This window comes from Peromyscus eremicus, chromosome 2 (genome assembly GCF_949786415.1).
Source record: "Peromyscus eremicus chromosome 2, PerEre_H2_v1, whole genome shotgun sequence".
In the NCBI taxonomy this organism is placed as follows: Eukaryota; Metazoa; Chordata; class Mammalia; order Rodentia; family Cricetidae; genus Peromyscus; species Peromyscus eremicus.
Window position 1 is genome coordinate 11,411,013 of NC_081417.1, and position 72,089 is coordinate 11,483,101.

The window sequence follows — 72,089 nt, forward strand, 5'->3', positions numbered from 1 at the left end:
TTAAGTCCTTCCATCTACATATTAAAACCCCACCCCTATATTTACAGATAGAGCATTTAAGGAGATGCTTGTTGTTAAAGCCAAATGGGTGGCATCATAACTCAGGGGGTGGTGTCCTAGTGAGAGCAAGAAGCACCAAGAGAGCACACACAGAAAAAGTGTCATCTGTATACGCAGGGTCCATAGGAGAAACACACAGAAAAAGTGTCATGTGTATACACAGGGTACATAGGAGAAACACACAGAAAAAGTGTCATGTATACACAGGGTACAGAAGAAAACACACAAAGAAAGTTTCATGTGGACACACAACATACATAGGAGAAACATACAGAGAAAGTATCAGGTATATTCACAGGATACACAGGCAGAACAAGGAGAAAAGTCTACGGTGAAATCAACCACCACCTTCATCTGGGACTTCCAGGCTCCAGAACTGAGAGAACACACATCTTACATTGCCTCCGCTGTGACCTTTTATCATGGCAATCCAAGGAGACTGCTTACAGATGGGTGAGTCCGGCTCTGTCCTCAAAGGCTTTAAAAGCCAGATGAGTAGAAAGTAGAATTCATTTTCCCTGAAGTCTCTTCAACTCAGACTATACACTGCATCAAGACAGCAGTGATTTCTCCCAGGAACACCTTTATGCAAAACAAAACAATCACAGTCTACTCTGCATCCTTCATCTAGTGAGGGAAATACCAAAAGTCAACTGGAGGGGTCAGAGAGAGAGAGATGAATCAGTCAAGATTACCCATTGACAAGAATGAAGACCTGAGTTCAGATACTCTGTCCCTACACAAGAAGCTGGACAGAGAAATATGGCCCTGTAATTCCATCACTAGAGATAGGCAGAGATAGGCAGATCCCTGGAGCTCCTTGGCCAGCCATCCTGACAGAATTGATGAGTTCCAGAGGCCCTGTCTCAAAAATAAGTGTGCTGGATAGTTTTATGTCAACTTGACACAAGCTTAAGTCACCTGAGAGGAGGGAACCTCAATTAAGAAAATGCCTTCATAAGGTAAGTTGTAGGCAGGCTTGTAAAGCATTTTCTTGTTTAGTGATTGATGCAGGAGGGCCCCGCCCACTGTGGGTTGGGACAGCCCTGGGCTGGTGATCCTGGGTTCTATAAGAAAGCAGGCTGAGCAAGCCATAAGGAGCAAGTCAGTAAGCAGCACTTCTCCAGGGACACTCCTCCTGCCTCTAGGTTCCTGCTCTGTTTGAGTTCCTGTCCTGACTTCCTTTGATGATGAACAGTGGTATAGAAGTGTAAGCCAAATAAACTCCTTCCTCCCTAACTTGCTTTTGGTGATGATGTTTCATCACAGCAAAGAAACCCTAACTAAGGTAAGAGAGCCTGAGAAAAGCACCCAGTGCTTATTTCTGATCTCCATATACACACTCATAAATATGTACATATACCTTCTTGCTCATGAACATGTGCATATAACACATATAGACACATGCAAACACAAAGTATGCTGATAATCCAGTTCTTCCCCATACTATGTAGTTTGTTTCCCATCTGTACCCAACTACAAGCACATGAGTTCCATCTAAGTCTGTTGATACCACTAACAAGGACTAAGACACTGGGTCCAGGGGGTACTTCTTATGGAAACTGTGTGCCATGGAGAGTTCTCTTTGATCTTCCTGTGCCAAGAATACATTTGCAGGAGGGCAGAGACATATTTCAGCCTAAAGTATAATTTATATTTTGTTAAGTACAGGCTTACTTCAGGAGATTCATCTTTATTAATAAATCTGAGTCATATGTGGTAGCACACACTTGTAGTCCCCAGGAATCAGGAAGCCGAGGCAAAAAGCTGTGGGTTCAAGACCAGCTTGGGTTATATAACCCAATTAATATTTTTTTTTAAATTGTAAAAGACATAAGGAAAAGAGAAAAGAGGATAGGGACTAGACATTGGCGGTATATTGAAAGTGTAAAGACTGAACTAATCTAAAATAGCTACTTCAGAAGACTGCATGGGAAATATCTTCAATCTGATGATGTCTGTCCCAGTTTAAACACAAAACAATGCTGATGTCTGCCTTCAGTTTATCTTGGAAAATTCCTTGATACCTCGTCTTATTTTTACAAGCTATTAAATGGAACCCATACATCACAAATCTTAAGTTAAATGCTTATGTATTTACAATGAAGAACTACTTAAGAAAATCCTAAAGAGCTCCATTGAAGTTGCTTCTGACTAAAGCTGCCCCTCTGCCTTCAAGCAGATACACTGATCCCCCAAAATCCTCACATGAGTAGGTTAGTGGAGTGGTGGGCCCATAGCCCACTAAGAAAGTGGGTCATGCCCCCCCATGGTGTGTATGGTGGGTTCTTGCCTATATAAGGACGGGATATTCTCTATACAAAGTACACATTCCAAATTTATAAAATTTATAATTTAATTTATAAAACCAGTAGGTATGTAGAGAAAGAAAAAGCTAATCTTTGTGAAGTGCTTATGAACCTTAAGGAGGAGAGACAGCAAGGTCTCCAGATAACAAATCAGAGATTTTGCAGCTTTCATGATGATGAGATGAATGAGCTAACAGTGCATTTCACCGAGGAAGTTGTCTCTAAAAATCTGGGAAACCAGAATTCTCTAACTGCCATAGAGAACTAGAAAATTCCTCACTGTGCAGCTGTACATGCCTACTCCCTTTCTGGAGTCTTTCTCTCTCTCTCTCTCTCTCTCTCTCTCTCTCTCTCTCTCTCTCTCTCTCTCTCTCTCTCTCTCTCTCTCTCGTTGTAAGCCTAACACAGATGAGGCCATTCACTGAAGATGGTGCCAGAAGCCTTTGGATGAAATAATTGACATACATTTGTCTATGTTTATCTGAGCACCTATGTTCAGTGTATGTCTAAGTATGTGTGTGCAAGTAAGAAAACTCAGAAGTCACTCTTTTACACGGATAAGCATGGTTAAAGATAATAAAAATGATGTAGGCATTAGTCATTGAGAAAAGTATCTTTCTCCTTAGAAATCTATGGCTGGGATAGGCAGCCATGAGCAACATACGACACCAGTTAACCTGTATGCCTAGCTCTCCTTTCTGAAAGAAGAAAATAAAGGCTGCTTCACACATTCATCTTGCTACTTCAATCGCTTGAAGTGGATAATCAGCTTAGTGCTATGGGGATGATGTTGAAGGTGTTGATTTCTCTTTGGTATTGATTGCTGTGCTCTGACCTACTGTTCTCACTATTATGCACCAAGCACCACCTGGCACCATTGTCTATCTTTATTCACACATCAGGTGATCATCCTTTTAATATTCTTTTCCTCATTGTGTGTAGTTCCCAGCACATAAACCTGAAATTCATATTGGTTTATTGGCTTAAATAACAGTTCCTATTTTAAAGCACTATTTGGTTAAAAACTAGTCATTTTACACTAAAATCCAACAGCAGATTTTTCTAGAGTACATTTCAGTCAAGTGTTGTTCCGTATTTTAGCTAACACTTCAGTTTCTTAGTAGATAAATGTGAGACTGTCAGTTACAGGTGAACCGTGACACAGATGTAGCACAGAAATGGTGTATGTGTTTGCTGGATAACAGTGAGAGTAAGAACCATTGCTCACTTGCTTCCACAAAGGAGCATACACCCATGAGAGGCTAAGAGACTCTTTTACAGCCCACCCACCTGCCTGCCTGGCTACCTGGAATTCCCAGAAAAACAAGCACAAAGTTGTGGCTAGGGCTGGGGCTGAGCCCAGACCTCCCTTTACTGACTCCAGCACCTGCATAGTTCCTAAAGAGGGCGCTGTACAACTGTTATCCTTGTGAACAGTACCCATGAAGCCAAAACCCAGCCCCTGAATTGGCCCAACCAAATCCTACCCTTTGCAAGTGCAGAAGCCCATAGCACTTACACTGTTTTCATGGCTCACACTTCATAAAACAATCAGCATGGATTGTTCATAGTCTTTTGACCTGAGGAATTCCATCTAGCTTTGCCCTGACCAAACAGCCAGAATCCACAATCCCTTCAGGGATGACTCTTGCGCCTGTCTAACTGGCTGGTGAGCCCAGGGTACCAGCTCACTAGCAGGTGGCACACCTTTTTACATAGAACTACTTCTTTACAGAATCCTACTCCTGCCCTGTCTGGAGGTGTGATTTGGATGAATGTCCAACTTAAAAATAGAACTTCCAGGATCTGGAGAGATGGCTCAGTGTCTAAGAGTACTTACTGTTCTTGCAGAGGACCTGAGTTCAGATCCCAGGACCCCCATAGTGGCTTACAACCATCCTTAACTCCAGTTCTGGTGGATCCAATGTCATTGTCTTCTGACCTCTGCAGGCATCAGACATGCACATACATACATAAATTTACATACAGACATAAATCTATTTTTAATTAGAATCTGCAGATATGAGTTATATCTGAGGATATAACACTGTGCTGTTTAAACCAGGACAAACGCGGTAGGTGTTCACATGTTTAATGTAAAACAGATATGTGATGGGTATAATTAATTCTTATTATTGTGTGCTATCTACCAACTTGACATGACCACATGACCACTTGAAAGAGTACCTTTGCTTTGCTAAATCTTGTTCAGATCTGCATACTCTTTTCCATGATTCCTGGATTGGTTCACGTCCTCCTTTTCTCATGCCTCCCTCATTATTTTTTCGCTTTTAAATAACAGGCATTCTAAACACAGTGAGATGAAGTCATTGTAGTTCTGGTTTTCATTTCTCCAGTGATTGACGATGATGAAAAATGCTACTTTTAAAGGAAAAGCTACACACTACACCACTTCCAAAACACATGCACTTTTATCTCAGATGGCACAAAACTGACTTCTGATTTTCAGACCTCTTACTTTATTCCACACATCATATGCTTCCAACAACCTGTAACTACCACACCAGCTGTAAAGAGAGTGCAAGCTCACAAAAGACCTCATCTTGAAGGCAAGACCATGAGACCCTCAACTCTTGATGTCTGTCAGACACTAAAGATGGACCAAAGGCCAAAGCCTTGGATGTAAGTTGAGTCACAAAGTGTAAACAGTCCTACAAAGGACTGTTTCAGCTGGCTTTCCATCTTTTGTTGTGTTTATTAAAAACACTTTTCTCTCTTTAGGACAACATAGAGAGGAGAAGCACCATGTAGTTAAGGCAGCACGTAATCCTCCTGCCTCAGCCTCCCAACTGTTGGGATTACAGGCATCAGCAGCCTAGTCACTATGACTGCCCCAGATCATGCTAAGCCCTTCACATCAAGTTCTGAAGGCATAAGGGCAGAGATTCATTGAGGTGAGCTTTGGACCTCTGTCCTGGGTGAACAATGTGTGATCACATTGATGTGGTCAGCTACAGAATAAGTGCCAAGAAGTCTGGAAGTTTGATCTGGATCTTTCTTTCTCCTGGAATCAGCTTTCACACACCAAGCTTTTTGTTATCTGATTATTGCACTATCCAGAGCTCTACAGACAAAATTAAGCTCATGTTTTATCATTGCCCTCTGTCTGGGAATCCTTGCTTCCAGCCTTGATTGAGCATCCAGACGCAGAGTACACCTGTGAGGTCAGTGCTGAGGTGTTCTTACACTCAGTCTGGTAAAACTGATGTATCTCCTCTGATTTCTCTGCCCCTCCAGTTTCCCTAAAATAAAGAGCCTGGGCCTATTTTTCTTTGTTGTATCTTGTATGGGCAACATGAGCTTAGCCAATCCATGTATTGTTTCTAAGCTTTGGTTTTTGCGTGAGGAAAAAATAAAATTAAAAATAATAGTAATAGTGCTTGCTTCTGAAAGCTGTTAACCAGAATCAAGTGAAATATTTGTAAAAGTACTTAATGAATAGTACACACACACACACACACACACACACACACACACACATCTCACAATTGGAACTACTTCCTCACATGGGCAGGCAATCTCCTTTTCCTACCTCAAAAGCCCCTAAAACCTCATCTTCGACAGCATCCCCAGAGCCTACACTCCTTCTGCAGTGAGTGCATCGCCATGAAAATACACACTAGGAAGCAGAGACACTATCCTGTGTGCATAGTTTCTTTTTCGGTTTACAAAGGAAGTCCCATTCTCGGCATTTACAAGTAGTAGCTGTGTTTTGCATTTTGGTCTTGTGGTAAACAGAGTTATAAGTTCCATTGCAACTAACATAAATCTGCAGTTGGATTAATGATGATATCATCAATATATGTAGAAAACGAGAATCCATACAATTGGAGGCCTGTGATTGAAAGCGAATATCATGCCCTTTAGTCAGGGAAAGTGTGCATTTCGGAGAGTAAAGAGTCAACCCCCACCCCCACCCCGCAGCCAGCCCTTATTTTCTTCTGCTGCTGTTAGCGTCTCATAATGTAAAACATTTCTTCATTTCCAGCAGATAATACTTTCAGTGAAAAGGTAATTTTTTTGAAGTCTATTACTCGAATTCTTAGTGAACAGCACAATGTAGCATTTTGTTCTAATATGCTATTGAAATTGTTTGAGTAGGTACACCACGGAATCAAACGCAGAATGTCAAAATGGTTTCCATTAACTATGCACATTCGCACTGCTTCCCTTAATGGCCACGTTTTTGTTCTTTTTCCTTCATCTTTGCATCTGTAAGATGAAATGATTCAGTTGATGTAACTGAAAAGTACATGGAAAAGGTAGAGAGGAAATTACAAAAGCATCACGCCACAATTCCACCCACATGCTTTATTCTATAATGAAGTTTAATAATGACAGAAAGTGTCTGGAGTTAAACATCAGTCATTTCAGCAATTGTAGTTAATGTGAGCATCTCATACCGAGGAATGTTTTATAAAAACATGGCAGGGACTTTGGTCTACATTGAGTTGAGGTGTCATAATGAAATCTTAACTAGATGCTATTATAATAGATATTATGTTAAGAGAAATTTATTTCAACCTGAGAAGATCAAATAAGTGTTATGTTTCTTTCAACAATGTAAGTTCAGGGAAAAATCATTTTGCTTGGAAGGAAGTTTTCTTCCTATAGTATAACCCATCACTCACAGTAAGTATGCTGATGTGTCTTGGTAAACACACAATGAAAAGATAGTTGATGATTTTTCCTTGATGTAAAATTGTTTCTGGAAATGAATTATATTTGTCCTTATTTAGTATAGCCCTCTGTGTATTTTAATTGCTCCCTTAATCATTTTTGAAGAAGAAAGGACATTCCTAGTGGGTAAACCCTAGATCTAAGCCTCCCCCAGACCTGATACCAGAGCTTCTGACAGCCTCCAGAAGCCTGACTCCAGTGGCCATCTTTGCTGAGTCATTCAGTAGCAACTCTCTTTTGCTTTGTTCCTGATGGTTTGGGTCCTGCTGATGAATGTAAAATCAAACAAGATCAGCCCCTGAACACTGGCATTTCCCATGGCCCTGCCCACTTCCCTCCCTATCCAGCAGTCGGTGGCCACATCAAAAAGGCTTAGCAAAGCTCTGAGAACCTGCGGAGTGTTTTGTAATTTCAAACTCACATCATAAAAGAGTGAAAAACGTCTTTTCACTTCTGAGTGTCCTCTCCCTCTGAATGTGGTAGGAAGAAAGTTTGAGAAGAGCCTGCTTTCCACAGTGCAGCATTTCCCTAATACCCACAGCACCTTCAAGAATGACCTGGAGGAGGTAAGAGCAACAGACCAAATTGAGAAGATCCTTTTGCTCTGAATACATTTGGTTCACTTTCCTCCCCCACCCTCTCTCAATGTTTTTTCCTTCTTAGTGCTGGTTCCCCAGGGCATTTCCTAGTTATATTTCAACACTTTTCACAAATATTCCTAGGTCAGTGTATCTGAGCCCAGGAAACAGCCAGAGTGTTTAATCTTGCCACCAGATGGCAGTAGAATACCATTCAGGTTTAAAAAAGAAAAATAATGGGCTCAAGGGACTTTGGATAAGTACCACCCACTATGCTATCCCCAGAAATGGGATGTCATTTCCATAGACTATTAAAGAACAATATCTTTGTCAAAGGATCCATTGCTATGGCAAAAGAGCTATTTAGCTACTGTTAAGCTGCAAGCACCCATCAAAGCACAGCAGTTTTTAAAATCCCTGGTTCATTGTCAACCACAGTTCCCAGGACTGATTTCTCAGAGCTGGGCTCTTCTGAGATATCTTCTATTGCACACGATAGACATGAGTTTGTTCCTGTAGCTGCTTTCAGATCAGACTGCGATTGAGGTTGGACTTTCCAAGATGACTTCTCACATCCCCATGCGGTGCCCATAAAATTTAGCTTGGTAACTGCCTTGCAAACGATGGCCCATCAATTAAATGTGCATAAGGCCTCTGTTTTCCTCCACCTGCTGGTGTTTATTGGCTTGGCTAACTCATGTGGGAGAGATTACATGTGAGGCCGGGATGGAACATGCTAACAGATTTAGAAAAGGATTCACAGATCTGCAAACACAACATCAGAAACTCTCCAAACTAGATATACATTTGAGGTGTCATAAACCTGCACCTTCTTTTTCTACTAAATTACAAATAGGACAAATGGTGCTGACAAAGAGCATAAACTATCAGGGAAAAAAACTGACCATTTGGCTTCTCACTAGAGTAATCTGCATAGGACGCAAATCCCAAGTTCTGGCCCTATGATTTCAGAACTTAAAATTCAATATATTAAGAACATTCATGATCTAACAATCTCGAAGGGAAAACTAAAGCCAATTAGACTGACACAAGCTAACAACAAGGCAAGGGTTGTAGCTCAGTGGTAGGGTGCTTGCTTGCCTTACATTTACAGGGTCCAAGGTTCAGTTCTCAGGACTACAAAATGAAAACCGGCCAGTGCCAGATGCAAGTTCAGCATTTTACAAAGACAGACCTACCTAGTCTATGTATGCAAGATACCTACCAACTCAATCCTATGAACAAATTCCTCCCGCAAAACCAGACTATAAGAGCAGAGGTCTCTTTATGAGCGTGAACTTGGAAGAATGGAAGCTGGCTATTCTCAGAGAATATCTCATTAAGCCTGATGATGAGTCATCCTTCGCTCTCTATCTTAAGAACTGACACAATCCTTGCAGTTCCAAATCTTGCCTCTCAATGAGACAAAAGAAATGCCAGTACTGCATGGATTTCACCAGCAGAGATTATGAACAGAATAAAGAACAAAAACCAACACTTTCCTCCACATTTGCTATTGTAACAAGCCAGTCATTTTTCCCCCAACCGAGATAATATTTGTACTTATGATACATGATCCAGAAAGCTCTGTGGACATACAATGTTGATTCAGTAATGAGGGTACTTCCATTTTTAATCTGATAATCCCCACGGCTCATAGACTGCTGTAGCCAAATGGTGCTTTTGTAGTTCAGTTAGCATCTGCCAATGGATGAGCCTGAGAACAGGACCCATCAATATTCCCAAGTTCATTTACCAACATTAAACCCAAACAAGGCCTTGAATTCTCCAAGGCACTTTATTAAATCACTTACATTCAAAATTTATCAACTCTGCAAATGTAACTGATACCTTCTGCCATTAATCCTGACCTGCTGGGGAAACAGAAACAAAATGGAGATGGACTTTGCTGAAAGTCACCAAGAAGAATCTATAGTTCTGATTGGCTCTTTGATAGAACAAACGTGTGATCTGAGAGGTTAATTGTACATGTGATTTGTGCAGTTATAAGAGTCTTGTAGCTCTTCCTTTCAAAATTCAACTTTCATGAGAAGAATGAAACGTTTCTGAAATAATTGCTCTTCCTCCCATACATGGCCTGAATTAGTGTTCCATTAGATGAGGACACAGAAATATTCTCACGTTTAGCCAGGGTGGGAAGTGGTGTTTGTCATATGTAAAGCAAGTTTGTTTCTTTAATTCTAGACATATCATGTGTAATATCAAAGTGCCACTTCTTTAAGCACTGCTAGATAAAGCTTTCTCAAGAAATGGATTGGTTTGCACACTAATTGGTTGTTAACACAGACTACATTTTGAATCACACAGACTATTTTAGGAATACAATTTTAAATATATGATTCACAAGAAAGCATGTGTCATTTGAATGGTCCACTATCACCTAAAATTCAACATGCTGGCTTGGAGTCAGTCGCTAAGCCTGAAAAAGGCTAGAAGATTCTCAGAGCTAGCTGGGACACCAGAGAACTGGGAGTGATTGAGTAGACGAGCCTCTCCGCACTGCTTGAAAGGAAAAATTCTTTCATATGTTGTATGTTATGATTTCCCCTTAAGACACTATCCATTTTGGTAAGGAGATTAAATGTTGAGCACATGGTAGATGTGGAACAAAATTCTCTTTTTCTCCTTTCCTTCCTCATCGCACCCTTAAACTTAGTGTAACTTGCCAAACAATCTTATGCCTCCAGCCTTGATCCTGCACCCTGGCCCTGCAATCCTGAGCCTCAGATCTTCCCAGCCTCTCACTACCAATGACCAGTCTTTACCACGCCCCCCCCCCATGTCATCGTCCCAATGTCTCAAAGCCACACCTTTCCGTTTCCTTTAACATCATATTCCAATCTTGTATTGGAAGACCAGCAACAGCAGCTTTTGTTCAGTGATATGTCTGGGCATTTTGTCTCATGCCACAGCATAGCTGACCTCTGTGTCCTGCTCTGAAATACTCCCAGCACTGTCTACCTGTAGGCTTGTAAGGTGACTTTAAAAAAAAAAAAAAACTTGTAATTAATTAATTTTTTTTTAAAAAAATTCTGGCCTTTTCCAATGATGCTGAGAAATTAGCCTTTTCAGAAAGCCTGGAGTAAAGGTAGAAGTTAATGCCTAAACACATGAACAAAGTTAAAACTTGCATTCTGATGTCCATTAAATACCTAAGCAGGTGAGCAAGCTGACACTTGCATTCTGATGTCCAAAGCCTGCCTTAGCAGAATATTCTTCAAAGTAATTTTTAAAGATAATTCCCTCAGGAGACAAGGAAGGGAGGGAGGTTAGTTGAATTGCGAAAATGTTGGAAAACCCTACATAGTATATTTTGTCCTTGAATATGAAATGGATATTACCATATAGAAAGTTCTATAGTTAAGAAATCTGCTTACATTGAAAAGATGCTATACTGAAAGATTGTTTAAAATGTGAACTTCCTTTTTACAGCAAGAAAGATAGCTACAAAATTTGAGTTCTAGCAACTTGGTAAATGCTGCTTTTGTAAGCCTTAAAACAGATGCAAATAAACACTCAGCCCAATGAAGACTTAGTTCTGTGCTTTATCCATAGCTGTCTATTGCACATTAAGTCCAAAGTTCTTATTCTATTATATATGAGATTTTACTCTTTGCAGTTTTCTAATTTTCTCTCCCATACCAATACCAAGTGGGGCACTGATCACATTCTAAAGTTCCAATTCTAGCTCTGTCAATAACTACAAGTGGGTCTGGGCAAATAGTTCAGTCTTTCTGCCTTCACCTCCCTATTTTAGGAACAGATAGTAACAGGGTGTTTACTTCCTGGAGCAGGTTTCTGGGTGCTAATATCAATCTATTGACTCCAGTTCTCTAGAAAGAAAGACCACCTACATTTCACTCTATGCCAGTGATACTACTGTAAGACTACATAGATAGTGAGAAAGCTGGGCTGGAGAGACCAGCAAATGTGGAACACTCAGCGTAAAGCATTTGTCAAGGGGATGTGCACAGTCAGAGCACATTTGGTGTACCTGTGCCTGTGCCCCAAAGACAGAAACAGAGCTTGAGTAAAAGTGAGAGGAGGCAAATTTCACCTCAACATAAAGGAATTTCCATCAACTGTTCTGTAAAACACTTATGAAAACTTCTTTAGGAAACAGATGTCTATCTTCCATGCTTACGATATTTCTATTTAACTGGAGTATCTGCAAGAATATACAAGGGAGTGTTCAGCATCAGAATCCTTACAGTCCTTTCCAATCCTAAGGTATTACCGATTTTGGACATCATAGCTCTCTCAGGACACACACACACACACACACACACACACACACACACACACACACAAATACACTCATTTCTTTCCATATGTGTCTAAGGAAGATTTGGGCATATGGATTATTCTTTGCAAAATAACTTAAGCAGTCTTCAGTGCAAGATACTAAAACATACGAACTAAAAAGGAGAACACATAGAAAGCCTATCCCAGGAGCCAAACCTGGAAAACTTGTAAGCTACTACTGAATTTCTGAATCTTCAATGTCAAGACTAGGTTTACAGGTCTCTCCTAATTAATCAATAAATCCTTAAAGCATTGGGATCGTTCTCACAGCACCCACTGTGAGCCAATAAAACAATCACTGTGATTCTAATATCAGAACTTTAATCATACATTAAGACTAAAAGCATAGCCTAAAAGTATAAAATCCAAGCTCTTGCCATGCTGCTGTAGCAAGTATGTTTAAAAACCTACATTCTTTTATGAAACAGATTTGTGAACTGATGAAAATGCTGCTATCATTTATAGCTCCCTTCAGAATGGACACTTACTTATAAATGAATGGGAGTGTAATAATGCAACAGCGCCTCCATCAATCTCTCCAATGCATGGCAGTCTGCAATACATCTGATGAGAAATGTGTTTACTCTTTCAGGATTAAAAATAGAAAAACACAATAGAACAAGTTCATTGGCAGGTTCAGGTGGCCACTTAGTCTATAATAGAATCAGGAAATGAAAGTGCCCCATGGTGTGGTAAAGAACTCTGTAAGAACCTGGTTATAGCCAACACAGGCAAGTCCTGTTAGTGAGTTTCCTCCATTGTTGGCACTAAGAAAAATTAACTCTGTACCTCCTCTTAATCAGCTAAATATTTATTCAAATCTTCAGCTTGTTATTTCTTCATTAACAAGGTTTCCCCTGCTGTTTAGCAGAATGTGTGAGGAACTCACAAATGTCAGAAGCACTCAAGTTGAATCAAGCAGGGGAAGTGATAAAGGGCTCATAATCAAGTGGAAGTACAACACAGGCACATTTCAAGCTGAGAAATAATAGCTCAATACAGAGGGCTCTTTCCCATGGAATAATACTGTTATCTAGTCTTACTTTGTGACTTTTTACTCATCAAATTCCAAGCACAATGCATTTCTGTGTTGACCTTCAATTTGTAAATGAAGATTTGTATTCTAATCCTCAGAACAGAGGAATAAGCGTGCAATTTTTAAAGAAAAGCTGTCTTGTGAACAAAGGCAAGCCAAATAAATTAGTCAAAGTGTTCTCTGGAAAGAATTCGTGCTTTGGGAGCTGCTGGTCACACAACAGAGCTGTCCTGACAGAACACTCTAGCATGCTGGTACAAGGTCTGGAACATGGACAGACTTCCCACGTCCGACTAAGCTTTCTAAAAGCTGCCACTGGCTGTGGCTGTAGGAGACGCTACCCTGGGCGTCTGTGTTCTGTAAAGTAACAGATGTTTTACATTTAAGCCTGTGGTTCAATAACTATCAAGGTTAATAAACTACCTCCAATCCCTGGTCCTGACATCGAATTTTATCACGTTAGCTTTTTTATGTAGTTCTATGTTATCTTTAACACCATAGGTCAATGAGAAATCATGCCCTCATCAATTATTTTTGAACTGTTACTTTCTATCAGTACAGACATATATTACAATCTAACTGCTCCCAGTTATGTTTAAAAAAAAAAAACAACTGGTAAACATAGAATAAGCTTATAAAAACTATTATTTCTCCATAAAAGATAGTGATATAATACTTGTAAATGTTTACAAAATCACAAAGAAGAAAATGTTACAGAGTGCAAGTATAGAAATGAACCTACAGGAAGTATATGTGACAATGCACAACTTTCTGGGTTAAGAAATTTGGACCATGTTTTTCTCATTGTAAACATAAATTGACATTCTATATTAGGAAACTATCACTGAAGTAATCAACAATCTTACCAAGCTGTGAGTCTTGGCAACTACAATAGTGAGTGGCTTGCCTGTATATGCTAATTCATGAAATAGTGACGCAAATATTACAGTAATAACTAGACTCTTTCTGATTGGACTTGAAGTGTATTCCACAAAATGGGAAATGAATGTCTGGCACCACTAATGGGGCCAAGAATCTATGGCTGGGTCATAGATCCTAGGAAAAACATACTGCTATTATTTTGCTAATTTGACATTGTATTAAATGGCCTCATAATTACTTTCTTTATACCAATAGACTAGTGAATATCTCAACTCTCACCAGTAAAGCTCCTTTATGTAGTAGTTAGCAATTAACAAGAGGCCAACAATTGGTCAGAATTCAGAGAATAAGAGATTATGGACTGCTCAGTTCTCAATAAAACATCTATATCATACCCCTCCTCCGAAGGTTCAAAGATCAATGTGGAAGAGGGAGCAGAAAGACTGTAAGAGCCAAAGGCAGTGGGTGACTACAGCAAAACAATGTTTTTCAGGCACAACAGTCAGTTTCATACATGAATTCAGGTCCTGTGACTGTACCTACGATACATGCATAAGATCAAGCCTGACAAAATCTCAGCACGAATGAGGAAAGGTGTTACAAAATCCCATCTAGCTAAAAAGCTATTGGCAACAGATGGCTGCTGGAAGCAGTGTCTTTTCTTCAGGGATTTAGACCCCAAGAAGTTCCCCATGCTCCAGCAGAAGGACACACCCATGTACATACCAGCAGCACTAAGTGGACCTGGTAAGTTTTAAAAAGATCACATAAGATTTGGAGGAAAGAGTGGTAAAGAGGGTAGGGGAGGAAATGGAGCCATAGATTTGATCAAAACACATTATATGCATATATTAAATTCTCAAGCAATCAAAATGATAATAAAAAAGCATCTGACCCACAACTGAGACAGAAGCTGGTTCTCAATCCCCCTAATGCTGTGACCCTTTAGTACAGTGGTTGTCAACCTCCATAACACTGTGACCTTTTAATATAGTAGTTCTCAAACTCCCTAATACTGTGAACATTTAACACAGTGGTTCTCAGACCCCTAATGCTACAAACCTTTAATACAGATTTTTATGTTGTGGTGACCCCCAATCATAAAATTATTTCCCTGCTACTTCATAACTGTAATTTTGCTACTGTTATGAATCATAATATAAATATCTGATACACAGATATCTGCATATCAAAGGGGTTGTGACCCACAGGTCAGGATCTGCTGCTAAAGCACTGACTCCTCACTTGGACCTATGAGGCATCTAAAAGTAGAATGAACATGCAGCATCACTGCTGTGTTTTGTGTCCATGCTTTAGGTGAAGATACAGAAGTAAATTATTGTCTTTAACTTTTCCTCTTGAGTCACCTTGCATTTCAGGAAAAGCAAAGCCTCATAACATAGACACCCCCTCCAAACACACACACACACACACACACACACACACACACACACACACACACACCAGATCTGTACCCTAAGCGATTAACAAATGAGCAGCCTGTTTGATCGCTCTACAGTAATCCCTGATACTGTGCATGACCAGATCGGAGACTGTGATGGGTCACTACTGGGTGAGACCATGACTTGGCCAAGACAGCTTTTCTCTTGCCTTCTATTTAAAACTAAAACTCATGCAAGCACCAAAAAAAAAAAACAGATTTTGGGGGGGCACAAATTGGATATACTTATCTGTTCTTTCTTCTCAATATGGCTGCACTGAATAAATCTCTCTGTGCTTTTCACTATTATTTATGTCTTTAATTGGTATACTAGGCACAGGTGGCCTAGCCTAGCTGGGGCTTCCAGAGCCCACGCATTGCTTTAAAAACTCCAGTAACGTTCTTGTCATATAGGTCCTTCACTTGCTTGGTTAGTGTTACCCCAAGGTATTTTATGTCACTTGTGGCTATTGTAAATATACACAATGGAATACTACTCAGCAGAGAAAAACAATGACATCAAGAGGTTTGCAGGCAAATGGATGGATCTAGAAAAAAATCATCCTGAGTGAGGTAACCCAGACTCAGAAAGACAAACATGGTATGTACTCACTCATAGGAGGATACTAGATGTGGAACAAGGATGACCAGACTGCTACTCACATCACCAGGGAGGCTACCTGGAAACCAGGACCCCAAGAAAGACACGGGGATCGCCCAATGACGGAGAAATGGATGAGATCTACATGAACAAGCTGGACATGAGCGGGGGTAATGAAGGGCGAGGGTCGAGGGAAAGAGAGCTTGGGGGAGCGGGAGATCCCAGCTGGATCAAGAACAGAGAGGAAGAACAAGGAATAGGAGACCATGGTAAATGAAGATCACATGAGAATAGGAAGAAGCAAAGTGCTAGAGAGGCCCACAGAAATCCACAAAGATAACCCCATAATAGACTGCTGGCAATGGTCAAGAGACAGCCCGAACTGACCTACTCTGGTGATGGGATGGCCAAACACCCTAATTGTCATGCTAGAAACCCCATCCAATGACTGAGGGATCTGGATGCAGAGATCCACGGCTAGGCCCCGGGTGGAGCTCCAGGAGTCAAATTAGCGAGAAAGAGGAGGGTTTATATGAGCGAGAATTGTTGAGACCAAGGTTGGATAAAGCACAGGGACAAATAGCCAAACGAATGGAAACACATGAACTATGAACCAATGGCTGAGGGGTCCCCAACTGGATCAGGCCCTCTGAATGGGTGAGACAGTTGATTGGCCTGATCTATTTGGGAGACATCCAGGCAGTGGGACCCGGTCCTGTGCTCATTGCATGAGTTGGCTGTTTGAAACCTGGGGCCTATGCAGGGTCGCTTGGCTCGGCCTGGGAGGAAGGGACTGGACCTGCCTGGACTGAGTCTACCAGGTTGATCTCGGTCCTTGGGGGAGGCTTTGCCCTGGAGGAGGTGGGAATAGGGGGTAGGCTGAGGGGAAGGGGAGGGGGGCGGGAGGGGGAAGAACAAAGGAATCCGTGGCTGATATGTAGAACTGAATTGTATTGCAAAATAAAAATAAATTAAATTAAAAAACAAAACAAAACTCCAGTAACACTTAGAGAAAGTCCAAGGGCCTGGTCACCCTCATGCTTTTTGCCATGCACTGGTGATAGTGGTTACCAATTGAGAACTATAACCACCTACCAGGAGATCCCAGGCAGGAGTGGAAGATGAAGCATCAGGATGTCTGGAAAATCTACAGCTCAACAACTCATTAATGTTTCAGTGAAAAGATTCTCTCAAGCCACATTATGAGTGCTGCATAGAAGCTGGCTTCATTGTCAAATGAATTCTCCTTCAAGGTAGCTGAGCATTTACTTCTTACTTTGTATGAAATTCTATGGACAGTCTAATAGTAGAGCATGGAGCTGGGAATCCTTTGTAATATTTAACTGCAACATGAGTTTTATTTTATGCCTCCTTCTAAATAAGTCTTTTTTTAAATATATGTTTGAGTATGGCACATAAAAGGAAACTATTAACAGAACCATGGGGTGCCTGTGATGGGGACTGATCATTCCTAACAGCCTCTAACTTTTGAATTCCTGGAAAGGAAAACCATGAATCTTTCAGCCAGCCTAAGATGCAGATAAATTGTATGCCACATTGGCCTTCTACCCTGTTCCTCTCTCTTCTCTCCCCTGCTTTCTGGGCTCTTCTATTCCAAGTGTTCTTGGGAGGCTCTCTTGTGTCCTCATCACAGGAGATCTATCAGCATGTGTTTAGAGGGGAGGCTTGCTCTTAATTACAGGCACTATATGTATTTGCACACTCCTTTGCATTGCACTGTTTTGACACTCTGGGAAAAGCTTTGAGCTTTCAAAGCTGCATTTCAGGGAGGTCCTCAGAAAAACCATGAAATGGATTTGAATCTTCCCCTGCGTTCAGATTTCGGTCTGTGACCTTCCACCCACATTCCATGAATAGAACATTGTCCTCGCAGGGCAGAGGCTCAATAACTGGGCATTTTCTGGGTCCCTGAGTTCGTACAATAAGATATCAACTCTAATCTGTAAGCACAATGCTCCAGTGACTGCCAGGAATGGCTGCAATATTGATGTCTTTCAACGTAGATCACATCATTCACCAGGCAGAGCTCAATAAAATGATACTGTAGTTAACAAGTTTTATAACACAAAGTTACTTTAAAACATAGAACTAATCAGGGGGAAGCCTGTTTATACATGTCAGCCCCATGTTTAATTGTCAATAAATAAACAAAGATTTGCTTCAGCTATTGTCATGTATATCAAGTGAGCCATTAATCTAAACTAATGAAGCTTAAGATATATGACAGACACATTTTATGGAGCTCCTTCTTAATGATATGTTTGCTCTTCATTTCAATGCCAAGAGAGCCCATTATCAAGAATGCAGCACATTATGGTCCAAAGGCATTGAAATCTCCAGCACTGTCTTTGTTCTGAGTTCACAATGAGCAGTGCTTGTCCTTACATATTCATGTACTGTTGGTGATGAAAAGCATTAGTCAGATATGAATACAAGGTGGGAAGAAGGGAGAGGGACAATACCATGCACTCAGACATCCTGATCTGTTGTGATGTTCTCTCCTTCCAATGTCCAAGCTCACCTGAAGGAAAAAGAGACTAAATCAAGTCCACTTCACATACACATCCATTTTGAAAACCATGAGTAAGTATCCTAAACACAATGCATCCTGTTCGCTGGAGATCCTGAATCCCCAAGGATTGCAAGCCCAGAATCTCAAGCTGCAACCAAAAGCTCCTAAAATTAAAAGCAGTCATTTTACAATTATTTTGGTGTTCATGCTACCCCTAATGCTTTGATGGTTTCCAAACATAAAGCAATTATTTCTTATTCTGCCTTAGTTTGGAGGTCAATAATGCAAACAAAATAGCATCTATTAATCTATGATTATTTTTATACATGGAGACATGAAAAATTAAGAACATTCGACCACTCTTTGGGAAAATGCTGCCAATACATTATGCTGCAAGCACCAAAGACCAAATGAAAAGTTTTGTTGCATTGTAGTTTTATAAACTTAAATCTGGAGAGTTACGCTTTTAATGGGGCAAGATTATGAGGACAGAACATGGACATGGGTAAGAAATGGTGAAATATTTTTATTAAATATGACCTGGGTTCATGATTCTATTGATCAACAGATTTCCAGACCTCTCAGAGAACCTGCTTCACAGTGGGAAGTTCTGACTAACGACCTAGCCTGTGAAAGAAATCCTGGTGTGGGCACAGAGGGGTTTTAACAGGTTTCCTAGATAGGGCTTATGCTCCATTCCCTGCTTCCTCTGATAAGCATGAAGTAATCCCTCCATTTTCAGTGCTTTTACAGCTCTGTCTTCAGAGTTTTCAGGAAAGGCCTTGTGAACTTGTAAGTCCATTCCTTCTTGACTTCTCTACTTGCCTTAGCTGAAGCCAAATCCACGTCGTTTATTTAAGACATGTTTAGCACCATCACTTCCTCCTCATCATTGCTAGACACTGCAGGAGGATGCCTATCTAAGCGTCACAAAAAGAGGTGTCACCCTGCTCCTGGACTTCCAGGCTACAGATTAAGAGGAAAAAGCATTTTGGTGTGGCACTACCCCGTCTTGTTAAATTCTATGATCACAAGTAGTATCAGAAGTATTTTTACATACATTGTTCCTGAAGACCCTGGTGATCTTCTCATTGATTCCTTCTCATCATTCAACCTCTTTTAAACATTCCACAACCCTGCTGTTTCCAGTCCTCAAAAGCCACTTCTAAGTAACCGAATTCCTATGAAAGACAATAACCCAAGAAGTGTAACATTTCTCACTCTACCTTTAGTAGAATTAGCCCCCAAAAGAATGCCCCTTCAACAAAACAGTCAAAATATGGATAAAAGGGTCCTGACACTTCTCAAGGAAAACTAGTATCACCAAGGCTCCCAGGACTCCTTTTGATTATGAAGGTTGAACTGCCTTTTACATCCAACTGAACATGCTTCTTTGGAAATCTCTGCTATCCATGTTCACACTAGGCATTCTTTATTGAGATCCACAGTGTATAGCTGATCTTAGTCACCAAATCTACAAGTAGACTGACAAGGCTTTCTCCATCACAGTCTCACTCTGAGTCTCAGTAGTTTTTTATCCCTCTTGGTTAAGAAGAAATTTAAACCCTTACCTCCTGACTATTATTATTTTATACTAGTATGTCACTATTCTATGCCAGTCACACTAAATACTGCATATATATTAACTTATTGAGCAAAACAGCATTACCTTAGATGTTCTCCTATTATCCTCACTTTAAGGAGAAGGAAGTTGGGTCTATGAGTTCTTACAACCTCATTACACATATGTTGGCTAGCAGATTGTCTAGGTTGGGTCATAATCATTTGACTTGCTCCTCTTTGTTTATCAGGCTGAACATGATACTATGACTTTCTATCCTTCTCATTCAAAAGTACATAATAATATTTCCCCCAAAGAGTGGAAGAATCAGAAATGTTATTATCACTGCACACAATAGTACAGGCCTGTCATCTCAACTACTGAGGAAACTAAGTCAGGAAGATCACAAACTGAAGACCAAGCAGTTCAAGGCAATCCTGAGAAACATAACCAGACTCTGTCTCAGAACTTCAAAGAGGGCTAAACATACAGCCCAGTGGTAGAGCTCTTCCCTAGCATAGATGAAGATCAGGTTTAATCAACACCACAACAAAAATAAAATAAGATTTGAAAGATGTCATTGTTATAAGCACATCCTTGAGACTTTTAAGAAGAAGATAGAGCAGTCCTCTATGCCTGCATGTGTTCTGCTCATTTCGGTATCATGGAAAATCAGATACAGATATCCACAAGCTCCCCAGGTAATGTCAGTGTGTTCAGACATCAGGAAGTAACCACAAAGTTCAAAGAAGTAATAAAGTTACACTTGCAATAAAATTTAAAATTGACAGCAAAAAAATCTTCAGCACATACACAGACTCGTAGAGATTTTATAATGAATGATGAGCAGGATAATATTTTTTTAATTTGTGGAAGTAAATGAAATGAAAACACAACCCAACAAAACCTTTGGGTTTTGAAAGCAGTCCTATGAGGAAAATGTATAGTTCTAAGTACCTATATTTAAAAGAATCAGAAAGATCACAAATAAATGACTTAAAGATACAACTCTAGAATTTGTAAAACCAAGAACAAACCAAACCCAAATCTAGTAGACAGCAATGCTGTGGATATCGCTCTGTATAAATGAACACTGATTGGCTGGTAGCCAGACAGGAAGTATAGGCGGGACTAACAGAGAGGAGAATTGAGAGAGCAGGAGACTGCCTGGAGCCGCCGCCAGGACAAGCAAGATGTAAGGTACCAGTAAGCCACGAGCCACGTGGCAAAGTATAGATTAATAGAAATGGGCTAAATATAAGAGTAAGAGCTAGACAATGATAGGCCTGAGCTAATGGCCAAGCAGTTTAAATAATGTAAGCATCTATGTGTTTATTTTATAAGTGGGCTGTGGGACTTGGCGGGACCCAGAGAGAAAAGCTCTCCAGCTACACAGCAAGAAATAAAAATCAAGAGAAATTAAGAAAATAATACACTGAATCTAAGAGACAGTTCTTTGAGAAGATTAAACAAGATTGGCAGACCTTTAGACTAACACACCAAAGAGTAAAACAAAAACAAAGCAGGATCCATTAACAGAATCAGAAATAAAACATTACAACAGATACCAAATAAATCAGAACATTGTAAGGGAATACTTTAAAACCTGTTCCCTATTAAATTGGAAACTCTGAAAGAAATATATGAATGTCTACATTCATCCAAACCACTGAAATTAAACCAAGAAGAGATCAAAGAGATCAACATCATAAATAGACTTATAACAGATGAGGAGATTGAAACAGTAATTTTAAAAAGCCTTCTGACAAAAAAAAAAAAGTCCAGATGGATTCACAGCAGAATTCTACCCGATTTTTAAAGATCTACATTCAATCCTTCTTATAATATTAAAAAATATAAACCATAGAAACAGGAAGAGCAATCCCAAATTCCTTCTACAAAGGCAAGATTACTCTAATACCCCAAACAAGTAAAGACACAACAACAACAATAAACTAGTAAACTACAGGTCCATATCCCTGACAAGCAAAGATTCAAAAATCCCAAACAAAATAATAGCATACTGAATACAAACTTAAACAAAAAACTATCCATCATGACCAAGTTGGCTTTACCCCAGATTGTTCAGCATATGAAAGTCAATAAATGTGATAAATCACATAAATTGACTTAAAGACAAAAATCACATGATCATCTTAATTAACACAGAAAAAAACTTTGATAAAATTTAATGCACCTTTATGATAAAAATCCTAGAAAGAGTAGGAGTAAGGGGAACAGACCTCAATATAATAAAGGCTGTATATGACAAATTCACAGTCAAAATCATTCTAAATGGAGAAAAACTTAAAACAATCCCATTGAAATCAGGAACAAGACCAGGCTGTCCATTACCCTAACCCCTTTTCAACACTGTTCTCAAAGCACTAGCTGTAGCAATAAGGCAAAAGAAAGAAATTCAAAGGATACAAATAGGAAAAGAAGAGGTCAGATTTCCATTACTTACAAGTGACATGATATTATACATTAGAGATCAAAAAAATTCTACTAGAAAGCTTCCAGAAGTTATGAACAAGTTCAGCAAAGTGACAGGCTACAAATTCAACTTGCACAAGCCAAAAGCTTTTCTATACACCAATAACAAACAGACAGAAAAAGAGACCATGGACACACTCTCATTCACAATAACCTCAGAAGAAGTAAAATATCTAGAAATAAACATAACCAAAGAGGTAAAAAAAACTTCTACAATAAAAAATTTAAATCTCTGAAGAAAGAGATTGATAAAGACAATAATAAATGGAAAGACATCTCAGGGTTCAAGACAATTTTAGGGGCTAGAGAGATGGCTCAATGGTTAACGGCACTTGTTCTTCAAGGATACCTGGGTTCAATTCCCAGCGTCCATAAGGCAGCTCACAACTGTCTGTAATTCCAACCCTATGGGATCAGATTCCCTCTTCTAGCCTCTGCAGGCACTGCATCCATATAGTGTTCAGACATACGTCCAGGTAAAACACTCATACACATAAAATAAAATATTAATTTTTTTTCAAAAATTGGTCAGGAAGTGGATGGAGAAGTCACTCAGTTGGCAGAGTACTTGCCTATCTGTAACCCTCAGCACCACATAAACAAGGAGTTGTGGTGTATGCCTATAACCTACGCATTTAGGGGAAGGAGGCAGAAAGATCAAAAATTTGAGATAAACTTTGGCTACATAAGAAATTTGAGGCCCATATTGGCTAGAGGCCCTGTCTCAAACAAACAAACAAAACAAAGCAAAACAAAGCAAAACAAAGCAAAAATTTAAAATGCAATTGCCAGGAAAATTCCCTCAACAAAAGGAGTCTATGACTACCAGTCATTAAAACTGAAATGACTAATAATTCAAACAGTATGGTGTGTGTAGGCAAACTAAAGAGAAAGAAAGGTTACAAGTTCAAACTGCAACTTCCTTTAATATTAAACAAGAAAATGTTCAGTGTAAATAGGAGTCACCAATTCAGCCAAAAAAATGATTTACAAGGACTTCTATTGGATGATCTTTTAATCATTCAATCATTTTTTACATGCTACCAATAGATAATGTTATAGTGATAATTAGAGATAAAGATAACTTGAAATATATATTCAATATATATTCAATATATATATATATATATATATATATATATATATATGTTCAAGTAGTATGCTCTGGAGAAACTATAGAAAAGACTGCTACTTTCCAACCTAAATGTAGTCTTTGTTGAGGCGAAGTTCACGAGGGCTAAAATCATTATGTAAATGTGACTTCTCTGCATTGGTTCACATCTTTATCCTTCATTACAAAGGAGAAATATGCACACATTGAAGAACTCAGGTAAATGCAATCTTTATCAAGGAATCCAATCTTTAGTGTCCTCAACAATCAGATAGCCATATCCCATTTAACCTGGGACATGCCTAATTTTCAAGTATTGTCTTTGGTTACTTAGTGACAGTACTTTCTTTCATCTTCAGAGATGTCAAAGGAAGAATGATAAACTATATGGTAACTCCATTAATAACATGCTTCCTCCCAATACTATATAATCAGAGTTCATAAATTCATTTTTATCATATTTTTGTCAAAAAACTAAACCTATTTAATCAGGAAAAAGAAAAATGAGACAAGACAAATTATGATACATCATGAAAAACAATTACTTGGTGCGCCTTTTAAAATGTCAGTGTTATCTAAAAGTCATTTGAGAAAATACATGGAAACTTACTACTGTAGAAGCTTCCTAAGATATATATGTATGTGAAAGGAATGTGAGCGGAGTCACCAAATAGCAGGGGGGGAAATGCCCCATCTAGACACCTTATGCCACCAAGTAATATCTCCAGTGCCAACAATGGATTACATTTTGTGGAGTCATTAGCAAAAGGGGTCCCATGGAAACCAATAAACATCACAAGCTATTTCCAAAGCTATTGGTTGCTCTCTACAACCTGGTGGTAAGATCCTATTGCTGAAGACAACACTTACTTATCTCATCAAACACAAAGAAGTTGAGCTGGTACCTAACTAAAAGCTTCATCTTTACTCACTAGTGTTGACGCTACTGGAAAGTACTCTGAATGCTACAAGAGGAAAAAGGTAATCATCCACACAACTAAAAACCTGCAACCTGCAACAATGACTGGCTTGCAAGATATGTTAGTGCAATAGTGGCTCAAATGTTATGGAAGTAACCAACTATATTCTGATTGGATTTACGCCCACTCCATGAGATGGAACCCATACCAAACATGGCTAGAGCAGCCAAGAACTTGATTCAAGATAGGCCACATGCCTAAGGGAAAACCAGATATTACAATTCTGTTAAAGACACATAGCAATAAAATGACTACTAATGACATCCTGCTCTACCCATAGATCAGTGCCCCACTCAGCCATCATCAAAGAAGCTTCTTCTTGCAGTAGATGGAACTAATACAAAGACCTACAACTGGACAGTTCTAAATGGGATGTCTTCATCAAAGCCCTCCCCTCAAGGCTAAGCCATCTATTCTGAAGAGGAAGCAGAAGGATTATAAGAGCCAAAGGTAATAGAAGACTCCAAGGAAACAGTGTCTTCCAGACAAAACAAGACTAATGCACATAAGAACTCATAGAGACTGTGGTAGCATGCATATATCTGCACAGATTCAAGCCAGATGGGGTCCCAGCACTAAGAAGGGGAAGTGGACATGGGGTTCCACCCCTAACCAAGAAGCTATCTGCAATTGATATCTGCTGGCAAAGGTTTTCTCCAATGAAGTGACCCTAGGTATGTCAACCACATTACAAGGCAGGCCCCATGCAGGGGAGTAGGTGACCAACACAAAATGAACTCAAAAGTATTTTTGTGGATGTTTTGCTTCATTTTGCTTTGTTTTGGCATGTTTTGTCTTATTGGTCTTTTGCTAGTTTATTTTGAATTTCATTTTTGTGTTTTGGGAGAGGGTTATGTTTCTTGTTATTTGGGGATTTTGTTTGTTTGTTTTTGTTCATTTGTTTGTGTTTGAAAGAGAGAGTGAATTGGGGGAAAGGGAAATGTGATAAAATATATTGTACAGTTTTTTTTTTTTCAAAAATAAAGACACACTCTTCTAGGTGAATGGTGCTTCACCACTGGCATTATTTGGGATAGCCAATCCAGGGTACTGGATCCTCTGGGGCAAAGCAAGCCATTTTTCTTTGAAAATCTGCTATTTCTGTAGTTCTTCCCAGTACTCACTTTGTTTTTACATTTTTGTAAATATGGCTGTATTGGTTAGCCTCAAAGATTTAAATGTGAGAGTAATAAAACATCTTAATATAAAAATAAAATAAAATGTTAGTGTTATGAAAGAAAAAAAATCCTTCAGGTCACTACCCATATTATTGATGCAATGGAGAACACCCTTGTTTGAAGAAAAATGCTGCTATATTTAGGAAGCACATAGCCGGGTCTTGCTATATTTTTATATTCAGTCTGATTATTTTTGCCTTTAAGCTGGAGTATTTAGACTACTTTATTTCACATAATTATCAACATGCTTGGATGTAACTTTATGAGTTTCCGACATGATCTATTTTCAGTTCTTTTCTCCAACAAATTTTTGTATTAACTTAGTAATTCTTTTCATCACATTTCATCCCTGATCTTTCTTAATCAATGTATGCGCTAACTAATGTGGCTGGTTGCTGTATAGTTTGCAACGTGAATATCTGTAATAACTTATCACAAGGTACTTTCCAGTGAGTACCACTTCATACATAGCACATGTTTCTGCCTCTATCCCAACCCCTTGTCCCATTGCCATTAATCTTACAGTGTACACTATTGCTTTTTGTTGAAAATGAAAGGACATTTAAAGGAAATGAAAAATATCAGAGGAAATGGTATTTTATATTTTTCTCTCATATTTACCATTTCTGGCATTATTTCTTTATAAAAGTGTTTCCACTTGGTATCATTTCCCTCTAGCCTGGAGAGCATTCCTCCACATTGCTTATAGTGCAAGATTATTGGCAATGAATTCTCTCAGCTGTAGTTTTATTGAAATAAAAATGGGTTTTTTAAGAAGCATTTTTAAGGGAATACAGAATTCAAATTTGACAGTCCCCCGCCCCTGACACTTTGAAACTGTATACTATTGTCATCTGGGTTGCAAATTTTTTATAGGAACTCTGAATTTTTTTCGTCCCTGCTCCTACGCACAGTGATCCCTGATAGGGGGCAATTTTCTCCCCAAGGGAAACTGACAGCATCTGCAGACATTTTGATTGCCTCTGAAGGGTGTTGTTACTGCCATCTAGTGGGCAAGGCGAAGGATGTTGCTAAGCATCCTTCAAGGTACAAGAAGGCTCTCTTACCAAGGAATTCTCTGCCCATTTCCCACAGTGCTGCAGCTGAGGGCCCTTGTTGTGGGAAAGTGTGTCCGTTTTAAGGAGAATGATTTTCATATTTTTGTCTTTCCCGCTGATTTTAAAACCATCTTATTGTGATAAATGTTGCCACTTTTTGTATATCCTGAATTCCTGAACATGGCAGATTTGAGCTTTGTGCTTTCCATCAAGTTTGGAAATATTTTAGCCATTAACTCTGCAAGTATTCCTTCTGCCCGCTGTCTCTTCTCTCTCTTTCTGGAACCCTACTACATATATGCTGACCACTTGATCTCAGCTCATATTTGCCTGAGAAAACCATTCAGCCATTCAGTTCGCCATCTCCTCCTTTCTGGATTGTTTCTATGGTGTCAAGCTCACTTGAACAGCTTGCTTTTTTGTTTTTCAAATAATATACAGTAAATTGAATGTTTAGTCTCTGAAAGTTTCATTTGGTTCTATTTCCCATATCCTCTGTCTTTTCTCGTGTTCATCTTTTGACATATATACACTTAAACATTGTTATAAACATTATTTTAAGATTCCTCTTTATGGAGAAGGATGGACAAAGGTTCATCACTGGGCACAGTTACAGTCTGACAGGAAACCAGCCTGCTGTCCTATTAGGATAATTATAGATAACATATTGCACATTCAAAAAAACAGAAGAAAAGATTTTGAAATCTTTCACTATAAAGAAATGATAAATGCTTGAAAAGGAATTTTAACATAATTTAAACTTTGGATAATGTATACATGTAATAATACATCAATATGTGCAAATTTTGGTTTTATGGATCTGTTGAAAATAAATACAAAAATAAAAACAATAGTAAAAACTAAACAGAAATTAATACATACATGTATTTTAAAGATTCCTATTTGTGAGTACTGTCATTTCACTCTGCCTCTGTGTGTGTGTGTGTGTGTGTGTGTGTGTGTGTGTGTGTTTAATCACCTATTTTCCTCCATAGTGTTGAGGACTGAACCCAAGACCTTTCACATGTTAGACAAGCACTCTACCACGCCCCAGCCCTTTCTTCCTCCTTTTATTAGCATATATTAATTATGCAACATGCGTTTCCTCCTACTTCCTTCCAATTATGGCATGTACTCAATTGTATTCACCCCTTCTTCCCATCGCACATTCCCTCTCCCTGCTCCTGTTCATTCCTTTCCTCATTCTGAACAGTCTCTCTTCAACTTCCATGTATATAAAAATGAAAATTGGATGCTTCAAATGAGAGAAAATGTGATATTTGTCTTTCTGGGTCTGGCTTATTTGGCTTAACATAATGATCTCTAGTTTGAACCTGTTTTTGGAAATGACCTAATCTCATTCTGTTTTATTACTGAATAAAATGTCATCATGTATATTGACCATATTTTCTTTTTTATCCACCTCTTGGTGGATATTTATTTAGTCTGAATACAAAAGCATTATTAATAGTGTTGAATAAAAATAAATATGAAGATATTTCTATTGTATGATGACTTAGGGACATGTCTGGGTCTGATTCTTTTTTTATGCATGTATGCCTGTGTGTGCTGTATGGACATGTCTATGTGGGTGTATGTGGTTATACACATGGGTTGGATGTGTGTGGATGTGCGTGCATGTGGCGGCCAGAGGTCAACACCAGCTGTCCTCCTCTGTTTATCTCCACCTCCACCAAATAAGCCAGACCCAGTGTCTCTCACTCATCTAAAGCTGGCTGTCAGTGAGCTTCGGAGACCTGTTTCTGCCACTGCCCACACTGAGGCCGTGGACTTGTCCCACTAGGCCTGGCTTTCACGTGAGTTCTGCGCTCAGGTCCCTGTGCTTGCGCAGCAGGCACCTCACCAGCTGAGCCTCCTCTCCGGCTCCACCATCCACGTCTGTTTCTACTGAGCAGCTTTCTCCTCCTTACAAGTCCTATTTTCTAGTTTTTTAGTATCTAATTGTTTCATTGATGGTTAATCAGGCTCTGGATTTCTAGGTATAGCCTTTAAAGAACCTGGGGCTTTGTCTTACAAGGTATCAGCTGAATCCCTTTGAGATTTGTTTGCAAGCTGAGTGGGTGGTCTAAAGGAATCTTTACCACAGTATGTTGAGAAGCACTGTGGAGTCATGACTAGTCTGAGATCTCTACTGAATAGCCAGGTGAATCAACTCTATTCTGGCCAATTGGAAAGTGAAATCCCCCAGTTTGTGAATGTTCTCCTAACTTTTCACTGTATTGCTCTCTGGTCATTTTTCCTTGGAAATGTGAGACATGACACTTAGCAAAGCAGTAAGAAAACTCATGGATACTTCTGAGCTCCTTTGTCTCAGTAGATTCTTCTTTTCTGCAACTCTGCTTTAGTTCCAGATGCATGTGTTCCCTGAGCTACAGTCCAGTGTGGTAATGGATTCTCTTTATCTGTTTCACTCATTTCTACATGTATACCCTGTATGAACTACTGTGCAACATCTGAAAGCAAGTATTTCTAGATTTGATTCACCTTTGGAGAGTTGTCCACGGTAATATGGTGATTTCAGCTCTTAATCCATCATGGCTAAAGGTGGACATGAAAGCTAGGAATCAAATACCATGAGGGCTCTTCTAATTTACTTCCAAATGCTTCGGATACATACACATAGAGATTCTTTTAAATCTGACAAAATGTTAATACATAATGAATCCAAATAACAGGATGCTCTTTGTATCACTTTTCAACTCTTCTAAAGGCTTGAGAGTCTTCCAAATAAAAAGTTCAGAAAAAAAACACACAAAAACTATGATCACCTTCTGAAATTTTCACAACAATATTTCAGAAGAATTTATTAAGTGCGATGTTACTAGTTTTACATAAGTAAATTATCTGAAGCGTCAATTGTAGATTCCCTTGCTAAACAACAGCACCTCACCTGACATGCCTTGTATTTAGGATAATTGTGTGTCCATAAACAAAGCTTCAAGCCCATGTGAACTGAAACTCTGAAGTCGTGTCCCCATCTGTGACTTCTCATCATCATTCATCCTTATAAAAGGCAAGGATTAAAGTTCCTAGAAAACAAAAGAACAATAACAAAGAAAAAATTTAGCAGATTTGCCTTGAATTTCATAAAATTAAAGCACTTATAAGTAAAACATTGAAGTTTTTCTTTTTAAAACAGAAATAGAGTCCATGGTAAAGTTAATGAATTCCTTGTGTCTGTATGCTGGAAGGCCCAGATGTCAGAGGAGGTGGCAAACTACCTCTATTTTGTACAAGTCTGAGGAGGAAGTACATCCTGCAGTGAGAAAATAGGCTGAAATTAGGATACATTGGATAAGTTACTTCATGTTCTTCATAGTTACAAGAAAAAAAAAAGTAGACAGACATCTATGGAAAAATAAACCACAGTCAACCAGGGCATAGAATGATTTCTAAAAAATCTTACCACAGGAACCAGGAAGGAATTCTGTTCTAAGCATATGACATTTTCAATAAAATAAAAGCAAACATCATCTTCTAAAGAACAGAGAGCCATGGGAACCATTGGATGATACGATTGGAAAGCAGAATGGAACTAAAATACAAACACTGGAAAAGTACATAGCCTGGGATGGGATAAAAAATCAACTTAAAGGGACATTCAACTATCAGATGTTTACTACATTGAGAAGCTATTCAAATTGAGAAAATCAAACAATTTATTTATTAGTAGAAGACAGGTTTTTAAAGTGTTTGACAAGAAGAAATACTAAATATAACTGAATATTGGATATACTATTTAAAGCAGGTAATAGAAAAATAATCAGGAATAATGGAGAAAAGAAGTATGAACAACTCAGCATGTAAAGTGTTTACTGTGCTGCAGAAAAATAGTGGTAAGAAACACTTACCTTGATGTGATGCTGGAAATATTAATTCCCAGAATCCTACAAGCATTTTCCAGAAGGGAAACAGTTCTAAAATACTATTTTCTCACATATCAAATATACAGAGGCCTTACTATGCCCTGGTGAAAGATAAAAGCTTTCATGATACAGATAAGAATTAAAGTAGGGTTTGCCAAATTTAAGATGAATGCTGTAGGCAAGTCATGTGCCTCTGTGTTTTGATTTCCTCATCTGAAAGATAAAAGGAATAGTGCCACATCACAGAATTGCTGGGAGAGTGAGCTGAGGTGCACAGATCCAGTGGCAATGTCTGTCTGTAGTAAGCTTTTGGTGGAGCAAGCCTCTCAGATATTGTTGGTTAAGATATTTTATAAACTAAGCACAAGAAAAAGACCTTCAAACAGCCTTCATGAATATGATAGTGGTCCGTAAAGGGGAAATGAAAAATCTCTTAAAGAAATCCAGAAAAAATACAAACAAACAGTGAAAGAAAATAAAGAAAACTGTTAAAAAAAACTGATAATAGAAGTAGAATCAATAAAGACAACCCAAACTGGGGGAAATCTAAATGAAACATTCTAAATAAATTCTAAATGAAAGATTTAGGGATTCAAACAGAAACTACAGAGGTATGCTTCACCAACAAAATGCAAGAGATGGAAGAGAGAATCTCAGGCATTGAAAACACAATAAAGAAATGATTGCATCAGTCAAATAATAAGTTAAATCTAAAAAAAAAAAAACCTCCTGATAAAAAATGTCTAGGAAATCTGAGACACTATGAAAACAGCAGTAAAATTAATAGGAATCAAGGAAAGAAAAGAAACCCAGATCAAAGTCTCAGAAAATGTTTTCAACAAAATCATAGAAGAAAAATTTCCTAACCTAAAGAAGGAAATGCCTATAAAGGTATGAGAAGCATACAAAACACTAAATATATTGAACCAGAAAAGAAAGTCTCCTCAGCACATAATAAGCAAAACACTAAATGTACAGAACAAATAAAAATTATTAAAAGATGCAAAGGGAAAAACACAAATTAAAGGCAGACATTAAAATTACACCCAACTTCTGAATGGAAACTCTAAAAGCCAGAAAAGCCTAGACAGATATCTTGCAGACTCTAAGAGACCACAAATGCAAGCCCTGACTACTACACCAAGTACACTTTCAATAACCATAAATGGAGAAAATAAGATAGTCCATGATAAAGATAAATTTAAGCGTCATTTACCTAAATATTCAGTCCTACAAAAGATGTTAGGAGAAAAACTCCAACCTAAGGAAGTTAACTACTATAAAAACACAGGGAATAAATAATCCCAGACCAGCAAAATCAAAAGAAGAGAAATACACATACATACACAAAAAAACATCAGCAGCAGCAACAAATAATGACAAAATAACAATAATCAATAATCATTAGTCATTGATACCTCTCAATATGAATGGATCAATAAGAACATGCATATTTGGAAAATAGATGCAAAACCAGGTGCTGTGGAACCATCTTTTTGTACACTATGAATGTGTATTACTCTCATTTGCTAATAAAATGCTGATTGGCTGATAGCTCAGCAGGAAGAGATTGAGCATGACAGTCAGACTAGGAGAATTCTTGGAAGAGGAAGGGCAGAGTCAGAAAGTCACTGGCAAATGCAGAGAAGCAAGATGAGAATGCTGTACTGAGAAAAGGTACCAAGCCACATGGCTAAACATAGATAAGAATTATAGGTTAATTTAAATGTAAGAATTATCCAGTAACAAGCCTGAGCAATGGGCCAAGCATTTATAATTCATATTCAGCCTATGAATTGGTTGCTTGGGACCAGGTGGTTGGGACAGGAAATGTCTGTCTACCTATGGTGCCCAACATGAGGTCAGAGTTTCTACATAAGACCCAACAAAGCTTAAAAAAGGATTGTAAACACACAAAAATGGAATCAAGCTCAGTTTCTTGGCAACAACTTTTACTTGGGTGGGCTCTGTTTGTTGGCAGTGAGCAGAGGCACAGCTCCTTTAGGAGACAGCTTCCTGGCTCAGTGCTAGCAGCAAAAATGGGCAGCTCTTTTAAGAGGCCCTGCTATAAAACACTTGAATGGTGTTGATGAGCAGCCAGTGACAGTGTGGAATCAGAGATGTCCCAGAGTTGGGTCAGTAAACATGGCTCCCAGCGCTGGTGGTAAACATCGCTCTGCCATGACACTAGGCTTTCAGGGAACCAATGTGGTAGGAGCTAGCACCAGCATGCATGATCTAATCTACACAGCTGTTTTCTTGATCATACAGACAGAAAAGGTTACAGATGCACAGTAAGGACAGATTCAGACAAAAAGAGCCCCTAAAGGGGTCACTGTATGTTTTAAAAATATATATAGGCTTCAGAGAGAAAAGAAAAAGGGTAAAGAAAGTCCTTAAGAAAGAAATAAAGTAATAAAAATATCATAAGCCTCACAAAGACAGAAAATACACAGAGTCTAGATTATGTGTATTAATGAGTTGTCCTTAAAATTTTGGGCTACTAAAAGATATTGGATTATGAAAACTGCTATATTATACCAAACTATATATTTTAAAATTATCTTGACATCAAAATTTAAGTCAAAAGATATGTTACTTTGGAGGAGAGATTATGCTTTTGTTTCCACAGGAAATGAGAGGCTCTGAATTCATTCTAGGTTAAGAAAACTCAGGTTTGATAGAGGAACCCTGAAAATCCTGGCTGCAAATATAAAGAAGTTAACCAAAAGAACTACAAGACACATGATGTATATTTCACCTGCTCAAACACACAACAAAAAAAAATCTCTGGCTGACTTGTGTTCAATGCACAGTCTATACTTGTATTAATACAAATATGTATGTTACCTTTAGAAGTTTGTTTTCAGAGCAAGGAGACCAGACATCATTGAAAACAGATGGCCCAGGTGATCCAACAACTTAAAATGTCTCTGTTGCAGTTTCCTCAGAGTTCTATGTCCAAAAAAGCTTCAAGACTGCTGGCTGAGATGATCCAGACTCACAGACTAATCCAGCCAAGACTTAACCATTATCCTAAATTTTTTCTGGGTCCTTCAAAGGTTACCAGCACCCTCAATCAACAGGAAGTAGTCTAGAAAACTACACCAACATTCCCAAAATATTGATTATAAATGTTTGTCATCATTTAGGGGGATTAGTTACAAATTGGTATTGGTAATGGTCAGGAAAAAAGCTGAACAAAGGAGATTATATTTAGGGATATCATTCTAAAAAGAAAAAGGGGGGATATAGAAATTGGATAAGAGGATAGATTATTGAATTTACTTTAATCCAAAATACAGCTATTAATCTCAGGATATTTTACATTGATAGGGATTTGTTTACTAATACAATTTTAAAGTGGGACAGAAAATGTCCATCTATAACCAGAATCAAGAAGCATATTTCAACATCAAAGAGTGGCATTACTTCAAGGTAAAGAGTTGGAGAACAATAGTCCAAGCAAATGAACCTAATAATCAAGCTGTTATAGCCATTTTTATACCTAACAAAATAGACTTCAAATGATATCTAATCAGAAGAAACAGGAAAGGACATTACATACTCATCAAAGAAAAAATCACCAAGATGACATTTCAATTCTTAACATCTATCCCCCAAACACGAAGATACCCAAGTTTGTAAAGGAAACACTACTATAGATTAAATCACATATTGACCTTCACACACTGATAGTGTGAGACTTCAATTACTGACATTATAAAACAAATGGACCTAACAGATATTTACAGATGATTTTACCCAAATAAAAAAGAGTGTACCTTCTTCTCAGCACCTCATGGAACTTTCTCCAAAACTGACAACATAATTAGACACAAAGCAAGTCTCAACAGATAAAAGAGAAATACCTCCCTGTACCCTATCAGAGAAGCATCAATTAAAGGTGGATATCACCAACAACAGAAAGCTTACAAATTCATGGAGTGAAAAATAGGTCAAAATAGAAATAAAGAAAGAAATTAAAGACTTTCTGGAATTAAATAAAAATAATACAAACCATACCCAAACTTATGGGGCACAATGAAAGCTGTTCCAAGAGACAAGTTCATAGCACTAAGTACCTACATGAAAAAAATTGTTATTTTAAAGAGAAATTTCATACTAGCAACTTAATAGCATAGCTGAAAGGTCTAGAACAATAAGAATCACACCCAAAAGGAATAGGTGAAAAGAAAACACCAAACTGAGGGCTGAAATCAATACAATAAAAACATTAATGAAGCAAAGGATTGATTCTGTAAAAAAAAATCAATAAGCTCAACAAACCCTTATCCAAATTATCTAAAGGCGGGAAAGAATATCCAAATTAACAAATTCAGAACTGAAAAGGGAGAGATAACAACAGATCCTGAGGACATCCACAGAATTTTAAAAATATACTTTAAAAGCCTGTACCTCACCAAATTGGAAAATCTAAAAGAAGTGGATAATTTCATCAATGTATACCACTTACCAACATGAAATCGAAATCAGATAAGCAGTTTAAATAGACCTATAATCCCTAGTGAGATAGAAACAGTCATTAAAAGTCTCCTAACCAAAAAAAAAAAGGACCAAATGGTTTTAGTGCAGAATGCTACCAGACTTTCAAAGAATTAATGCCCATATTCCACAAATTATTCCACAAAAATAGAAACAGAAGGGCCACTTCCCTATTTTATGAGGCCACAGTTATCCTGATACCCAAACCACATAAAGATCTAATGAAGAATGAATTACAGATTAATTTATCTTATGAACATAGATACAAAAATACTCAATAAAATACTTGCAGACTAAATCCAAGAACAGATTAAAAAGATCATCTACCATGATCAAGTAGGCTTCAACCCACAAATGTAGGGATGGCACAATAGGCAAAAAAAAAATCAATAAATGTAATCCACCATATAAACAAACTGAAAGGCAGAAACACATGATCATCTTATTAGACAAAATTCAATACCCATTCATGATAAAAGTCCTAGAGAGATTAGAGATACAAGAGACATATCTGTTTAAAGGCCATTTATAGCAAGCCTAACACCAATAAAATTAAATGGAGAGAAATTCAAAGCAATTCCACTAAAATTAGGAACAAGACAAAGTTGTCTACTTTCTCCATGTCTATTCAATATAATATTGAAGTCTTATCCTAAGCATAAGACAACTGAAGAAGATAAATTTGGAAAGGGAGAAGTCAAAGTTTCTTTATTTACAGACAATATGGTAGTATACATAAATGACCCTAAAAACTCTACCAGAAAACTCTGACAGCTGATAAACACTTTCAGCAAAGCAGCTAGATAAAAATTAACTCATTAAAATCAATAGCCCTCCTATATACAAATGACAAATGAACTGGGAAAGAAATCAGGGAAACAACAACTTTCACAATCACCGCAAATAATGTAAAATATCTTGGGATAATTCTAACAAAGCACGTGAAAAACCTATATGACAAAAACTTCCAAGTCTTTGAAGAAAGAAATTGAAGAAGATATCAGAAGACAGAAATATCTTCCATTCTTGTGGATGGGTAGCATTAACATAGTAAAAATGAGCATCTTACCAAAAGCAATCTATAGAGTCATGCAATCCCCATGAAAATTCCAACACAATTCTTCACAGATCTTGAAAGGACAATTCTCAGCTTCATATGGAAAATCAAAATCTCAAGATAACTAAAATAATACTGAATAATAAAAGAACTGTTAGAGGTCTCACCATTCCTGATTTCAAGTTGTGCTGTTGAACTGTAGTAATGAAAACTGCATGGTATTAGTACAGAAACAGACACACTGATCAAAGGAATTGAATTGAAGACCCAGACATAAATCCACACATCTATGGACACCTGATTTTTTATAAAGAAGCCAGAAATACACATTGGAAAAGACAGCATCTTAAACAAATGGTGTTGATCTTATTGGATATCTCCATGTAGAAAAATGCAAATAGATCCATATTTAATACCTTGCACAAAACTCAACTCCAAGTGTATCAAAGACCTCAACATAAAACCAGATACACTGAACGTGATAAAAGAGAAAATGAAGAAGAGCCTTGAACACATTAGCACAGGAGGTGACTTCATGAACAAAACACCATTAGTGCAAGCACTAAGATCAACAATTAATAAATGGGACCTCATGAAACTGAATAACTTCAGCATGGCAAAAGACACTGTCATTTGAACAAAGCAGAGTCTATAGAGTAGGAAAATATTTTTTACCAAATCTATATCTGATAGAAGGCTAATATAAATATCCAAAATATATAAATAATTCAAGAAAGCAGATGTAAGAAAATCAAATGATACAATTAAAAACTGTTATATGTGTCTAATAGGGAATTCTCAATAGAGAAAACTCAAGTGGCTGAGAAACACTTAAAGAAATATTCAACATCCTTAGACATCAGAGAAATGTAAATTAAAACTACTTTGAGATTTCATCTTATACCTGTCAGAATGGCTAAAATCAATAACACAGGTGACATCTCATGCTAGTGAGGATGTAGAATAAGGGGAACACTCATTCATTGCTGGTGGAAGTGAAAACTTGAACTACCACTATGGAAATCAGTATGGCAGTCGCTCAGAAACATGGGAATCAATCTACCTCAAGACTTAGCCATACCACTTTTGGCATATACCCAAAGGATGCTCCATCCTACCAAAAGGATACTTGATCAACCATGTTCATTGTGACTTTATTCATGAAAGCCAGAAACTGTAAACAACCTAGGTGTCCCTCAATAGAAGAATGGATAAAGAAAATATGGTAGATTTACATAGTGGAGTATCACTCAGCTCTTTAAAAATATGACATTGTGAAATTGGCAGGCAAATGGATAGAACTAAAAAAATCATACTGAATGAGGTAATCCCAGATCCACAAAGACAAATATGGTGTGTATTCACATATATGTGGATATTAAGAGTTGAATAAATGATAACCAAGCTGCAACCCATAGACCCAGAGAGGTAAGGTACAGTGGAATGGACTAGGGGAAATAAATGTGTCTCCCTGGGAGGGATGAATAGGATAGATTTTTATGGGTTAACTAGGAGCAGGGGTGACAGGAAAGAGAAGATCAGATCAGGAAGGGTGTATGAGAAAATACAGGCATGACCTGATGACCAGGCTACCTGGCACACTCTGCTTGTAAACAAGAAGCATGACACACTATACTCCAGAATATTACCAGAAGTCAGAACACTGAATTCTAAAGTTATATGAGTAACTGGTTAGCTGGCCTAAGGATAGGTCTGAACACTCCAAGTCTCCTTTAATGTGCTTCTTCTACATAGAGACCATGTTGGAATGAGTGCTTATTGTCTAATCCAAAGTAATGTGCTAACCAATCACATTCAATGGGCTTCCACTGTATAAGTAGTTGTTCACATGCAATAAAGCAGACAATCTTCCCTGAAACCCTCTCTGGAGTGGTTCATCTCCATGCCCATTATTGGCCTATAGGCACTACAGTCTTTTCAGGGCATGGCCAGCTAACAAGAGCAGAGGGAGAGAGATAATAGGGTTCAGGGAAAGAAAGCTAGTATTGGGGGGCACTTTAGGGGTGCAGTGGAAATTTTGTAAAATATATTAAGGGGATCAAAATGAAGTCTCCAAATAATGAGAGAGACAGAGTGCTGACTGCCCATCTCTTGTCACCAAACTTTCTGGTACAAGAATTGGGTTACATCAAATTGAGTTGCTAGCCAAAGGGGTCCCATGGAAATCCCAAATAACTCAGGTTGTTGCCAAGACAGTACGTTTCTCTCCAAAAACTAACAGCAAATCCCCATTGCTGAAGATCATACTCATACAACTCATTGAACATGGTGAAGTCAAGCTGCTGTTTTCATAGAACTCCTGCTTTCTAGTGTCTTTGATACATGAAGGCACTCTGTAGTCTACCAAAAGAAAAATGTAAACACCAACCCAGCCACAAAACCTTTAATCTACAATGCTATCCTACCTACAAAATATGCAAGGTTAGTGGTGGCATAAAGCTTATGGGAGTAACTACCCAATGTCTGTTCCTACTTAAGGCCCAGTCCATGAATTGGAACCCATACCCAACACTGTTTGGATAACCAAGAACCAGAGACTAGATAGTCCAGAGACCTATGGAAAAACCAAATACTACTTGTCTGAAAAAGAAAAAGCAAAAGTAATGATAAAATGATTCCTAATGATATTCTGCTGTACTCATAGATTAGTGCCTTTTTCAGCCATCATCAAAGAAGCTTCCTCGTGTAACAGATGGGAACAGATGTAGAGATCCACAACCAGACATTACATAGAGACATTGGAACACACAGCTCTAATTGGGATGTCACCATTAAATCCCCTCCCCTCAGAGCTCAGAGAACTCCGTGGAAGAGGAAGCAGAAAGAGTGTAAGAGCTAGAGGAGATGGAGGACACCATGAGGACAAGACCCTCATAGAGCTCATATGAACTAAAACAACAAGCACGGGGCCTACACAGGTCTGCATCAGGTCCTGTGCACATATAATATAGCTTTCAGTTTAGTGTTTTTATGGAACTCCTGAACTGAGTGTGTAAACAAATGGGGCTCTGATTCTCTTGGTCTCTTTTCCTGTTTGTCTTGTCCAACTTCAATGTGATGGGTTTTGTTTTATATATAATATATATATATATATATTATATATATATTATATATATATATATGTTATCTCTTAGAAGCCTGTTCTTCTCTGAGAGACAGAAAGGGAGTGAGTCTGGATTGGAGGGGAGGTGGAGAGGAACTAGAAGGGGTAGAGGGAGGAGACACTAACATTGTATGAGAAAAGAACCCATATTCAATAAAAAAGAAAAAAAGGAATTTTAGGCAGAGTTTTCCTGTCCAAACTGCCTGCTCACAAATAACTGGCTGCCACTTCCCAAATTACTGACTCAGAGACTTAATAAATTATAAACGATCAGTCAATAACTCAGGCTTGTTACTAACTAGCTCTTACAGCTTAACCCATTTTTATTAATTGATGTGCTGCCCCAGGCTCATGGCATTTACCTTTATCCCATTTTGAATGTCCGGCTAGTTCTCCCTCTGACTGGTGACTCCTCCAACTCTGCCGTTTCTCGTCCCTTGAAATATGACGTTTTTATAACTTTTGCATTGTCTGAGAAGAGTCTGTTAAAGTGTTTAAGCAGTGGAGGGATAGGGAACAACGGAGCAACGAGAGAGTACAGCATGAGGTAGCAACAGAGTAGTACAACATGAGAGAGAACAGCATGATGAGAACAAGATGAGAGAATAAAGAAAAGAAACCATCAAGAGAACAGATGTGAGTTTCTTCCTTCCCTAAAACCCCTCAGATAGGAAAGTCTTGGCTTTGCTATACTGTGGACTTACCCTTTGAGCTCTGTCTGTAGCCTGGAAGCTGGTTCTTTATGGGCTGTGATAGATTATTCCACAGCAAAGAATAAAGGCAACAACTTATTTTGAAAAACAAATAAAAAATAAATAAACCCAATCTTTGTCCCTTACAACTCAGGGTCCCTTAAAAATTGTTTTCTAAGTGATATAGATCTAGAGATTCATCCATTTCTTTTAGATTTTCAAATTTGGTGAAATATACATTTTAAAAATATGTCTTTATGATTTTCTGAATTTCCTCAGTACCTTTTGTAATATCTTCAGTTTCATCTTTAATTTTATTAATTTATATCCTTTCTTTCTTTTGGTTAATTTGGCTAAAATTTGTCAACTTATTAATCTTTCTAAAGAACAAACTTTTTTTCATTGATTTTCTGTGGGTTATTTTTCTTTCTTCATTAATTTCAGTTCTGGTTTTGATTATCTCTCCCCATCTACTTTTGGGGAGCAATGTTTATTCTTGCTTTTCCAGGGCCTTTGGGTACATCACTAAGTTTTTAATCTGCAATTTCTCCTTTTTTTATTTATATACACAGTAAAAATAAACTTTTCTTTTGTGACTTTCTCCATTGCATCCATAAATTTTAGTATGTTATGTTTTCATTTTCATTTAATCCCAGGAATTTTAACTTTCCTTAATTTTTTCCTTCACTAATTTTTAATCTGTGGTGTGTTGCTTAGCTTCCATGAGTTTGTGTACTTTCTGTGATTTCTATTGCTGATACAATTTTATTTCATGGTCATCAGATAGAATGCAGGATGTGATTTCAGTTTTTCTATGTATGTTGAGACTTGTTTTGTGTCTTAATATGTGCTCTATTTTGGATGAAGTTCCATGGGCTGCTGAGAAGAATGGTATTTGTAAGTGTTTGGATGGAATATTTTCTAGATAGCTATTACATCCATCCTATTTTTTATGTAATTTAATTCCAGAGTTTCTCCACACAGTTGTTTTCCAGATAAATTGTTCTGTTGGTGACTTTTCCTTTAATAAATATACTGTTCCTCCTGATCTCTTATGGAAAAAAATTGGTTTCATGCCCATTCTGTCAGATGTGAGAATGTCAACACCTGCTTGATTCTTAGTTCCATTTGCATATTTTTGCAAATGGATATCTTTCTGCAGTAGATGTCTATTAACACAGAGATACACACCTGGTCAAGGTGCAAAGAATAAGGGATTTTTAAATTCTTAGCTCCAATGGGATATCTATATTAAACCCCCTTTGGTCAAGGCTCAAAGATCATTACGGAAGAAGAGGTAGAAATAGTTTAAGAACCAGAGGCAGTGGGTGAATACAAGGAAACAGTGTCTTCTGGAAACAGCAGAGCAGCTGTACACATGAACTCACACTGGTTGTCACAGCATGTACAAGACCTGTGCAAGTTCATGTCAGACAAAATGCCAGCATGGAGAGGGGAGTTGGGCATTAAGTTCCCTTCCTGCTTCCCTTAGCTAAGGAGCTACTGGCAATTGATAGCTGCTGGGAAAGGGAGGGGTGGTTTTCTCTAAGAGCATAGCCCCTGGAAAGTCAATCACACTTCAGTGGAATGCCGCACATCCAAGAATGTTTAGGCAGCACAAATTTATTTTTCCTTTTTATTCCTATATCTTTACTTGCAAGTGTTCATTGCAGGGAGTCATTGGTTTGGTTAGAGGCCTCTGGTTTCTGCTACACTATTTATGCTGGGCCCTCACTGGGACTCCCCTTGGTTAACCTGCTGTTGCCCTGTGTCTTGGAGATCCTGCAACTTTCGGTCTGCAGGACCAGTCCCTTCACGCGTTCTAGCAGATCACAGATGAGGTAGATTTTGGGGTGGATCAACTCATAACCCTGATTCTGGGCCTGCGTAGATGCAGGGTTGGTCAGCCAGATCTTCCTTGTCCTCACCACCAGGGTGAGCTCTCCTGCATTGTCCTGGAGAGTTACTCCATGTGGCAATAAGCAAGGGGCAGAGACAGTTCTCCTGCTTTCATATCCTCAGGGTCAGATCCCCCACACCTATACCTTCAGGGTCAGCTCTACTGTGTTGGCAGGCATGGTGTAGGGGCCACTGTCCCAAGAGCTGCAGCAGATAAGGGGCAAGGCCAGATCTCCAGCCCTTATGACCTCAGGGCCAGCATTCCCCACCTGCCTCAGGCAATGATGGGGGGCCGGTATGGCATCTCTCCCCCACCCATGCCACCACATGATAGAAGAGTCTATGAGGGCAGCTCTCAATGCTAACAACTTCAGCACACCTCACGGCCCCGGTGAGGTGCAGAGTCTGTTCTCCCAAGTGTTGCAGCTGGTGGGGGACAGGAACAGCACAAATTTAAACTTGAATTTTTAAGGACACAATGCTGGGTGGGGAGGGGCGGGGAAATAGATCTTGAAGCAGTTGGGGGCTAATTATGATCAGAGAACATTGTAAGCAATTATCAAAAAACTAATAAAATAGTTTCAAAGAAAATCTCTGTCTAGGAAAGATTAGAAAATGAAGACTTATGTACTCATGTACAAGGCTTTTTAAGATTGTACTAAAATGTATAAAATTTTGAAATGCTTTAAATATGAAAACTGTTGTATTTTCTGAAACTCCTTTGTTTTGTTTTAATACATCAAATACGTATAACCAGAGTTCTCTCTTTTCTCTCTTTTTACACCTTCACAAGTAGCACTGTTCTGAAAGTTGCTGGTGATTGAGCTCACTGTGCATTTCTTCCTTCATGCAAACCCATTAGCAGTACTGACTGCAGCTGTGCTCTTTGAAGTGAGCCTCGTTCTGGGGTGAGAAATACCCTGGGACGAAAGACTTTCTCTGGGGAAATGTACTTATTTTCTAGTTAGGGGAGCGATATAACAATCTATTTACTTAAGTAAATATATTCTATAGCCCCTTACAAAGTATTGAACAAAATGCAGCAGGTGGAAGGGAAGTTAGATTTTTTTTTGACAACTCAGAAGAAAAGAAGGATAATTACTGGAGTGAAGTCCCTGAGGAAGTAAAGGGGTGCAGCACTTATGCCTAATGGAATGACTAACTTTATATAAGAACATGGATGTTTCATTTCTAGCATCAGTGGAAAGATTGGTGGGTAAATGTGCTTCTGGAATATCCATACATGACAGGTAGTAGTGTTGATGTTTAAAGTAATTTCATAAATAATATACTATAAAATTTTTACCACTTTCTTTTTGATACCAATTGTAAGTTCTCTACACTCATCCGTGTTGGCCTCCTTGTAGATCTAGTATGCCTAATATCTATTCATTCTACTATGTTTATTGTGTGTTATACTCACTTTGTGACTCTGCACATTATGCCATAGTGCACATACAGTGAAATATATAACATCAGAGCCATTAGACAGACAGTTAGCTATAGCAAATTACACTGTAAGCTTAGATGACATGCACAGTGTTTAGTCTGATATTGTCAAACTTCTACAGAACATAAACTACAGCACTGTATGGTAAATTACATAAACCAGTTTTGAAACAATCCCAATTATTTTGGATGTTCATTGCGTAAAACACCATGTAACCCTTATGGATCCTTTATGCCAGCATTTAATGAACAATAGTGTTTTTACCGTGTAACATTATATCCAAAAGGCAGAAAAGAAAATCATGCCATAGGACATATCACTGAAATGCTGGTGCCTCAGTGAGCCTTTGTACAGGAAATAGCTGAAAGTCAGTGCAAATCTTGATTCATTATTCCAAGCTCCTGAGATGAGCAGAATTTTTTCTCAGTTTTACTTTTCTGAGTATGCTAAATTTTAAATAATAGATCTTTAAATTATTTTTATTTTATGTGTTTGTGTATTTTGTCTACATGCATGTCTGTGCACCATGTAAGTGCAATGCCACAGGGATATCAGAAAAGAGCATTAGAGGCTCTGGAACTGGAGTGAGAGATGCTTTGAGGGACTGTGTGGGTGCTGGGAATTGAACCCTCTGCAAGACCAGCAATTGTTCTTAACTGCTAAGCCATCTCTCCAGCCCAGTATGCAAAAATATAACAAAAATATATTTTAATCATATAAAATGACTATTAAAGAACTTTATAGTAAATTTTAAAAACTTTACAATATACAAATGAAAGCTTATGAACAGGAAAATTAAAAAAAAGTTAAATATTTTAATTCTCATCATGAGGAGAGATCGATCAATGAATACAAAGTTAGAATTAGATGTAAGGACTAGTGTTGACCCTGTTATACAACACTTTGACCACATTAACAATAATGTATATTTCACATAGCTCTAAGAGAGAATTTGGGATGGACTTCTGAAGAAGTGATGAGTTTGAGGAAGTAGTTATGTTAACCATTATCCTCTTTTGAGCATCACTTAATTTGTGCCATATGGTGCCACACATGCATACAGTTACTAAAAATACTTAACATGGGACTGGAGAGCTGGAGCAATGGTTAAGAATACTAGATGCTCTTCCAGAGGACACAGCCTCAGCTGCCAGCACCCACAAGGTGACTTACAACGGTTTGTAACTCCAGTCTCAGGTGAGCTTCCACGAGCACTGCACACACATGAAACACAGACATACATGCAGACAAAACACTCATGAACATATAATTATAATCAATAAGTTAATTGAAATTGAATTCTTAACTGTACTCAGTACCTTCAGCCACCTGTTGCAACCACTAGGGAGTACTCTACACCGTGTGAGATAGCGTGGCCAGTCAGCTTCCAGGCTTTGTAGCATTTGAGGCTCTCATATCATACCTAAAGAATCAAAATGCAGCTTTGTCACTCAGGAAACAGAATTATCTTGGCCTATTGCTGAGCTATAGTCAGTTGCTTATTCTTGTTTATGAGTGAGACCTTGTCATGTCAAAAACTCAAGTAACAAGCATCTCGAGACACTCTGCCTGTGTATAAGCAGCATGCTAGGAAATGGGAATGATCAGAGGGCAGGGCAGGCAAGAGGTGTTCTGAAAGCTGAGGGTCTGAGGCTGCAGTGTGACACTATGACAGCACTTTGTCACGTCAGAGAGGTGATTCTCATTCTGCTCCCGACAGCAGCATGATATCTAGACATGAGCACTCCCAGGGAACCAGTGTAGTTGAATACACTCGTATTTTGACCACTTCTATTTGAAACCATAGTGTCTTTTAGTCCTTCCTGTAAATGCTGTACAAACTCTCCATTTACCAAAAGAATTTTCCTACTTAGATCACAATTCTATTCTTGATTTTTGTAATTTAAATGATTTTTGAAATCAACTTTGTTCATCCCATAATTTTGTCCCTTCTCCACTATTTCCAAACTTTGATGAAATCATAAAAAGAGCCTCTCTACTTTTATAGACACACTTTCATACAACCTTGAACAAAAAGAGTCTCTTTCCATTATTTGCAAGAAACAAAGAAGGGCTTTCAGCCTGGAAATGTCAGGCATCATTACTTTCTGAGTGGTATGAAAATGTTACATGTGTCGATGTCAAAGACAGCAAATGTGTCTGTATATGAACATCAGTGACTGTGGGGTGCCGCAAAAGCTCTGGCACACCACAGATAGGGACTGTCTTCATAAATGGCCAGCATAAATGCCAGTACAAGATTTTAAAAAATTATGGACATTTTGTAACAAATACAATCCAAGCAGACTTTAAACACTTTGTCAGTCAGAGTGTCTTTATAATGAGAGCAACTTGAAGGGATTGGGGGAGATTTAATGTATACTTTATGTTTCTACGTGGCAACAGATCCATATAACACAATACAGATACAGGACTAAATCTTTGTCAGTTGTCAGAACAGGAAATTCTTTTTCTCAGGGTAAAGCTATATAGTATGGGCACTAGCCACACAAATGCACACACACACACACACACACACACACACACACACACACACGCAACGCACGCACGCACGCACACGCGCACGCGCACACACACGTCAAAGGACATATAGTCAGCAGTTTTCCATGCAAGCATGTAAATTCAGTTTCTATCTATGAGATCTACTACATATGAAGCTTATGTGCTTCTGAACAAACACAAATAAGACATTCACAGTGTCATTTGTAAGTAAAAAATAAGCAATTTAGGTGCTGAACTGCAGCTGAGAAGATTAAATTACCGTTGAGTTTTCCACGATTTCTGATTATGAAAATACTGTTCAACTTGTATGAATCAGAGACACCATTCAGTAAAGACAGAGATCCTAGGCCTTTCTCATCTTAGTCACAGCAGAAAGGAGACTGTTTACTGGAAAGAACATAAACACATTTGGGTCTTGAGGGCAGCTGCAATGAGGGATACTTCAAATTGAGGACTTTCATTCTATCCCTCCTCTGCCCTGCTAATTCTCATCACTGTGTCCTGTACAGTCCTATACATCTCCAACTGAGACCCAGGGCTCCATACAACCTCTGGCCTCCAAGATGGGCACAACAGTTTCATTAGCTCAAATGGAAATTGAAAAAAAATAATAATCTGGGACAGCATGAGTCATATATGCCTTTCCCCAAATCAAGGCCAAAGGCAGCACCATGGCTGTCCCACCTTAGAACAGTTGCGTGCCCCCCCCCCCCCCCGCTGACATGGTGAGAAAGAAAGCAGCCGACATCAAGATGATGCCATCCATAGGCCCCTACAGCAGAAGACATTTTCCTAACAAGAGAGACAACGTTTTCCCAAGAGTCTGTGAGGCCAGCTGGCAAAACTACTGTCGTGTTTAAAGAGACAAATGCATTTCTCCCCATTGTAGCTCACCAAGTAAGTGTATATACAATATGCTGCACTACAGCTCTATCCCAATTAGTTTGATTTTTTTAAAAAGTAAAGAAATTGGGGAGGAAGCTGAAATTTATTGAACACAAATTAGTCTCACCTAGATACCCCTTTACAGTTCAGTTTAAACTGAGTCAGATCATAATTATCCGGTCTAGAGAAATATAAATCTCACATCTTCCCTGCTCTATAATCTTATTTACTTCCAATTTCATTCTTTATCAATCTATTTCAACAATTTTCTTCCCACAGTTACCTTGAAAATATAAAGATAAGAAATGCATTAGAATCTTCATCTGGTGTTTCATAGGCATTACTAATAGATGTGTTTACCTTGTAAAAAGTACACTGACTATGATTCCAAGGACATTCTTCCCATTCTCTGAAGACTCATTTGATGAATGTGATGTCACTAAGACCATGAGCCACATTATGAAAGAGGGCCTTATAGCTGGGAAATTCAGCCTTTTTGGCTGAATTATAAATTATTTTAAATATACTCTTCACTAAGAAAACCGTTTACACAGTTAGTGTGCAGTAGGCAGCACTTGTCAGTGTTTTGCAAGTGAAGAAAGTAGTGAGAGAAAAATGAGAGTGCTTTAAAAAGCAAAAGTAAGGTGACAGTGAATTTCACAAGTCAATTTGACATGGGCCATGGGCTACCCAGATATCTAAGTAATCATTATTTCTGAGTGTGTTTATGAGAGTGTTTTCAGGAGGTGGGCTTGTGCATTGGTGGTCTGAGAACAGACAATGTCTGCCGACAGTGACAGTATGCTCCAGCCAGTCTTCAAATCTGTTGTGAGGCAAATAGGACAAAAAGATGAAGAAATGTTGAATTCTGACCTCCCTCTCTTCCCTTCTCCATTATTGCCTCCATTCCCCCACCTCCCCTTCTATTCCCTCTCCTCTTCCTATCCTCGGAAAAAGACTTATACTACCAAGGGAAATTCTGGTTTTCTTTTTTCTATTATAAAAATTTATTATGTTTCTTCTGTGTATATGTTTGTGTCTGTATTTGTGTACACAAGAAGGTGTCCATAGAGACCAGAAACGAGCACTGAACCCATGGAGATAGAGTTACAGTCATGCTTTCAACATGGGAAGCCAACTCCAGTTCTCTGCAAAAGCAACAAGTATCCTTACCCACTGAACTATGTCTCCAGCCCTGAAACCCTAGTTTTCAAGACTTTAGAATCAGACTTCAAGTTATATCACTGGCTCCCCCATATCTCTAGCCGGTAGAAGCAGACCTTGCAACTCCTCTCCTATATGGTCAGATGAACCAATTCCTTTTTTAAGATTTATTCAATACCTGTTTGTTCACATATATGCTATAGAATCCTTACTAACACATATGATATTAATATACACATTATGGCTGACAAGACATCTCAGTGGTTAAAGGTCCTTGCTTTGCCAGCCTTCACAAGCCTGTGAGTTAGGACTCTGGAGCCCAGGTAAAGGTGGAAGGAGAGAGCCAAGCCCATGTAGTTAGGACTTCTACATGTATACTGAGGAACTCAATACCTACACATACATCATGAACACACATAGAGTAATAAGTACAGTTTAAAAATACAAACATTATTAAACAAAGGCCTACATTGGGGTCACGTTTAGTAGGCCAAGTAATCCTTACTCAGTAAGATTAAGAAGCAACAAATGCTGGATAAACACCTTCCTAAATGCACGTTTAGGAAGCCAGGGAAATTATGTTCTGTTTCACATCTGGCTTTTGTTCACTGGATGCATCAGGAGAGTTCTCAGGCTATTGTTTTGAACATCAAGGGCTCATTTACACACATCTCTAACCTTAATTTTCTGATTTTTCTCCAGGGATGAGTGAATTGTCTCAGGGATGAGGAACATCTGTGAACACAGAAGGAGTAGGAACCTCACTTTCAACATTCTGGGACAATTTCTCTCCCTTTGCAATTTTATCTAAGACCAAGGTCAAGCAAGGAAACCAGCAGGTGTGATTCTTCCTCTCTGATCAACTCACTTTGTTTTTCTATTTTTATACTCTCTTGAGCACTGCATAATTAACTTGTATAATGGCTCTAAAACTACTAGGCAAATAGATATAACAAGCTCCTGTCCTTGCTGATAGAGAAAAATATAATGACTATCAGATTTACTCCAAGGAAATATGCCAATGCTAATGAGCACTGGTAGAAATATCAGTCTATGGCTTCGCAGACGCTAAGCCAGCATTGACCACCTCCTCTCGGCTTTCTGAGAAATGATGGCTGTGGTGGAGAAGCAGCAAGCTGCTTCAGGCATTCTCGGGAAGTTCAGAGGAAGTCTATACAATCTGTAAAGATCATGACTGACACAAGGCGCCCTGAGTCCGACCCTGCACACTCCTACTGAAGCAGAAACACCAGGGCAAGATCCAATCAAGCCTTTCATTCAACCAACTTCAATCTACAACCTGTCAGAACTGGTTTAGCACTTTGAAGGCAACTATTGCAAAATATTTCAAGAGTTCCCTCAAAGCAAGGGTCAAAGAAATTACAGACTCACCCGTGATCTGTCCTCTTTCCTCACCCTACCAGGGCAACAAGGTGTCCTTCCTATTCCAAAGCAGCAGTATTTCTGTGAACTTACTGTTCTAGTTTGATTCCTGTTGCTGTGACAAAACACTCTGACAAAAAATAATATAGGGGAAAAGGGAAGTCTATTTCCATTTACAGGTCACAGTCCACTATTGAGAGAGAGTAGGAATTTGAAGCAGAACCATGGTAGAATGCTGCTTAATCTCTCTCACAAGCTCATGTTTAGTTAGTTCTCTTATATGGCCCATGACCCTCTGCCTAGGGAATGGTAATGCCCATAGTGGGCTTTACCCTCCTATATTAGTTAATAGCCAAGAAAACCCTCACAGACATGCAGTCTGTGAGGTCTGATTTGGGTAATCCCTCAAAGGAAATTCTCTTCTCAGATGACTCTAGACTACTCAAGTAGACAAAGCAACTAGGACACTTCCTGATCCAGTTATTCACTTTATTTTCTTCCTTAGCAGTGGTCACTCTCATACATGTTACACATCTTAAAATCAGGTGGTAAGCTTTAAAAACACATTCTTAATTCTCACCCACAAGAATTTTTATAGTATTTTTATTGATTATTTCGGAATTACACAACATGAACCCCAATCACACTTACTTCCCAGTCCTTCTAGGTCTTCCCCATGACCCTTCTGACTCATCCCCCCCCCAAAAAAAAAGAAGAAAAGTCTAATTTGTGTTCCCCATATACTCACTGGAGCATGGTCAAGTTCCCAGTGGCCAGCCCCTTAAAGAAAACTGAGTCCTTTACTTCCCCCACACACACCCCCACCAGAAGCCATCAATTGTGGAGAGCTACATGTACTTCAGCATCGTTATCACGATTTTTAAGAGTTCTCTTCGATGGCTTTCTATCTAGGCTGTTACTTTTTAGACTAGGAGGATTGGGTGGGGCCAGGGGTTGTCACAGATCTCTTCTATGTCCATATTTCTCAACTCCGATTCTGCAGTCATGATTACCACTGCAAAAAGTAGCTTCCTTGTCTTTATAGTCAGCTGGAGCACAGACCATGGACTTGCACATTGCTTTAGGAGGCAGCACAGACTAGATATCCTCATGGCCTTCAGTGGTAATCCAAGCCACTGACATCAACACAGGCCCCTCTGCAGTAGGACCATGGGCCCAGACATGGCCTTTGGCAGCAAAACAGATTACAGACATCGATATGGCCCCAGATAGCAGGGCAGACCACTTGCTTCAGCATGGCCCCTAGCTGCAGTAGGACCACAGACCCAGACCTAACTCTCGGCAGCAGCATAAACCATGAACATCGATATGGCCTCAGGTGGCAATGCAGACCACTCATATCACAACATGGACATGAGCATGGCCTTCAGTGCTCGGCCACCGACATCAACACAGCTCCCAGCTGCTTTAGGAACACGAACACCCACATAAGCCTCAGGCTTCTACACGGGCTGGGGCCGCAGACCATGGATACCAAAGTGACCTCCAGGGGCAGAAAGAACCATAGAGGTCTTTTGAGGAGGTTCAATCCAGAAAATGAACCATTCATCTCAGACAGGATTGCTCAGAATCAGTGTGATCATGTAGCTGGGCAGAATGTTTAGGGATTGAGTCAGAGTGCCAGCTGCAGGCTGCTGCACACCACCTTGTCCTTAGTGCGCCAGTCCTGTGACTCCCCTGGCACACTGTTAAGCTTGTAGGCTGTGGGCCTTACGGCTGCGTTGAGCTCTCTGTCTCCCAGCAGGACAAGCAGCACAGGCCAAAGCTGCTGTGGCTACATTTTGGAGGCCAGCTCTCCAGTAGGCCTAGTGTGTCAAGCCTATTCAGTAATGACCTGTTTCTGCCGGAGCTCCAGGCCACACATCCCCTGTCCTAGGTGCTAGAAGCCCGATGGCTCATCGGGCAGACTCTTTGTGCTTGAAGCCTGCTGGCTGAGACACGGTCAACAAAGTGTCTGCCAGCTCTCTTCTGATGTCTTTCTTTCTAATTTCATCAGTTCACTTTTTAGAAGCATCTCTCCATAAGAGGTTAGTTCTTAGTTCTTCCAGAGCTATTGCGGGCTCTGCAGACTCCTTTTCCTCTCTTCAGAGCATCCATGGGTCTCTCAGACTTCGGTTCTACAGCAGGTCCTCGCAGCCGCCGCCATCTTTGTTTTCTCCCATATCTGTGCACTCTTACTTAAGGGTATTCCAGTCAGTAGCTACTTTGTCTCATATCTAAACTTCAAGAAGGTGGTATCGTTACCTCTTTCAACTGAATAAAAAAGTCTCAGAAGCCTGTGCTCTTTCAGAATAAATGAATGGCTGTGCTCTATGTTGTCTCCCAGGCACAATCCTCTCTCCCAACTTGGAAACCCAGTCAACATCAAGGTGAGTGGGGTAAAGACAGAAAGAAGGAGGAGCTTTGAGAAGATCATCATTTCCTAAAGAGCAGATGTGGTGATATTTTGTTTGTGCTCTAACAAATAAAGCTTGCTTGGAAATTTTAGTGCAGAACTAGTCACTAGTTAACCATAGAGGCCAGGCAGTGGTGGCACACACCTTTAATCCCAGCACTTGGGAGGAGAAAGCTGGAAGTCTCAGAGTCCTTAAATACTCTCCTTGGGTTATGTTTTGAAGTCTCCATGACTTGACACTGTCACTTTGTCACTTGCAAGTGGGAGAAACACAATCTAGCTCCTTCAAAGGGTAACAGAATATAGACATGAAACAACAAAGAGACCTAAGTACAGTTGGAGCTCAGAAACACATAGAAACAGGGCCATGGGTCGTCGGAGGCACTCCGTCATTGACTTGTGGATTTCTCAGCCTATGTATGTTCTCTCTGACCCACACCTACTTGGAAATATGACTACCTGCTTCTTTACTTCATATCTCACTACTGAGTCACACCTAACACTCTAGTTTTTCCCTTGCTTCACGTTACTGCATGTTAGGGAATGAGTATGATTGGCTAGTTCAGAAGTCTATTCTTTAATCCTAATCTTCTATGGCCATATCAGAGTCCACAAGGAAACATCTATTTCATTCAAACTCCTTGATTGTAGTATGCCAATGAACACTTGTAAAATAGGGGTTTTTCTGTGACCACAGTCCCCAAGACAGAAAAAGGGGTCAGGGATTGATGCTACCTGACAGAACAATGGGCATTTCCTCCATAGGATCACCAGTCACAGCCCCACCATGGCCCAGTCAATACTGTGTATTCTAGTGGATTATCTTCTTTGGTCCATTAGAGAAGCTATGACAATGATAACTTAAACCTAGTAGTTTCTAAACAGCATATCTTTCTCTCAGTTTTAAGGCCAGGAAGTCTAAGATCCAGGTGCTACAAGCAGATCAGGGGTCCAAGGAGGGCTCTCTCTGTAAGTCACAGACTGGGTGTCACATAGTAGAAGAGGGCAAAGAGCTTCTGCAGGCCTATTTCCAGGTCTTAACTCCATCCATGAGTGTGAAACCCTAGTGACCTAATCACATTCTGAATACCCCACCTCCTAGTACCATCACACTGGGGCTTTTCAGCTGGTAAGCTTTACAGAGACATGCAATCAGATCACAGCATATACATTGACCTTAAAGTGCCAGAAATGGTTCTGGTCAAAGCCCAAGACAGAGACCATTGGCCCTGATAAATTAAGGGAGTTAGACTAAAAGCTTGCAATGGCTGGTATCTAAATATCTCAATATTATTTAATCACTGTTAATCCATCCTGCTAATTACCTCTGAAGGTAACTAGAACATTATATATAGGACTGAGGCAACTATTAATCAATGTAATTATTTCCTAGGAGGTTTATATAGACAGTTACATATGATCTGTGTTCTTCCTCTGCATGCACATGTAGTAGGACAGGCCCATAGGGTCAAGAAAATTGCCTCAAACCAGTTACCAAGGTACACACATAATGTACTTCCTTATGAGCCAACCTGAAGCCTGCCTAAGGGCCTAGCAACAGGTGCTGTCAGAGTTCCTGATTGTACCCAGCCAATGAGGGATGACCATACAATGCCACCAGATTGCAAAACAGATTGGGTGCTGGGAGGAGGGTATATAAGGCCTTCCTCATTTTTAAATAAATGAGTTTGTTGTTTGCCTTCAACTGACTTCTGGTATCTGTGCCATTAACACTGCACCTTCTCATCCTCTTCCCTGAGGAAGCCGTTAGGATCCAGCAACATGCACTAAAACGGTATGGGCCTGTGTCTTCTGCCCATGCTATTGGGTCATATGCCCCTTGCTCTGGGGCAGACACTTCAGACTAAGAGTAACCAGGATTGAATTTAATTATCATCATGTCCTTAAAACTTTATGAACCTGAAAGAAGTGGCCCTGACATTAACACAATCTTCCTTCAGAACTTACGTGGATATATTTGGTCCATGAAAGTTGAATAGACTTACAAAATATGTACCTATTATTAGATAAAAAAAAATGTGTCACAAAATAAATGATATTCATATGCAATTCCACCAACACATACTCTCACATGAAAACATACAAACCTCTCTCTGTGTGTGTATTTCACAATAACTGAATTAAGTGATTTTTGAATTAGCTTGGAAGAAAACACTTTCTAAACAGAAGCTTTGAGAATTATTTTACTTGCTTTTAATGTCCCCACAATACTAGTAGAGCAGAAGCAGCATCAAGCACACAGCAGGCATGAGTGCAATCATACTTTAAGGTGACATTGCTTAAGCATTGTTCTGAAGTACAGCATGCTAGCGAGGTGGCCTGTCCCCAAAGGCTTTGTGTTTGAGTCAGCTCAGCACTACTACCAATGTCACTGACAAGATGTGTCAAGACCAAGTGAAAACTCAGAAGAATCCAGCTCTGCAGAACACTTCACACTTGTTAGTCCTTTTCGCTTCTCATCTCACATGATCTTCGTCTTTGTTCTCTTATATGTTTTTTAACACTTAGTGGTAACCTGCTGCTCTATGACACACACTTTGAGAAATGTAACCTTAATGTGTAAAAGCTAGTGCAGGGAAATACAAGAAAGAGGTTTGTTTTGTTTTGTTTTTCAAGACTATGAGCTCCAAGGGGTCAAGGATTTTTGTGTTTGATTTACTGGTTATATCTCCAGAGGCTATAGTAATGGCCAGACACTGAAAATGGTCAGTAAATTTCTGATGTGAGATGGATGGAGGGAGGAGAAAATGTCTGGATCATTTGGCTAACCTTGTAGACACTGGTCCCGTTAACTTAGAAGAGGGAGATTTTAGTCTATTATTTGACAGGTCACAGTTGAAGCAACAGTGGGAAAGTCAAATAGGAATTTCCAGATGGGTGGATAGGACTTAAGTCAACCTCAACATCTAGGCAGCAGCATTATTTTAGAAGCCATCAAGGCAGGGTTAGTATCTGCCTTAGTCTGTTCCAGCTGCAATATTGAACATATCATAGATTGAATGCTTTAAATAACACACATTTATTTATCATAATTCTAGAGGCTGAAAGTCCAAGAACAGGATGCCAGCATGTCTGGGTCCTAATGTGGAGTCCGGCTCTGCCATCTACTCATCATGTCTTCCCTTGAGGGAAATAGCAAAGGCACTCTCTGGAGTCTCTTCTATAAAGTCAATAATCCCATTCATAAAGGTTGGGATGCTGTAACTTAGTCATACTCTAAAGCCCCACACCACCAATGTGTAACATAGTGACACAAGGGATTTGGTCTCAATGTGTGAATTTGGAGGGACACAATTTTTTAATATGTAGCAATGTCCAAAGTTTTAGAAGATAGATCATCCAGAAGAAAAAAACAGAGCATAGAGATATGTCTGAAGAAATCTTTTGTTTGCCTAGTAGCTATCTCTATGCAAAGGAAGTTCATCTTTGCTTTCTACGTTTTCCATTACTAACTTCCATTTCCCATTCCAACCTCTGCCTCTCATTCCTTGTCTTCCTTTGCCTGACCAAGAAAAGGACATACAACCATCTTGCCATATTATGTAGAAATCTAAACAAACATTTGTGGTTATAAGACCTGGAGCACCAACACATACAGACTTTACCCAGAAATCTATATTCTGTTTGATGTGAGTGGTTAATAGGAGTAGCTTAAGTAAATACCACTAGTGATAATATGGTTTTGCTTTATGCAACCCTCCACAGGATATTTTCAAAGACATCATCTAATTAATTATCACATCTACTCTGTACCCAACATCATTAGCTCCCAGAGGACAAAATTACAGGTCAACAGCTCTCCCCTCAAGTTGTTCAGTCAAAAAGTTGTAAGAATAGAAACGAAAGGCAATTTGTGGTCTCTTCTCTAAGTAACCAATAAATAGCCACTCAGTATTTATATCCCAGAAACTTTGGAATCAAAGAAATGCAAGGAAGGTCCAACCATTGTAGAATCCTGTCTTGAAAGCAGGACAGAGAAGGATGAGTTTTTAACACAGTAAGTCAGAACTCCCCCTTGACAATCTGAGTGGCGTGATGGAGTTGGAAAGCAATGTCCAGCATTTTACCATGTTAGCATTCAGATTCAAAACAGCTGCTTTCATGTGGGGGCTTAACCAGAATTAGATAAACATCATAACATAATAGTTTCAAATTGGTGAACAAACAAATCAAGGGCTTTAGCACACAAACAGAACTGTGAATAATAAACAGTCATTTGAAGCTAGCCTGTGATTCTTGCTTAAATGAAGTTTTCCAAAAGGTTTCTAGTCTGGAATTTTTTTTATGTTCAGAAGCACAAATCTCTTAGAACAGTAAAATCATGTTAATGAAGACAGAAGTATAGTAAATTTAGTGAAGAGAACCAATGCTATAATCATCTTCTATAAACAGCAAGCTCTGTGGGTCTGGAATATTTTAGTTCATACCACCAATATTGTAGCATGAACAAGAAAGAATAAATATTCTGTGGTGACTTCAACTTGGGTTTAGAAAACTATTTTCACATGTAACTGTGAGCTTAAACAAATTACTTAGCCTCTCTGAATACCATTATGCAATGCAACCTTATTCAAGATGTTTTTTAGAACTATACAAATCTGTCAAGACCTGAGAGGGGGGAAAACAGAATATTTTGAGACAAAGGTAGAATATTGAAGTCAATCTATCGAATACAAGAAAGCACAAAAAAGGAAGGCATCTTAATGAAAAAGCTAAAAAATTTTCCTGGAATTCAGACTTTTAATTTTTTTCCCCTTTTGATGCAATAAGATGAGAAATTATCTTTTAACTCTCATCCAAGGGAAAAGTGAAGCAATACATAATAATTTACTGATAAACAGTTTGCCCTGCATCACAAGGTTACTGTTTTAAATCAAACATTGGCATTAATAAAACCATGTTAAGTTCCTCTTGTGCTCCATTGTTGTGCTGGCCCTGTAGCATATTGAAATGTCAGCTTGTCCCAGACCTTGAAGGAAATGTACAACCCCACCTCCTTCCAAATGTTAGCTGAACTGAGCAAAACTCCTTTATTTCTAAGTACATAATCAATTATTGATATTGTTTTCTTTTCTTTTTTTTAAATTTTTCGAGACAAGGTTTCTCTATGTAGCTTTGTGCCTTTCCTGGAACTGGCTCTGTAGACTAGGCTGGCCTCAAACTCACAGAGATCCACCTGACTCTGCCTCCCGAGTGCTGGGATTAAAGGCATGCTCCACCACTGCCTGGCTGGTAATGTTTTCAAATGCAGAAAATATATAGCAGAACAAATAAAATGTCTTGATGGCCCATTGAAACATGCAACTCTTAGACATATAAAATGACCAACTTGAAAATTGTACATCAAAAAAAAAAAAAACTTTTCCTTTTGAGTGACAAAAAGTATGAAGAAATTAATTACTTGACCACAAGCAGGAATAACTTGTTACACAGAAGCATTTGGACAGTAATAGCAACAACTAGTCATGTTTGAAGATGTGATGGCTGTTCTTGATTGTCAACTTGACTACATTTCGAAATAACTAAAATCCAAGCCAATGAGTGCACCTATAAGAAATTTCTCTTGATTGATTTATTTAAAAATGAGAAGACTTATCTCAATTCTTGGCCACACCTTCTTTGGTAGCCTATATAAGAACTTGGAAAAGGGAAGCTTGCTCTCTCTGGCTTGCTCTCACTATCTCTGGCCAGTTCATTCCTTCACTGGTGTTAGAGCCTACTTCTTTGGAATTCCAGAGTATACTAAAGACCAGCTGAGACATCCAGACTCATGAACTCAATAACTACTGGATTGTGTGTGTGTGTGTGTGTGTGTGCGTGTGTGTGTGTACAGAGAGACAGAGATTTAGAGATTCAGTCTATCAGTTCCATTTCTCTAGAGAACCCTAACAAGAGAGGAGGAAAGAAATGACTGCAGGTGCAGAGGTGGCTTCCACTCAACAGTCTAAATGAGAAGCAACTGGAATCCAAAACTACAGAATATCCAGCTGCAATGTTAGAGACTCACTATAGCGACTTGAGCAAGTCTCACATTCTTTGTCATAATTAAGTCATTTAAAATGGAAGTGAAGTTGTGTGAACACCAAAACCAGGAAAAGCACTACAGAAAGCATGAATACAAGCACCTTACTGGATGAGACAGAACTGATGGTCATTGCTGTCCAGGAAGCGATGAGATGATGTTTAGGATTTGTCCTAGTCAGGGTTTCTATTGCTGCAATGAAACACCATGACTGAAAAGTAAGTTGGGGTGGAAAGGGTTTATTTGACTTATGCTTCCAGATTATACTTCATCATTGGAGGAAGTCAGAACAGGAACTCAAGGAGGGCTGTTGCAGGAGCTGATGCAGAGGCCATGGAGGGGAGCTGCTTACTAGCTTGTTCCCCATGGCTTGCTCAGCCTGCTTTCTTACAGAACCCAGAATCATCAGCCCAGGCATGGCACCACCCACTATGGTTTAGGCCCTCCCCCATTAATCACTACTTGAGAAAATGCCTTACAGTTGGATCTCATGGAGGCATTTCCTCAACTGAGGCTCCTTCCTCTCTGATAACTCTAGCTTATGTCAAGTTGACACATAAAACCAGCCAGTATAGGACTGTATCACTGAGTATTATTTTTACAAAATGTTTAAGGACTGTTCCATAGACTAATAATGCCAATTTATTGGAAAGAGAGATTCCTCAGGTAACAAAATATGTTTTTAATGGCCATCAAGTATCCATTTGGATTAAAGAATAAGAAGTGAAGGCATGTGGTACCAAATAAGAAAAAATACTTCTATAATTAAGTCAAGCAACACTTCAAAGGTCTCAGGAGTGATAGCTGACTTCCTCCACTGAGCTATTATAAACATACATAGTCATTTTTCTCCCCAGGAAATTAACCCCTTCCAGGGCAGCCTGGAATCCAGAACCAGAACTCCTGCAATTTTATATGAAAACATATCAACAGACCCCCTTCTAGACTGCATTGCCTTACTAGTCACTCTTTAGGCATGCGATTCCTCACACCATGAACTCCTTGACTTCACTGCTCTATTCAGTCATGAGAGATCATCCTACTTGTATAACTCCAGCAACAGGGCAGAATTTACATACTGGAGAGTATTCAAAGTAAGCCCAAGGATGGCAATGTGCAGTTCCTCACTTGTATGGTGGGTAACCAGCAGAGTATGTTGTGCTCAGAGAACTCTCCTCTCAGTCCTGTGGTTCTTCATCAGTGCTATCCCAGGTAACTATGCCATACTCTCTCTTTCTCCAAGTCTCTAATAGCTACCTATTATATCATCACACAATGCCAATGTTTTGCAGTGCCCCTGGAGAGGTGATTACAAGAATTCTATCACTGTCACTTAGAAGGTGTAGTCTTCTCCACAGTGGTTGATAAATGTACCACTTTACAGGATCTACATGGAAACGTTTAAACGTCCAGTTCATCAGGAGCTAACAGCAGGAAACATAATGATGGCCAAATGGGTAGCTTAGGCATCTCTATCAGCACACTTGAGAGCTTGGGGAACCTCTCAGGATGTCATCATTGTGCATTTTCTCCCACATAAGAATCAGCTGAGAATCAGTTGTGGCAAATCAAATCTTCAGCATCAAATTGTAGAAACTCCTATGTTAAAATAAACTTTCAAATCTTTAATTAAGTCAAAGTAAGGATTATTTTAAATTACCATCTCTCCAGCAAAGTTTTTAAATTAAACATAGGTGCATATATATGTATACACACATATACTTTCTCTCTCTCTCTCTCTCTCTCACACACACACACACACACAAACACACACACACACACATATACACAACACACACACAGTTATGAAATTGTAGATGTGCCAAAAGAAACAGTTTTCTTGGCAATTGGACATAAAGAATTCATCTTGAAAAGTGTACCTATAGAAAGTAAAATTATAAGTGATGTAGATAGCATCAGTGTGATCCTGTGTATTGCCTCATAAATTGTAAACAGAAATATGAAGAGAAAATGGTAAGATTATTTCCTAGCAAGCTAAATGTGCAAACGTCAGAAACAAATGAAGATGTGACTAACCACATGGTGAATCAGTGCATGCAAGGATGCTGTATGGAAACAGCTGGGGTAAGCTAAATCACGTGAGTCCAGGATGGACTCTTCCATTGAGGGCCACTTCTCTCCAAAATTTGCAGTAAAAATGTAAAAAGCTGTGAAACAAAGTTGAAGCGACAGCTCCTGAAGCCAGATCCTTGAGAATGCAGGCGATTGGACAAGCAATTAAAACGTTTATAGTTTTGACTCATCCCAATTTTAACTATGTGAAGATAGAAAAGGGACGGCTTTCTAATATGTGGATTCTGCACGCTTAGGAATCTTAGTCACAGAGAAATCCTTAAAATCTTGGGTAGGGGATAAGGAAGTGGTTTCAGTTGTTTTCACCTTTATTTCTGACTTGAAGTTTTGAATCGAACATCAAGGTCAGCATCCCAAATATTTCATTTTTAGTAGATTAATTTATATTAAATCATAACATATTAGACAGCAATACTTCAAACAACTTTTCTGATTTAAAAAAAAAAAGCCTAGATAAACGAGTAGTACAATGCAATATGAATATTGTCATGTACAGGCCATGACAACAGAGACAAATTTTGAACATACTGAATGCTCTACAACACATAATATAACTTTCTCTCCTTTTTTTAAATATTGGACTGTCACAGCTTTTTATCCATTGAAACTTTTATAAATGTATACAATATATCTTTCTATTTTGTTTGTTTGGTTTTGGGAGACAGGTTTTCTCGGTGTTGTCTTGGCTGTCCTGAAACACTCTGTAGACCAAGTTGGCCTCAGACTCACAGATCCACATTCCTCTGTTGGGATTAAAGGTGTGTGTTGCCACCACCCGGTGATGTATACAGTATATCTTAATCATACCCCCACTCCCTCCCTTCGCTACCCCAGCCCTCTCCTTCCCAATATATCTCCCTTTCTACTTCAAGGCCCCACCCCTGGCTGAGGAGCTAATGAGTGCTGCAGGAGGGAGAGACACTTTTCTTAGAGGGAATTGCAGTTGAACATTCCCCGTGCACCCGTGGCTAACCCCACAGCCATGCTTATGCGTATGGGCAGCATTCATTGGTCTTAGTCGGTTATAAATCTTTTCCTTCTTAACGCAGAAACAAACCTGCAATATGTGCTTCATTTACTCCGAAGATTATGGGGACTTCAGTATTTGAAAGGCAAGTGTGACTTTTATGCACTTTTTGGTGCTCATTCCATGGATTGCAAGCCAAAAAACATAGAACATTTTCAAACAAAAAAACAAAAAGTTGTCACTATGAATGTAGCAATCACTCACTCTGATACTTGATAGAAGCATAGCAATTACAGAGAAAACTGGAAGCATGCCTATTGACTGGTAAAAGTCATCTATCAGAGGAAATAAGTAGGAAAAAATTTCAATTGCTATTCTTATTCACACCCACTAAGGTGAAGACCCCTTTGGTAAATAAGCCAATGTTTTTCCTCTGCCTCTCAAAACTGCCTCCCAGAAATCAAAAGAGAAGGAAAATGTAGTTGTTTTGTTTTTACTCTTTTGGCTCCTTTGCTCTTTGAGTCTTTTATGGGGCCCACCACCCAGCTCCCAAGTAAATACATGGAAACTTACTCTTTCTTATTTATGAATGCCTGGTCTTAGCTTGGCTTACAGCTTTTATTAATTTGAATTATCTCATCTACCTTTTGCCTCTGAACTTTTGTCTTTATCCTATATACCTTTCTCTACCTCTTTTTTTTTTTTTTGAATTTTTTTTTTTTTTTTTTTTTTTGTTTTGTTTTTTTTGTTTTTCGAGACAGGGTTTCTCTGTGTAGCTTTGCGCCTTTCCTGGAACTCACTTGGTAGTCCAGGCTGGCCTCGAACTCACAGAGATCCGCCTGGCTCTGCCTCCCGAGTGCTGGGATTAAAGGCGTGCGCCACCACCGCCCGGCTCTTTCTCTACCTCTTACTCCATGGCTTGCTGCGTAGCTGGGTGGCTGGCCCCTGGTGTCCTCCTCTCCTCCTCCTCTTCCTCTTGTTCCTTGATTCTTCCTTCCCAGATTTCTCCTCCTGTTTATTCTTTCTGCCTGCCATTCCCACCTATTTTTTCTTCTGCCCAGCTATTTACCATTCAGCTCTTTTTTAGACCAATCAGGTGTTTTAGACAGGCAAAATAACACAGCTTCACAGAGTTAAACAAATGCAGCATAAAAGATTGCAACACATCTTAAAATAATATTCTACAACAAGAAAGATCTATGGAGAAGCCAATGAATTGTACAGCCCTTAGAAAATGATTCTTCAGTCCCAACAGTGATTCTTTAGGCTTTCTGGATTTCACAGAACAGAGATCCAAGAGCAACAAATGATAGTGGCCTCAGTGCATGAGCAGCAGCTGAGACATTGAAAACTGAGTCTTAACCTTTCAGAACAAGGATAATAGCAACAGCCAATTCAGATGGGAAGCAGTTTTCCAAATAGGATAAAAACCAAGGGGGAAGCAATGCACATTAGAACAGACAGCACACAGGAGAGAATTTATATGTCTTTGAGAGGTGGGGTTTGGGAAGAAGAGTATGTGTTTGTATGTGTTCATGTATGTGCAGGAGCATGTATACTTGTTCAAGGGCATATGCACATATGTGCATTTGTGTGTGGACCACAGAGATCAGCCTTAGGTATTGTTCCTCAGGTGCTACCCCGTTATTTGGGGGTATAGGGTCTCTCATTGGCCTGGAGTTCAGTGAGTAGGCTGCTCACTGCCAGGTTCCAAGAATACACCACCATGACCAGTATTTTTAACATGAGTTTTAGGAATCAAACCCAGGTCCCAAGCTTGTATGACAAGCGCTTTTCTTATTGAACTACCATCCTAGCCTGGAATCTGTAGGTTTTTTGTTTGTGTTTTTTTTTTTTTGAGAAACAGTAAATAAATAACTTTTGGAAGTCAGTAACAGCTACCAAAATAGGATAATGCCATGCCACCAACTCAGATGCCCTAATGTGTTAAAGCACTTACTGCAGTCACATGGAAACTAGGGGATGACTAGTAAATATGAATTCTTTCCACAGAAAGATCAAAGACTAATTGAAAGCTGGCACATCTTAAGGAGAGTTTATTCAGCCTGTATTCATTTCTTATTATTGTTATATTTACTGAAATCAAACTTTCAAAGGAAGATCCTGGAAGAAAGATGTATTTTTCTCACAGCCTCACAATGTAAAGTACATATAATCCAAAGCCCATTGCTGATTAAGAAGACATTCTAGCAAAAGGAAGTAATGTGCAGATGCTGCTGAGGATGCTACCTGCCAAAGAACCCTCTGGATTCTTAGGCTGCAATATCACAAAGGTGAGCATTCCTCAGCTCATTCATCCATTTATTCAACAGGATATATTTCATGCATACTCATGGCTGGCTAGTGTAAAATGGACAGAAGGAGTACAGAGCACATAATGAGATAATATATGTTAAAATCCTTTTGAAAAGTACCAAATGCCACAGAAATGCCAAAGTTGATAGTGATGATAATGCAATCATGGGCTATTGGGGAAAAGTTCTTTAAATAAAGGAAAATCGTTTCTGACTATGAAAGTATAGAAAAGCAATCACTTGTTATTATAATTTTTAAGATTTTTCAACTAGGTAGTAAGAGATTCTGTACAAGGACTCCTTTTCCATTTCAAATCAGTTAATATGGGATTATAAAGGGATGTTTTGTTTGAATAAGAAAGAGACAACAAGAAAACGTATCTTGGTGTAGAGAAGCCTTAATTAGAATCATCTACCTGAACACTTTCACACATCACTCAAAAGAGACATCAGGGTAAAGTATTCCTATTTACAGACACTCCCCAACTTCTACACTCTGCCATCAATCAGGGCTTATGAGGCCATTGCATCAAAATTGACAAATAAGTATAATTATCAAAGATAAAAGGGAAGTACAAGGGGAAACCCATAGAACCAAGGTTGTGAGAGGATGGGTTCCAGTGGAAAAACATGTTTGCATATGAACTCAGTGTTACTACCCATGCTGTCTGCTCTCAGTTGGTTTAGGTGAATGATTGTTTTGACAGGTGTCAAAATGTTTTGAAATGCTTAAAACCTGCCATTGAAATAAAAGTTTCTTGTGGAGAAGTGTATGTCCTGGTGTTTATGAAGTAAACGTTGCCATTGGAGGAATTAATGCAAATCAGTATATTTGCTTTGGAAAGAAGAACAGAAAGCACCATTAAGAAAGGGTGATCCTTACATGTGTCTGAAGCTAGAGTGTCTTCTTGTTGAGCAATGTGAAAAGATCTGTCTTACGATACAGCACCCACCAGAGCTGGGCAGTATATGTGTCCTTCAAATATAAGAAGCTTAATGCAAAGATGGGCTGGGAGGACTGGCTTTGCACTACCTGGAGTCACAAATAGCAGACTGGGTTACTGTCTAATAAACAGCTTTTTTCCCTGAGTAGAACTACAATGATTCTCTTACAATCATTAGGCTGCTGAGCTAATAAAATGTGACCAGTGAGTAGTAGTGGAGAGCAGAGGAATCATGCCTGAAAAATGCTACACATGTGTGTGTGTGTGGGGGGGGGGGACGGGCGCAAAGGCTATATAGCATGAACCACAAAATTAGGGATGTGTTGTGTGTGTCCTGAGGAGATATATAACATCTACTCATCCCAGGTAAGGAACCACTGGCAGACCAAAGCACGATGCGGCCAAAGTCCAATTTGGTAAACCAATGAGTTTTACTGGGGTTACATCCAGAGGTTAATCAGTTTACCTGCTCTCTGCTTCTTCCAGGGAGCTTAGCTTGCCTAAGAGGGAAGCTCAGCAGTCTTCGGTGCTTACATACTTAACATGCCTGGGACATGGAATGATCTGAAGAATCTGGTCAATTTCAAGAACTTCTGAATCTATATTAAGTTCTTCGCTTCCCTAAGACGGACCTTTTCACCTCCCCTTAGGACAGCCTATTGTTCCTCCCTGTGTATTAACAAGCTTCTCTCCAGGTTGGGCAGTTTTGTCTCAGAAGAAACTGACAGGAAAACTGTATATGTAGCCATGCAGATCCTCATCCAGGTGTGTGTTTTGTCCTCCAAGTATTGGGATACCACAAAAGTTTTCCAGCATAAATGAAGTTAAGGTAGAAATGAAGAGAAGGATTTTATTTTAAAGTTCTCTTTGGCTGCATGGTAGAGAAATGGCCCCAAATGAACCCTGAGCAAATGACCTTTTGTGGAACAGAAGTCAGATGAGATACGTCAAGCCATAGAAGTGATAGATAGGACTTATGCAGTGATTCTCAACCTTCTCAATGTGGTCCTTTAGTACAGCTCCTCATGTTGTGGTGACCCCTACCATAAAGCTATTTTGTTGCTACCTTATGACTGTAACTTTGGTACTGTTATGAATCATAATGTAAATATCTGTTATGCAGGATATCTGATATTTGATCCCCAAAGGGTCATGACCCTCATTGAGAACTACTGACTTAGAAGGTGGCAGGCAAAATGGACATTATATGGAACTATTTTTAAATATTTTAATAAGTACACAATATAGATTTAAAAACTTTTGTCTTCTCATATTTTGAAGGACTGGCTAACAACCAGGTCACCTCTCTCTTGAAGAACTGAGAACTAAGAATACTTGGGACTCAAACACTAAGCACTGTACAGTTTTCCTAACCATCTCAAAGTCAGACACCAAATGATCAAAACAATTCTTAACAATGACATATCCAAACTCGCTTGTTCTAAGACATGGGCCCTGTCTCTCCAGTTCATGGATAACACAACAGATGCCCCTGCCCATGGTGTACCCTTACTTCTGCTGTCTGAAAATCCTGGTGCTTCCTCACTTGGTCCCATATGCTATGAGATGCTGTGTTCTCTCTTGAGAATCATGAGTAGACTATAACTATTTTGTAGATCACATTCTTATTGCTCTCTTGGTCTGCATCTGGTCCTACCAAACCTCCCCAAGGAAGTATAGTTGCAATAGTACAACCTCATTAAACTCCAAAAGGAAAATCTGAATTCACTCAAGTCTCAGACCAAATTACTAGATGTTAGAGGCAAGGATGATACTGTGACGATGTTGCTAAAATGTAGGCAGAAGGTTTTCTCCTGCCTACCTGTTCCCAAATAACCAGCAGCTGCTTCCCAAATTATCACACAGAGGCTAATATCAATTATAAATCCTCGGCCAGTAGCTCAGGCTTATTACTAACTAGCTCTTACTCTTAAATTAACCCATAATTCTTATCTATGTTTAGCCACGTGGCTTGGTATCTTTTCTCAGTGTGGCATTCTCATCTTGCTTCCTCTGCGCCTGGCTGGTGACTCCTGACTCCGCCCTCCTTCTTCCCAGCATTCTCAGTTTGGCTTTCTCGCTTAACTTCCTGCCCAACTATCAGTCAATCAGAGTTTTATTAAACCAATTTGAATGACAAATCTTTACATTGTACAAGAGGATTATTCCATAGCACTAAAATATTTAGTCACTCAGAGACAAAGCATGATGAAAAATCACAAAGTAGAGAACAAAATATTATAATATCTTTTTCTACCAAATTTGCAGACAAGTAGCAGAATTGTTTGATCTAATTTTGATTTCATTTTTCTTCCTGCCTATCATCTGGCAGAGATAATAAAGAACAATGAACTATTACATGCTCAAAAATCATGCATAGAAAAATGTGAAAAAATAAAAGAACTATTTAATCTTAAAATTAGATAAGTAATAATTGTATTTTGTGAATAACTAGCATAATGGCTTTATTCCTGCCCATAACATACCTTTAGTAAATGTTTACTTGAGTGAATGAAAGAACTGACTGGGTTCTTTCAAATGCAAAAGTCATTAAATTAATAGTGATTATAGGAAGGAAAGTTTGCACAATAGAAGTAATTTTAAAATACATTCAAAAAATAAAACATTTCCTTTGATGTGCATTCATCTGTGTTCAGATTTTAACCCACCATATTCATCCATATACATGCATGAATGTTTGCAGACAATATAATCACACACTCCTCAGAGCTAACATTATATATGTTCATCTCTGGTTCCCTTTAATGAACAGATAATAGTGTTAACATGAGCCATATGGAAAAAAAACATTTCTCATAGGGCATTTAGCCTTGCTTCGTTATTGTCACGGACTCCCTCTTGTCATTCTGCATGTCCATGTCTCTAGTCATAAGCAAGTCTGGCTGAAGGGTGTGAACAGCAGGGGGCTATGGAGATGCATCGCAGGGTAAGACCACTTGCTATAAAAGCTTGAGGACTTGAGTCTGAATCTCCAGCATCCACAGCTAAGCCATGCATGCCCCAGCACTGGGACATGGACACAAGTAGATCCTAGGAACTCACTGGCCAGCTAGCCTACCCCAAATGACAAGCTTCAGATTCAGTGAGCATCTCAAGGGAGTAAAGAGGAATGACAGAAGAAGACACATTGGGATCTTCTCTGGCATCTACATACATATGCATGGGTACATACACACACACACACACACACACACACACACACACACACACACACACATACACACACGGATAGATAATCACTCTACTAAGAAGTTACAAAACATCTGAGTTCATCCCTAATCATAACAGTGGCATCACCACACAAAGGGAACTCCTGTTACCCAGCTCTCAGACTCTACCCTAGAACCTTCTGACTGAACCCTTTCAACCACTGAAAGATTTCTCATTGTGCTTCAGATGAGCCTTCCATCATGTAACCACCCCCAGGCCTTTGTAGTTTTGTTGTTTACTACTTTGAAGCCCCATTTCTACTGTCCCATCTTAGTCATCCTGGTCTCTCTATGATCCCTAAGAATTCTAAGCCCCACTTTGTCTTCCTGTGTTCTATCTCTTTTACCCAGAAATACAGAATCCCTGCTTCTAGGTCAAAACATTGCATAATTAGGGATTTAATACTAAGTCCCTTGAGTAGTTGAAAGTAGAGATAGATAGATCTCCACCACCACAACCCCAGTGTGTGTGTGTGTGTGTGTGTGTGTGTGTGTGTGTGATACATGCTGCAAGCATATTCCAGAGACTCAGCAGAATCTTAGTATTTGTTAAACAACATTTTTGTGAATGGACACGTCATCATAAAATCACTGTTTGTGTGAGGTATGTCTTCTTGGGTCTTCTTTCAGGTCTCAGTTTTGAATGTTTGTCCAATTCAGAAAACACCCTCTGCCCATGCTTGTTCTCGCCACACCTTGTGCTTCTCGCTCTCTCCCGTTAAGCACTCCAGCTTTGCCTCGATTGCCAGTGCATATCCAGTGTCCCTGGGATCCCTCTGCTGCTCTCCTCACCTCATCATTCTCTGCGTAACTTTGTCGTAGACTTATCAAACATCATTCTCTTGAGTTTCCTCCCAAGCATAATTTTAGATACTTACAGCCCAGCAATATAACTCTCACAGGAGTACTTTGTGACCTCTCATATATATCAATGGCTCTTAATAAAGCTCTTAAAAGTCAATGTAAGTATGTTCTTTTTCACCATCTGTCAATACTAAAATATAAACACATCCTGAAACATAACATAAAACTTAAATCACTGCTTTCTAATAAAATTTTCCTTTACTTGTAAAGAAATAGCACAAAGGGCCCTAGATTAACCTCAACAGCCAATCACATGCAGCTAAGTTCACTGACCCATTCAGGTGCCAAAATTGTCCATCAGTAACTACCAGAGATTGAAATTTTACTTAAATGGTTAAAGAAATAAGTGATTCTTTCTCTGCTTCCAAAGATCACATCATCTTTACCCCTACCACACAAGCTGTTATATGCCTGAATTAATTTCAAGGGATTTTTTTCTTTTTTCCTCATTAAAAGTACATAGAATTTTTCTAAAATTCATGGCCTGGACTATCCACACACACACACACACAAAAAAAAAAATCTTTGCAAAAAATAAAAAAACAAAGCTCAAATGTGTTTTGAACAAAAATACGACTGTAGCTCTCCTGCAAGATGTTAAGGGAAGCTTCACCTGAGAGTCTCCTGGGTGACTCCAGCTAAAGGCTTTGGCATAAGAGGATGTAAAATAACAGGAAATGAAACTTCAGGAAGTGGAAGCAGCTCAGGTCACCAGGAAAGACAGTTGGAAATGCTTCTTCTTATATAAAAGTCCCATTAAAAGTTTTCTTTAATGTATATATCTGTTCTGTCTGCATGTAGGTCAGTGTTCATGTGGTTCCCCAAAGAACAGAACTGGAGTTACAGACAGTTATGAGCCACCGTGTGGGTGCTGGGACCTGAACTTGTGCCCTCTGGAAGATCAGCAAGTGCTCTTCATTGAACCAGCTCTCCAGACCTAAGGGTTCTAATCCCTAGTCTATCCTTTTCCTATGTGATCCATCAAACTGGTATAAAGAGCACACATGACAGCCGGGCAGTGGTGGTGATGTCTTTAATCCCAGCACTCGGGAGCCAGAGGCAGACAGATCTCTGTGAGTTTGAGGCCAGCCTGGGCTACAGAGTGAGTTCTAGGAATGGCGCCAAAGCTACACGGAGAAACCCTGTCTCAAAAAAACAAAACAAAACAAAAAAGCACACATCACATGTGCATTTAAACTGGGAAGGGAGTTGCAGAATTCTAAATCCAACTCTCAGGAGAATGAGGCTTGAAGATCAAGAGTTTAAGACCAGCCTTAGTTACACAGTGACATTGTGCTCCAAAACAAAAAAATAAGAAAGATTAAAGTCGAGCTATAGATTGCAGGGGTTGCTTTCCCTTCCCCAACACTACCTGCAACCCTTTTATATGGGGAAGGAGTCAGCTCGGCTCTTTCTCCTTCCCTTCAATGTTATTTGTGATTTGCCTAGTCTGTGTCCCTAAATCTAATAATAACTAAAGCAGATGGAAAGTTAAGAGAAGTTGTGATTATTAAAGCTAGAAACAAGAAAACACACAAACTACAAAGCAGTCCAGTGTTTCATGTGAGAAAGGATAAAGGAGGCAGAACATAAATGAAACAAGCTATGGTGTATGGAAATTCCTAATGCGAATTAAACACTGGGCAGGGCTGGAGGGATAGCTCAGCCGTTAAAGGCTAGGCTCACAACCAAAAATATAAACACTGGGCAAACTGAGGGACCATACCAACACTTAACGAAGGGCTAGGGACATCTACTCAGGAAACAACCATGTTAGAGCCAAGCTGGATAAACATGTCACATCATTGAAAAGCGTCTTTTCAAAGGTCTTCTGCTTCTTGAGGTTTAAACAAACACACTTTTAAGCCAAAGGCTCCTTATATAATTTCATGTGGTTAGTAACCATTTGGTTTGCCCTGCAAAGCAAAGGCACTATCTATGCATGAGTATGGTAACTAATTGGAATGTTCCAACCAAAAATGTGGTGATAGACAACCCCCATCTCCAGGCAACAGTGACGGAGAGACTTCCAGGCACATGTTGAAATTTGATCTCACATTTTCTTTTATGGATACAAATTGCCAGTAGCTTTAATGTTGAGAGATTAAAAAAATCAGTTGATTGGTTTTTTAGGAGCAAAATAATAAGCCTGTTCAAAAATCTCAGCAGCATTTATTCTCCTGTGTTCGTTGGCTTTAAGTATGGTGTTTGTGGAATTGGTTCAGTGAGATGAAAACTGGGACATGACTGTTCTCTGCATTTAGAAGATTGTAGACTCCAGTTTTAAACACAGGGTCTTTTCTTCATGAGGCAACAAATCAAGGCTCTGTGAATGAAACCTGAGCTGGCAGGGTTCAGAAGCACCAGGGAGCACCTCAGGGTCCAGGCCTCCCCATTCTTCAACCTCTTGATGCAATCTTACACAATACTAGTGTTGAAGATATATTTAGTTAACAGGGAAATCAAGCCACAAAATGAAAGTGTACATTTTCATTCAAGCTACCGGAAGCCTTGATCCAGGATATCTGTGCTTTAGGAAGCCTCTGTGCCATCAGTTACAAGAAGTCTTAGCTTTATGAATTAAAAAGCCACAGGGGCACCTGTGACAGGAAGAAATGTGCCCTTTCTACCTGGACAGACAGCAGCTGAGAGCCAGACAGGGACCTGCACATTAAAACTGAAATGGGAAGGGCAGGATCAAGACACTGCTAGACACAAACTAGTACCCAAGTAGAATCAATAGAAACTCTATGAATTACAAGCCAAAGTGGTCCATTCTCAAAGTGGGTAGAAATCAATGAATCAGTAAGAATGAAGATCCAGCAATTTGATATGGGGATTTTTGTTTCTTTTTTGTTTGGATTTTTATTTTGAGATGGGGTTTCCTATGATCCAGGCTGACCTTGAATTCAGCTGAGGCTGGCCTTGAACTTATGACTTTCTTGCAGCTATCTTCAAAGTTCTGGAATTATAAGTGTATAACAAACACCACTCCTGACTTCCTTATTTGAGTATAGATTGGTTGTATGTTGAATGTGGGGATGCCCTGGACATGCATAATGTTAGGATTATTCAGTGTAAATATTTGTATTATTAAAGTTCTGTTTTCCCAAAACAGGATTTCAGGGTGTGTGTGTGTGTGTGTGTGTGTGTGTGTGTGTGTGTGTGTGTGTGTTGGATTAAATGTAATCTTTTTTAAAGTACCATGCTTTTGGATATGTGGCCTTCCACTGGAGTGTGGTGGACCTATCAGGGTTTTCACCCTTAAAGAAAATAGACTCTTCTCTCCCAGTAACTATCAGTTACCAATAACGCCTCAGGGAGGGCTGGGACTTTGTGCCCATCTCTCTTCTCCATATGCATTGTATGAAATCCAAATTAATTAAAATTGCAATAAAAATACTATGCTTTGTTATGTTTTTGTTTTTGTTTTGTTTTTAAAGGAAGCTCATTGAAGCACACTATCTCTGGAGACTTGGGCTTATTGTTATTAATGTGACTAGTCCCAGTTTTAACACTGATATGATCATGTATCACCGAAATCTGTGCCCACCAGGCCCACTTCCCATGCAGCCCCATCCAGGACATTCAGCTCCCCTGGACTGGGAGACTATGTGGTCCCACAGCTGCTCCATAGTTCTGTGACTCGATATTTGGTTCCCATTGTGACTCATGCCTAGGGGGAAAAAAAACGGGATAATTGTTTGTTCATTTGATTGTTTGTTTGTTTTGTTTCACTTGGCTTCTTTGAGAAGAGATCTCATCACATAGTCCAGGGTGACCTCTAACTCTCCA